Raw genomic sequence first — 64,918 nt, 5'->3', positions numbered from 1 at the left:
TCAATCAATCTAGTTGGGTTGACACGTTTCCATTGATATATGTAGGGGTGTACAAGACCCGACCCTACCCGCTAACCCGTCCCGGCCCAAGCCTTTAGGGCCGGGTTGAACCCGGCCCGATCATCAAAAGAGATCGGGTTCGGGTTGATCTTCGAGTTACCCAACTTCGGGTAGGGTCGGGTTCGGGTTGACACTCGGGTCCAGTGTTATTAAACTCGGCTCGAACCGGACGGTTTGACCGGTTGAACCGGAAACCGGACCCTTGACCGGTTCGAGTCGAGCAACGGATCGGGCATGCAATCGGCTCGTTTTGAACCGCATTAAACCGATCGGGTCGGTACAAAAATCGGTGACCCGGAGCTTCGGTTGGACCGGTTTTTTTAAAAAAAAATCAAGAAATAGAGGAAGTGAAAGTGCACGATCTGGACTTGGAAGAGGAGTGGCGGTGTGCCGGTGTTGGTGGCTTCAGATCGGGAAGATGAGGTGATGAACGAGTGATGGTGATGGGGCGAGTTGGGGGAGAGAGAATGAGGTAATGGAAGCTGGTTTAGGTTGAAGGTGGTGGCGGTGGTGTTTTGAACGAGTGGAACCTATGATGGTATGATTCAGAGGAAGAAAGGGCGTTTGGTGGTGGAAACAGTCATGGGAGAGGGAGAGGGAGAGGGCGGCGGCTGAGTGCTTTGGAGGAGAGGTGTGTGCTAGGGTTTTGGTGATGGAGGAGAAAGCTGCTGAGCTTCTTCTGAAATAAAAAAAGTTTTTTTTTTGTCAAAGTCATCTGATTCAATAGACAAGCCCAAGCCCAAACTTTTCCCAAATTGCCATTAAGCGACCACTGCCAGTATTAAAAGTTAAAACAATGCGTTTTTTTTTTTGTCAATAAACTGTGCGTGTTTTAACTTTTAAATCACTAAAAATGCATACACTTTATACATTTTAATTCATATTCCATAAAAATATCATGTATAAAGCCATAAAGATTTACATTATGTATTTAAAAACAGTGCGTGTTTGAGATTTACATTATGTATTTATAAAAAATTCAAGATTTATATTATTAATAGGAATTTTTTTTTTGTTAAGAAGCATAGCTAGGACTTGAACACAGGACCTAGAGGGAAGAAAGCTAATCCAAATTTCCACTACACCACTTTGCTTCTTATTAGGAAGAATGCATATTATTTTATATATATGATATACTAAATATTTTAAATTATTATAATTTTTTAATATAAACCGAGTCAAACAATCGAACCAATGACCCAGTGGTTGAACCATTGACTCATTGACCCAATGTCTCGACCGAGTCGATCACCGGTCCGAGTCTGATAACACTGCTCGGGTCACCCGACCCGTCCCACATATATATTTTATAAAATTTTAATTTGTTATAATGATGAAAATGTGATACATGGTGCTCAAATTTATCTTACCATGTAGATGAGATTAAAATGTTTAACATCTACCTTATGAATTAAATAATCGTTGGTCAAACTATGGACACTTTCATGCTCTAACAAGAGAAAATCGTGTATGTGTATTATGCATATGTGAGACAAGTGAAGAAATGATCAAACAAAATGTAAACATCTCAAGTACAATAGATTATAAAAGAATTAGATTCTTTCAAGTTATTTCTTCTAAAAAATAGTTTCAACTTATAACTCTTTTAGTATGTTATTATCTTTAAATTTTACAATTAATATCAAATAGTCTTAAACTTATTGTCCCTCGGGCCAACCCGGTCCCGTCCTACATAGACCCGTCCTAAATTGGACCCGCATAATATCGGGTTGCTTCGGGTCTAGGGACGGGTTAGGGTATATGAATTGGCCCGATCAACATTTAGGGTCGGGTTAGGGTTAAATAAAACCCGTCCCAACCCGTCCCTTGTACACCCCTAGATATATGCACACCCTCATCAACAGGCAAAGATATTAAATGATATTAAATTCAATTACATAATTTTAATTCAATCACGTTGTAAATGGACGTCGACTTGAGAATTGGTCTCTAAGTCCATTGTTTTCCTTCCAACTTTAATTACATGTTCACATTCCAAGTTCTTTCACTGTTCAGAGATATTTCGCTTGATGTTTGGAGGATGAGGATATAGTAACACTCTAATAATAAATATTTGTTCTTACTTAATACACTTACTGACTCCCACCCCGTGGTTCTGTTGAACTTGTGGTTCTGATGTAATCAGCCATTCAGCCACTCTAGCAATTTTCCTCCAACCCCTTATTAGCTTGAAATTTAAGTTTTTTTTTTGCATAGAGAGGAAGATTGGTGAGAAAACACATGTGATTATGAAGTCCCACATTAACTAAGAATTGGAAAAGTCAAACCTTTATAAGAGATGTGACTCATTACTTTGATAACTTAAGACTTTGGGTAAAATTAGGGCCTCTACCCTAAGTCTTAAGTTATTGTTGGCCCATTGGTGTTGCTTTATCTATCTTTGGGCTTCTCTATCTGATCTACATGAATTGGATTTAAACAGGCCCAAGATGATTAAAAAAAATAGGTTAACGCTTGAGGAATTGGCAGAAATAAAGTTCACGTTACAACAAAAAGAAAATGATAACTAGTCCTCACTTCCCACTGTGTACCCTTGTGGGCTTTTGGCCCATTTAAGTTTCAATCCTGTAAATTTTGACAAAAGAATCTTGACCTCATTTTTACACTTTTATTTTTGGGTTAAATATGTTTTCCGTCCCTGGACTTTCATCGGGTGCTGGTTTTCGTCCCTCGCCGGAGTAAAAGCTGACTTCAACCCTTGAACATAAGGAAAATAGCTGGCTTTCGTCCCTGTCAGAGTGGTGGCACTGACCACCGTAGCCACATGTCACGGCAAGCTGACATGGTCAATTAAAAAATACATGTGGCTTTTTTTCTTGTTTTTTCAAATTTTAAATCACTAACAATTTTTTTTTCAATTTTTTTTTAAATCACTAACAATATCATAACTCTAATTAAATTTAATTCTTAAAACTAATTTAATTTTTAAATTAACTAAACATGACTATAACCTAACTAAACCTAATTCCTAAATCTAATCTAATCACCCTCTAAAAAAAATCTAATTTTACACCGTATTTCATCTTCTTTTTACTGCTTCATCTTCTTCTCCTCTTCTTCTTCTTCTCCCATTACCCATCATCAGGAGATTCACTACCACCATCGTTTTCCTTCATCTCCTCCTCTTCTTCTTGCTCACTGCTTCGTCTTCTTCTCGTCTTCTTTCGTATTACCCATTTTTTCTTTCAAGACCCACATGAGGCTCTCTAGATCGGATCTGGTTAGGGTTTTTAAATTTTGTGGAGTTTGTTGGTGGTTGGAGTGAAAAATCAATTTAGTGTAAAAACGTTGTGTTTAAGCTGAACTCAAAAGCTGGCTCAAGAGTTGAGGATTGCTCTGACCTTATAAAGACTTGATTGACCAAATCTCTAGCCAATGTGGAACTTCTGACACACATTAATTTTTTTCCTCTTCCCTTTTCTTCCTCTTCTTCCATAACTTAAATCAAGAAATTCATCCACCCATTCTCACTTCATCATCTTCTTCTGCATCCCGAATCCAACGTCTTCAAACTCTCATCACCCTCATTGAAAATAAACCCAAAGAACCTGTGCATCATAAAACATCTCTTCTCCCACCTTTCCCTTTCAATTTCTTAACTCCGCAAACTAAGAATCTAGTAACCCCGAAATGTCTTTACATTTCCGCATAGCTCTAACTGGAAGAACTCCTAAAACTACGCGAAATTATCACAAAGGTTTATGTACAAAGAACGGGCAAACATCATTGAGCCAACACAATGTTTTTTGGCACTTACCCGAGCCTCGGTCCATTTGTAAGTAGATAAATTACTGACGCTTTAATGGTTGTTAGTAAAAAATTGTCGCTAAATACCAAACATTTCTCCTTCGAGTTTGCGTCATAGCTTTCTAACCATGAAATCTCAAGGTTCAAAAGAATGAGGCTTGAGAAAGTTTAACCAAGCCTACAATATGCGCTGGTTGTCACAGAAAGATCTGTGAGGGTTATGTCAGTCGTAAATAAGACCTCTCTATAGCATACTTTTTTGCATTTTCAGTGTGTATTACATTTAGGAATTACATGTTTATATAGAATGATATCAGTGTTTCCACACTCCTTAACCACTCTCAAGAGTCGTTGACCGCAATACATCCTTAGGCAAGGCCATGGGGTTTGATTGGTTGTTTCCTTATTCGAGATTATTATGTTATTACAAACATATCAATGAGATTTGTGGAGGTCTCTTCAAGTCTTATCGATCGAATGGGCTGAAACCTAGGATGGTACAACATTAAATCTCAACCGAAACATATCTATAAGTATAAGCCAAGCAGAAATTTTATTTTCGTCAACAACATATCATACAAGCATTTTCTTGTCCCCTTCCAAGACCTCAACTTTATAAATGTCCCTTGAAGAAATGCTTAGAAGGTCCAAAAGGATCAAGAAAGACTATATACAAGGTCGACATCATAAACATCATTATTATTCAGACAAAGTTATTCTAATTATACAAAACTCATAACAAGAAACCAGGCACCAAAGGTGATTGGCACACTTGTGTAGCAAGTTGGCTCCAAGAGAGATTCCAAGTTTGATTGTAGAGTTCTGAAGTGGTGGATGATACAAGATCAAAGCTTGATGGAAAAACACCCTCCTCTATAGCCTTTTGTTTTTTTCCTGATCCATGTTCTTCCTCTGTTTCCAAGGATTCAGATTCCTCAGAAAGAGAAGGTAGAGGTGCAGCTTTAACAACAAAAGGCTTGCAAGATTTTCCCATTATTGTTCGACTGTGATAGCTTTTGCTAATTCTCTCAAAGTATCTTCCTTGTGCTTCAATTTTTAGCTTCAAGCTTCTCTGAACCTTCCAACCAAATAATACAAAAAAAAAATCGTTATAGAATTTCACCATCTTTGTTTTTTTACCCAAATATTTTTTTTCCATTTCTCATTAGCTAGGTTCCCTTATAGAAGAAAAAGTGCAGCATATATTTTTATGAGAAATTCTAATCTCAAATAACTCTCTTAAACCTTTCACCAGCAGCATGTAAAATCAGTAGAATTTAAATAATGAAGTTTAAACTCCATTTATTAAATCAATCCACTCAAAACTGTACATTTTTTATGGACTTCTTTTTGTACTTTGGGGTGTGGTGTACCATATTACTCTAGCTTGTGTTTCTACATCTGGGTGTAGAAATTAAATTGAACCTATAAACTATGTGGTATAGACGATGCTCTCCTTTCTTGTACTGCCTTTAAAACTGTCTATAATAATTGGCGATAAAAATTTATAAACTATATTTTAGTACACCAATTTGGATTAATTAAAAGAAACGCAAAGTCTAATCATATGCTTTACCATTTCCTTCACAAATGGGGTATCATATTTTAAGGGGATATGAATATGAGACGAAAAAATTGAAATCAGGATAATTTATCAAAATATCCGATAAATTATTATTTGAAAGTTTAACAAAAAATTTAGATCAATTTCTCTTCGATGCCTATATGAACATATGGTTAATTAAATTTCTGGAAAAAACACTTACCTCGACTTTATCATTCAAGCGTTTATGCGCCTCTGTCTGCAATTGAAGAACTTCCTTTAGCTGAAGGGCACTGCTTATTTAGAAATAGTAATAGTAAAAATGTAATAATGTTAATGGATGCTAAAAAAGAAAATTGAAAAGGTTATTAAAATTGTTGTTTTATTGATCTATTAACTCACGATATAGAACTAAAATTTGGCAGTATATCTGATATGCTTTTCTTCTCAATCTTTCCTCCTTTATGGACAAGCAAGAAACCAGTCATAATTAATTAACATCCAGTATCATTATTTTTTTACCAGTATCATGACTTTCCAAAATCAAATACTTACTTGTGGTGGATTCTGGAATCAATTTTGAGATCCTGTATTTCTGAGACATCCAAAAAGGAATTTATTAGTTACCGTTTAATTAGAACATAACTTGTGATTCAATCATCCAAGTAAATGGTTTGATCTTACTTTTTAGAAGTCAATATTAATATTAACAAGTTGATGAATTTTTAATTTTTTATAGTATTTTATTTTCTTTCACCGGAAATCTCCTTAGGTGTTAGCCATAAATTTAACGTAATTTTCATAAAAGCGGTCGCTCCAACTCAAATGTCTTTGAATTATCATGTGATCTAATTGAAGATTTATGTTAGATAACAAATTTAATGTAGTGGTGACTTGCATAGAGAGGAAGATTATTGAGAAAACACATGTTATTATGAAGTCCCACATTAATTAGGAAATAGAAAAGTGAAAACTTTATAAGAGATGTGAGTCATTACTTTGATAACTTAAGACTTTGGGTAAAAATAGGGGCTACCCAAAGTCTTAAGTTTTTTGGCCCAATTGCTGTTACTTTATCTATCCTTGGGCTTCTCTATATGATCTACATGAATTTGATTTAAACAGGCCAAGATGATTAAAAGATAATGCAACTTGATAAAAAAAAAGGTTATCGCTTGAGAAATTGCCAAAACAAAGTTCAGGTTACAACAAAAAGAAAATGATAACTAGTCCTCACTTCCCGCTGTGTACCCTTGTGGGCTTTTGGCCCATTTAAGTTTCAATCGTCGAAATTTTGCCAAATGAATCTTGACCTCATTTATTCACTAAAAAAATGTTTATACTTAACTTAAACCAATAGTATAATACAGGAAAATTTAACCAGATCTCAAATTGAAATTATCATGTCTAAATGGTAAAAAGTGGTTGTCTTAACCCTTAGGTTGAGAGTTTGATTTCTCGAAGCCGCACTTCTTGGGAGACCTTTAACATTCACGGTATTCAGGTCGGAATTGCGAGAGCAATTTAACTCACAAACAATTTAAAACTTATATATGCATATACACTTTTCTTATATATTTTTATGGGGAAAGATTCTCATCTTACTCTTAAAAGTAAAAGGGATTAGACTCTGTGAATACTTGAAAAAAAATTAAAGAGAGAGAGAGGAGGAACCTGCAAGTGGCTTTTGACATGGTAAATGTTTAATTTTGAAGAACCCATAGCCTTCAATATACCTTTCGGTGTTGCCCCTACAAATAAACCAAACCATGTTACTATGTTATTGCCAATAATTCGTAAAATTATTGAAGGAATTGGCTATTATTCAAACAACTCATATAAGTATCAATTTTATTTACTAGTGTTGTTTAAATTCAATGAAAAATCAAAAGATAAATCAACATATACGAACACAACCGCTAATAAATCATTTATAAATATATAAGGAAATTTGAGATAGTGTAATTTCAAACAAGGTTCATAAAATTATTTCACTTTAAAGCTTTCAAACACCGTGCTAACCAACAAAAGTACAAAAAATATTCATGAACCACACTACAATGTAAACCACTAGTAACACCTATGTTTATGTTTATGATGGTTGAAGATTGCCACAAAACGTGTTATATTAAGCTTTTAACTTCGCGACGTTCTGAAACAGCCACAAAACTTATGTCATGGCACCTTTTAGCAGTTCACGTCTAGTACTGTAAAAAATATCGCTTGAAAAATTGATCTTATGATTATAAAAAATAGATGAAAAAAAAACTCTCAAACCTTATCCTAAATTTTTGTTTACATTTGTTAAATATGGGATTGATTAATTGACATCTTTAATTTCCTCATAAATATTTTACAACTGAACCATATATATTATGATGGCCCGGATTTGTGGACACCATTTTTTTCAGACACCAATCGCACATGTAATTCACAATGGCTTCTAACCTTCATAAATCACAGAATTTAATTCTTTTAGCATGCTCTGCAATTTATGTCCATCAGAAACCGACGCAGATAATTTTTGTATTACCATGCATAGTATGAATGAATAGCACACTTGTTAATGTTGATACATGTGCAAATTAGAACTTACTATCAGGCCCTCCAAGCCTATTTACAGCCTCCACAAAACGATCATGGAGTTGTTGTGTCCAGCGCAGGCGTTCTTTTCCAGTGGTGGAGCCTTCTGAGCGAGAGGAACCCATAGCTGTGAGTGCTTTTGGGGTCTAAGAGGCCCAAGCAAATGGAGGTAGTAAAGTACTAAAGAAGAGTGAAGAGCAAAATAGGACAAAACAAGTTGTTGAGACTTGAGAGACATAGAAACTTACCAAGCTCATTGGCGATGTTCACCATGGTAAATTGGCTTCATTAGATTCTACTAACTGTCTGTTACTGTCGAGAAAAACCAGGCATTTTCTTGTTTTTTTATTAAGGCAAATTTACCTGGCGAGATTGCCTATGGTTCAGTCAGAGTCAATGCCCTCAATGTGGAAAAAAAAACACACACACTCACACCTAATTTCGTCATCAGTTTAAATTCATTAATTAGAGGATGATTTTTGGCTTTCTCTCATATGTTGCCACTTGCCAGGAAAATGAATCACTTGAAATGGAGATAAAAAGAACAGAAATGAGTTAGCAATATTTACCTCACTAGGCGTGACAATAACCCTCACTTTCCAACACACTCCATCTTCAAATTGTTGGAAAACTAATTGTATTTCAAAAGGCTCACATTATCTATGTTATAAGTCTTTTAAAGGTTTATATATCAATTTGGGCTTTTAAACCCCGATCAATATATAAAAAAAGGTTATATATCAAAGTATCAAACTTCACATAGAGTTTGTAAAAATCCTTGTAAGGAGTTGGCCTTTGCATGCATGATGACTGATGAGAATGCAGTCCAAAATGGAAAGCTTTTTTTTTTTCTTACTATTCTACCAGTTTTGTTACTTGTTGGTGGAGTTACATGTTTTATTCTGGGGGGCCAAATATAAAGATTAAAATAAAATGTACTTCGAAATTAATATATTCAACTAAACCAATCAGGCAATAACTAAAATATTCACAATGATTAAGACTTAATTGTATATAAATAAATTAACGTATATAAAAAAATAAAAATAAAAACTTGCAATAGGCATTTAGGAAACTTTAAGTGGACAAGCTTTGTAGAGCAAGTTCTTCAGTAACTGATTCTGTAAGACTTCTTAACGTAAACCAACAGGGCTATTTTTAAAAAGCCTACCCATTTCTTTTAAAGACTTATCGTGACAATTTTTATTTTTCATCCTTGAAAAAGCTCTCTATGTAGCTGTCATAGAGAATAGAGAACGGAAATGTCAAAATATGACGAATCAATCTATAAATCAAGAGATAATTTTTTAACCCTCAAGCATGTAATGTCTTAATTATATTAGAACTCATTCTTGCCCAGGGAAATCATGAAAATAAAACTCTTCGATGGCCTGAAAAATAATGTCTTAACTATATAATCTTAGTCTGATATGAAAATTTGTGTCACATGAGAATAAAAGTCTAAGAACATGAAGATATCTTTCCATTAGCCTCTGTTTTTCCGCTAGCAATGCTTAAAAGCACTTTCAATGAAAATTTATGTTTCACAATAAATTGAAATGAAAGTGCTTTTAAGTGAATGAAACAGAGATCAAACACACAAGCAACATTACAAAGCGTGACTAGACAAAACTGGAGGGAAAAGGAGCAATACCCTTTATTTTTTGAAACAAGGTTAAGTGAACAAGAGAACAATGTGTACATTCAAGCAAATATCAACTAGTTGACAAATGAAAATGTCATGTTCTATTCTGTAAGTAAATATCACACACTAAGAATTTATCATGGTAAAATAAACTTAATCCCAGCGAAATACGCCACTAGAGATGCGCATTGGATACACCGTTATACCCATTAACATGAACTTCTCTGAGTGATGTAACAATATCAAAGTATCTTGTTGTCAGCCATATACCTTTCAGCCCTAGGGCCTGCCCCTCCTCATGCTGCATGATGGGCACTTATATTGCTTTATGCTCTCAGCCTTTGCAGGTGTAATCTTCACACACTTCCCATGGTACCACCTCTCGCATATGTCGCACCCAATCCAAAACTCGTCGGCATTGTAGTTTCCACCGCAGCTCCCGCAAAGGGTTTCACTGTGCTCATCATCCTCCTCCTCATAACCCTCCTCTGCAAACTTAGGGTTGCTCTTAACTTGCCCATCACTAGATCTCTGCAAATAATCGTGCAAGCTCACATCAAAGAGGGAATATACAACTCCTTGACTAGTTGTCTGATAACATAGAAAAGCAGAGATCATGGTACTGACAGCTTTCTAAAATGTAGTCCATGGATAATATTTTTAACTTTTTGGATTTTCTCCATAGGCTTAACAGAGATGCAAATGTGATAGCGAAAGATTCTGAACTTAGGTCAGCAATGGCATCAAATTTATGAGACAGGAATAAGCAATTCCAAGGCCTAGTCTAGTATTTGTCTGTGCTTCTCAAAAGTTGCTTTGAGAAGTTTTCCTCATGCTAAAAATAAAACAGATGTAAAATGTCTTCAGATATCCTAGGTTTGTGTTTCCTGACTTATAATTCGGGCTGAGTCTAATGTGTCAATGTGGGACCTTAACATCCTGTAATATTTGTATTTGGGTCATCATTCACTCTTCTCACCCTTAGCTATCACAATAAACATGTTAGGAGATACTTTTAGATTTTAGATTTTAGAAGCAGCGTAGGTAGGTTTTTCAGTATCAAATTTTATCTGATGAGTTAGGAATATAATGACATTGATATACTGACTTTCATTATCAAATTGTATCTTATATGAAGCTTTCACAATGCACAAGCAATTCCCAAACCAAGACATTGAAGTAACCTATACTGAACCAGTCAAAAGAAACAGAGAAACAGTTACCACTAGAAAAGGAAAACACTAACCTTGGTGCTTCCTCTGGATTTGCTTCCACTATCCGTGGCTGGCTTGTCTTTAGCTGGTTTCCTGTCAGTCACAACTTCAAACACGGTGGGAAAGTCATTGATCAGACTGAACAAACGTTTCCTGCCATAAAGAATCATGGAAACCATCAACAGAAGGAACTATATGCGATGTTACAGTACGTATTGAGCAAAAGTGCTACCACAGAAAAATTCAATCGAAGTTTTCTATATCATATCTCTTCCAAATGGAAATCCTTGTAGTTTCTAGTTGAAGGGAAAGCCATAAAGGAAAATTCATAGAAATCAACACAGGGTAGTAGAGAAGAGCAGAGCAGCCAACCGAAAAAGTGCAATACATTGTTGTCAGGATCGAGAGGGGGTAGAAAGATCATAGATTGTAGGATCGTAGATCGGATCATAAGATCCTTCTAGAAATGTAAAATTATACTTAATAAAATACACATGCAAGGAAAATCACATAGATAAGGAAAAATAACCTTAGGATTCACATCATTAGAATAAACTCAAACTGAAAATTCATAACCATACACAAGACTAATACTAGTTGAATCCAAAAGAACATAATTCAAGTGACTACTGACTAACCATGCAACTAATAATACAGTTTTAGACACACTTTTCCTAGCACTTTTTTTTCTCACTCTAAAATTAAATAAGTGAAATTCATATAAATTTAATCAAAAATATATTGGAAAAAAGTATATTAAAGGAATTTTACTTGCTTTCGTACTTCCATATACATTAGTCAGAGATACACAAGATATATATTAATAAAAAAGGGAAGCATGCAAGACAACATGGGACAATAGGGTGGTGGACGCGTGGAGAAAAGCTGCAATGGAAGCTTGTACACATGTATGAAGCATATTGTTGTTGTCTTTGGTGGATGATGACAGAACTCGCACTTAATAGAGATGAGAAAAGTCAGAGAACTGAGAACAAGAAATCCGGAACTCGTGGGACAAGAAAAACAGGGCTAAGACCAGCGCGCCGTGGTCGACAGTGGAGTTCGTTCGCCGGTGCACGCATGTTGACGACGGAGATCATAGAAGGCAGCCTCAGAGTCCAAATGGACTTAAGGTTTGGAAGCTGCAGAGATCAGAAACGTGATATTTATATCGCAGGTGGGTCATCTTTCGGGCCGAAACTTGGAACGCAGGTGGCAAACTCAATTCTGAGGATTGGATCGGAATCCTACGGTCCTAGCCCCAAGGATCGCAATCCACCTCCCTATGTGATCCCAGCCACAATCAAGATTGCAAACCCTAAGAAAGACCACAGGACCACACTATCCTGACAACACTGGTACTATAGCAGTATAGCAGTACATGGAGCAGTTACTACTTATCCAAGATAACACAGATTACAGACCACCCACTATACCAATAGATACTATATGAATATTTTTACTAAACACTCAAATACTTAAAAATAAAAAGAACTCAAAATTGAAGTCATTCTCATCATTAATAATCAAAAGTCATAATTTAAACACACAACACTAATATATGTCTGCTCGTGTGTGTGATCAGGGAGACCTGTGAAGTGCTGCAAACAGAGAAGAAGATGGAGGTGCTGGGAACAAGGCAGAGGATAGAAGAAGTGATACAAAGTGCAAACAGGTGTCTAGTACAACAGGCGTGAAAACATTTGGTCGGCCTGAAGAGTATTGAATAAGAACTGAAGATGGGCTGAATGTTGGTGGGTTTTGTTAAGATTTCTAACCCTAAAATAAGTTCTTGAAGTGAAAGGAGGAGAGGGAAGAATCAGGCAGAAATTAAACGTAATTTCCATGATCCATACTATACACAAACATGTTGTGAATTTCCATCACAATAAAGCCACTATTACATGCTACGGACTGCTCAATGAAATAGTAGAAGAAACCAGAGCCAATGCGTAAGCATATTGAACTATACAAATGAATTATGATAAATGAAACTCAATTGCATATGTCCCTTAGCGCTACAATTAATCCTGAGAAAGGGAATAAAAATAAAAGCATGGAATGAGATGAGGGATTTCAGAAGAGATTAGAAATATTCTCCTTCATAAACATCCTAAATCAAATTCCCATATAATTATTGTCAACTAATACTTTATGTCAAGAACTACCTATCCCAAAAATTCAAGCAAGGTAGGTGAATGATTTTAATTAGTTTTAACATAGCTTCTCATGCAAGAGCCCATTCAGAGCTAAGTACATTGTTCTGATATCATGTCATGAACCAACTATCCCAATGTTACACTGGTATAAGAAGTGCAGTAGATAGAAATGTTATCATAGAAACTCTAATTCTGCCTTGACCCACTATGGAAAAAGGTTAATCAATCTTGTACAATTGAGAGAGCAATTTGAGAGGCTTACAGTTTTGACTCACTAGTCACTGAACAACTCCCAGTATACACAGAATCTGCCCCACTGCTAATAACTGGCTCCACTACTATTCTCCTAATAACTGACTCCAGTAACATAGTAACTGCGTCCTAACCTCTCAGATGGACTCCTTTCTATCCAACCCATTTCTCCTATATTTTCTAACATAGACTCTTTTAATTATTCATTTGCAAAAACCCAGAAGCTTAAGTTATTGAGTGAAGACACATGAATGCCTTTAAACTATACTTCAACACTTTTAAACATTTGTTTACTTATTGTTTGAAAAATAGCCACAGTTAATATACTTAAACAAACCTAACATCAAAGTCACAACTTTCATGTTACATGCTGCTGCATAGCTAAATTAAAATTTCCTAAGTCATCACATTTCATGGAAACAATAAGAGCCAATATCAAATTTACACTTTCTAAAAAATTGTTAATTTGCTGGATGTGGACCTTCGCTGATGTTTCTGGTAACATAAGAGTGTACAAGTAGTGAGACACCTTTTACTGCAACATAAGGGATGCATGACATGTATAAACCCTAAAGAGTATCTCATATCAAAAGGTTGACAGACCACAGAAATTTGAACCACCAAGATAAAAATCTGTAATTTCTTTTGAAACTTTCATCAGTCATAATGATTTAGATGAATGTTGAGAACCAACTCCAATTGTAAACCATAGTTTTTAACATTAAACAATGTGCATATATGCATTTACACCAAAGCTAGATTGTACCTTTCATTGCGGTTAAGACGAGCTCCAAGATAAAAGGCCACAGAAAGCAACCACGAATCACTGTGCACAGCAACCAGAGAAAGCCAATCCCTGCGATTCATGCCATCTCTAGCAAAATTGATTCCAAGAGCTGGCTCAGGGAGCTCTGGCGGAACTTCCTCCGCTGGCAGCGTTACTTCCCAGCTTTCATTTGGATGTCCATAAAGACACAAGTTATCCTTTTCTAAACAAATACACCTAAAACTTAGAATTTCATAGAAGGATGGATAAATCAATAATTACATGACCGCCTAAACTAATCATCTGAATTTTATTGAATTTGAAATCCAGCATGTGACCCTGAGTAATGAAATGCCATAGAGCAGGTCCAATTCTTGTCAAATTTAACCGCGCTAAAAGAACTATACAGCACAAGAACAATGCAAAAACTGACTATTCCTCAATAATGCACACTCATTTTGTTCCCCTCAAATGATTAGAAGACCACCTAAACTAATAATCTCAATTAAATTGAATTTGAAATCCAGAATGTGATCCTGTTTAATTGAATGCCAGGGAGCAAACCCAATTGTCGTCAAATTAAACGTTGCTTAAAGAACTAAACAGCATAAAAACCATGCAAAAAGTCAACTTTGTTAACTGCAACAAGCATGCACACACATAACCCAGAATTCAAATTTCAAAACAAAACACACAACAAAAAATTCCAACCTATTCACGTAAACAAAACAAAAAACACGAAAACAAAAAAACAAAAAACAAAAATCCGATATCACCCTTTACCTGGATCACAGAGCCCGTAAAAATCATCAACATCTGAAAGAGAGAAAGATAAAAAAGTTGAGAACTTTGAGATGTAAAACAAGAAAAAAAGGAGACCCAGATGGGAATTTGGAAAGATGAGTGTACCTTGAGTGAGAGCGCGAACAATAGCGGTTTTTCTAGCACTGAAATCCTTGAAGATCTCTTCGACGGTGCGGGGACTGGAAGCCATTTCCATAACCCAATTGAGATCTAAGCGAGAGGGATTGGGATTTGGAGAAACTAGATGCAATTGAAGACTGTGGAAGGGTTGGAAATGCTTAGGGGATAGGGGGTGACACCATGAGAATGGATCAAAGGTGAAAAGGAAGAAAATAACGTCGATGGATGAGTGTGTGTTTTGTTTTGTGCGTGTATTTTGTGTGAAAAAAGTGAATAACGCTATTTGTCTAAACCTCTTTTTGTGCGTTTGTTTGAGATTATGAAAAAAAGTGATTTTTAGTTTTTGAGATTTTTATGAAAATTATAAGCTGATTTATGTTTTTAAAAAATCTTTTTAATGTTCGCTTTCATCTATTGAAAAATAGATTAATTTTAATAAGCTAATCAAAGTCAATAATCTACACTGACGTGCACCACTATTGACATGGAGATGAAATTATTTACATTTGAGAGTTGTTATCAAAGACTTGGCAGGTAACTGTCGTTCATATTTCCCGAGCGGACGCACTAGCTAAGCTTACAATGCAAGAGGGTTGGGTTGGAAGGTTTCCTCCTTCCATATTGATTCTTCTTCTCTATTTGGATGTAATTTTGTTTTTTTTTTTCTCTGTAATAAAAAAGAAAAAGGTCAATAATCTCTTTTTTACTTTTTTATAAATAATGATTATTTTTGAAAAGGTGAGACAAACGCTAAGAAGTTAAAAAGATGATTTTAATTAAAAAAAAGTTTTAAAATGCTGAAACAAATGCACTCTTAGTTGGTAAAAGAGACTATTTTAGTAGCTTATAGTTTTTTACAAGTTACTAAATGTAGCTTATTATTTATAGCGCGTTTGTTTTAGATTAAAAAATATGTTTTCTCAGACACTCTTGACTAGGGACTAAAATCAAAATAAACAAAACTGAGGACTAAAAGTACAATAAAACACTAAAAAGGACTAAATGTAAATAACCATGTTAAAAATGCAAAAAGACTCAAACTAAGCCTAAAAAGTAAAAACCCTATTTGAGACTAAATGTGATAAAAAATGAAAATAAAAAGAATAAAACAAAGTAAAAAGACCATATGTTCCGTAATCATCAAGTGCTAACGAATACTCGAACATGACCCAAATCGTGGAAGCAAATTTGACACAACAACAAAATTATCCTAATGTGTAATTACTCCCTCCATTTCAAAATAATTGTTTATTTTGAGAGAAAAAATTTGTTTCACAATAACTATACGCTTAGAATTTCAATGGAACATTAATTGACGTTTTTTCATATAATGTCCCATATAAAAAAAAAAAATGAGAAGAGATAAAAATACCCTTCAAAGGGTAAAATAAGAAGAAAAAAAAGTGCTCCAATGAAAAAAACTGAGGGCTGGGTTAAAAAGTTAACAATATTAAATTATAAATACATTTTTTAACAGGTGAATTTTGTGGTACCTAAAAATTGTTTTAGGTATGATACCCACAATAGTGGTCTACTAGTTTATTGTCATACGTGATAGGGTTTTAACCATTGAGACTTATTGATGATAGAGAGGGCAACATCTGGAGATCGTGACCGATGAATGATGAAAATGATGGTGCCCGACGCCTCTGCTTTGGAACAAAGTCTTGGTGATGCAGAGGAGAAGAATGGTTGGGAACTGTTTGAAGGTTTACTTTGCAAATAATAATAATAATAACATTTAAAGTTTAGAGCATGTATGACTCAATCCAAGCATGTATGTTTATTGATACACATCATTTTAGGTATAACAACTTGATTTGACTTAAGGTACCACAACAATCACATTTTTAATATATTTCCAACAATTTGTTCATAAAGAACTGACTAAGGTAGCGTTTAGTGACGAAACAGAGTACGGAATGTGGCAGAACAAGATGAAACATAACAATAATTCTTTTTGTTGTGTTACGTAACTCCAAGTCATTAGAATAAAATCTTAGTTTTAATTGCATATTACCAGACATGTTTAATATTCGATTGGATATAAAAAATTGAAATCAATTGAATATTATATAGAGTTCGTTTATTGTTGCTTATTTTGTGATATAACCACTTATTTTCTATAAAAAAAAACATCCTTATATTTTTTAAGTTGTTTATGTATGCACTTGAAAAAAAACACAAATCTGATCATTTCTTTATTATGTGTTTCTTTCATATGAAAAACTAATAAGGCTCTCTAAAAAAGACTAATTTTAAAGATTTTGAGATATCCATAATCTGATTTGCATTTGACTACACTAGTTAATTTTCTTTTTATCTTCTTTCTCATTATCATAATAGATTTTTCCTCATAAGCTAATATTAAGTAGTTTTTTCACATAATATATTTTTCCAAAATAAATATTTTTTGAAAAACTGAAACAAAAATCTTAAATTTTTTTTAATAAAAAATTGATTTGTTTCAAAAATTAAGTTAAAATAAACGCACTATAAAGTAATTTTTCCAAATAATCTATTTTTTAGAATTTTTTTAAAAGCTAGAACAAACAGTTTAAAATATTTTAATTGATAACAGAGATATTTTTCTAAAAGTAAAATAAAACAAACGCATTTTTCTAGTAGCTTTTGAAATACTAGTTTATCATTGGCTTAAAAAAAGTGGTTTTACTTTAAGTTATTTTTTGAATAGTAAAATTTCATTTATATTTGTATACAAATATAGTAAATATTTTACATTTTAAGAAATTTTAAGAAGTGATTTTAAATTGTTTTGATAAAAAAATTAAATTAAATGTCAATGAGAAACGTTTTTTATATGAAGAAAAAAAAAGAGGAACATTTTTTATGTTTAAAAGTCTTAAGAGAGAGTTATATTATGTTTACTCATGTTCGATCAATTTCCACGAAATTAAAATATGCCGTCCAAGGCCCAATGTCATGTTGTGTTCTTCTTAATATGGCACAGAATCCATATGTGCTGCTTTGTTACCAAATCCTACTTAAGTGTATATCTGATTAGGACATGAACGTCCATTTTGGTAATGCATTGGAAATTCGGAATGGTAAATAAGGAAAAATTTATAAAGTGGTGTAAGGTTGCACATGGGGCTTTTGACCCATTGTTGTAGGTTTTCAGATTTTTTTAAAAAAATTCAAAAAACATATTTTCTTCATCAAACATTTATCCTTAATCTTATCATCTTCATCACTCATCTTAGGCAACTTTAAGCACTAAGATACAGATACAACACCATATATTTTTCTCCAAAGATTCAAGCTTTACAAACAAAACCAAATGTAAATCTCAGCAAGCAACAACATTTCAATTTCAAAGAACCCACACACTGAGAACAACCTTGAAAACCCCATATCCAACATTTCCAGAAGCTTGACGCCATGGTCGCACTCAGAACAACCTTGAAAACCCCAGATTGAAGAAAAAAACCCAGATGCGTTCAAGCTTTCACCTTTTTTCCTGCCATTTCGTGTTCTTTTTCTATGAATCACTGTGGGGTTTGGGGGGTTTTTGAACTGTGAGAAAAAACAAGATCTGGTTCGATCTGAACCTCTGAAACTCATACCCAGACACTGACGGCCTCTGGACCAATCCTCCGGTGCTACTCCGCCTCGGCGAAACATAAACTGAATTCGCCAAACCGCCTATCGAACCCGATCTCCTCGTACCTGAACTCGATCCCTCTCCTTTCTTCTACTTCGGTACCCATCTGCATCTTCATTCTTCCCTGGAAAAACATGAACTTCACCACCACCACACAGATCTAAAGGTAAAACATGAACCATCAAAAGAAAAAGAAGAAAAAATTGGAAATAACAGAGGGAGGTGCCAGAGCTCGCAGCTTTTCCACAGACTTGGGGGTGGGGGTCGGGGTCGATTTGCAGTTGTGGGTTGCGGTGGGAATGGGGTGGTGAGCAGCAAATCTGGGTTAATCATCTGCAACGTCTCACCATCTTGAAGTGAAAATCCGAAACCCATAACAACGAACCCATAATCCAAACAAGAACAACATCCCAGAGCTTCATTGGTGGTTGTGGCTTGGGTGGTGGGGTGGGATGGGTTGCTGGGTTTTGGGTTGAAGTTCTGGGTCGGTAAATGTGGGTTATTCACTAAGTATTTAACTAATCATACTTTAATATATTAAATATTTGAATTTAAAAAAAATCAAAATTACTGTAAACCTGCACTAGCAGGTAAAAAGGTACATGGTGTAACTATGCACAAGTTTTTACTTGTGCATAATAAACTCCTCCGGTAAATAACACTATCTAATGTGAAAAACATGGAAGCAACCTTCTGTTACTTTTCGTTGCCTTGAATGCAACTTTTATCCAAAGGAAGCAAAATAGCAAATAATGGTTAAAATATTTAACTACAAATGCCCAAAGAAGAGACATGAAACAGTTAATAAATATTAAAAATAAACTGTTCTTGAAATCCAATTCACAAAGGCAAGAATTTCCACTTAAAAAAACAATCAAAACTAAGGATAAAACAACTTAAATCTCAAGAAGAGCTACCATCAGTGCTTATGGAGATGACAATAATCGCTTAACACCACTTTTTTGTTCTGATGTAAGCCTGGAGGGAAACTTGATATTGAACTTAATTCTCAAGTTCCCTTTCTTGGAAGGCTCTTTGGGAATGGGCATACCCTCTCCTTTCACAACTTCCTCGTATGTCGGACTGATGATGGAATTAACCGGGATGGTAAGACTTCGCCCATCAAGGGTTGTAACCTGCGCCGTGTATCCTGTCAGCGCTTCTACCAGAGATATCTTCTGGGTGAAGATAAGATCATTGCCATCCCTCTTGAAGACGCTATGAGCCTTCTCATCAATGATAAAGACAAGGTCTGCAGGGATAACTCCTCTCTGTTCATTTCCCTTTTCAGGAAAAGTTATTTTTGTCCCCTTCTTCCAACCTGGCTTGATCTCAATTGTAAGTATTTCCTCTACACTGGTTGGCCTCCTACCCAAGAAGAAAACACATAGAAGATTAATCTCATGTTTGAATCAGCTTATTTTTTCCCATAATCAAGTATGGCACCCAGAAGGTAGTACTCACAAAAACTTCCCTACAAAACTGATTTTGCCGTTAGAATCAATTGTAGAAGAATTTCAAAACATGCGCTAAGTAGTCAAAATCATGTAATATTGGACACCTTTCACATCATAATAGTATTCTCATATATTGCACACCCTTTCACATCACAATCCTCCTAAACCTAAACCAAAGCCTATATTTGGAAACAATAAAGGAATTCTCACAATCTGTCTTATGTAGCTAACTCCAACCAACATGATTCTTAAATGTCAAAACTAAATGACAAATCTTCAGTAACCTGCCTTCGAAAGCAAGGTAACAATGCAAAGATTTACATGCAACAAAATCAGCACTACTCCTTTACTGATTATGAAAAGCCATCTCCTAGGAAAGGTTCTCCAATATACACTATCCCACCAAAGACAGATCTAATGGAATGATTAATGAAGAAAACAAAGCAATTGGCTAATATAACATTCAGGGTCCTCAAATACATATAGAAGTGAAAGAATAATTAGAGGAAATGTGACATAGAGTTACATTGCCTGATTTAAAAGCAAACTCATCAGCTCATAGCTATGCATCACAACTAATCTAAATTTGAGAAAAACTTTGAAAATAAATAGTCTTGTGAAAGAATAATAAGATAAAATATGACCTAGAGAGAGTTAATCATATTACAGTGTTGTCAATGCTGAATAGCAACATGTATTTGGCCAACCCCGAAAATCCTTAAGTGGTATAGCACATTGCAGGACGACAGATATGCTTAATTTTTTATGTTGTTTATATGATTAATACTATACAGTATACACATTTAAATGCTAAAAAATGATACAAAATTCACAAAATCATGGCATTCATAACTAATAAAAAAGTTCATAGGTTCTAAAACAAAACATAGAAGGAAATACCAACAAAGTCAAGGTAACCAAGAAGGCAAGAAGTTTAAGCCTTTTTAAATTGCCTAAAAACATAAAAATTCGAATAGAAATTTCATCAATAGGAATCATCAATTATCCTCTTCTAGGTCCAAATCTTCCTCTTAATTACTTTTACTACTATCCAAGCTGCAGATCCCTTCCTACTCATCCACTTCAAACCAGACCTTTTTCATTATGTTTCCTAACCCAAAAATGCCCTAACATTAACTTTTTGATGTAATTTTTTAGCTTTTCAACAATCTCATTGGATAGCGGTGACATAGCGCCGCAAGAACCGCTATTTCCACCTCTTTAGCGGTGCAACAGTACGCACCGCTATGCAAAAACCAGGAGCAGCCAGGGGCCGCTAAAGACAACCCTGCATATTAGCTGATTTAAAAGCATCCGCATCACAACTAATTTGAACTAGTGGGAAAAACTTTAAAAAATAAAGTCTTTTCCATTGATCTCTTGAATGAAATCATAAACATAATGCAGAACCCATGTCCATGATACTAAGTGCTAAATATAGCATGAGCAAATTTCAAAAGTTGTTCATGAATATTCAAAAAGGTGAAAATTGCATAATACAACTACACATATTTGAAGTGTGTGATGTGTTCAACACAAATACGACTACTATTTTGAAGTCTCTGAATCTTGGAGCATAAAGTATGATAATGAGCAAAGCCCCATAAGGACTGAAGAGTAACTTATCAAAACAACACATGATATAAATCTCATTAATATCAGAATCAGCCACTTTAAGAGTAGAAAGTCACTAGAGCAGACAAGACAACAAATCTTTAATATTTGAATCAATCAAATTGATCAAGCCAACTGAAATAAATCAAAACAAATCATCCAATAAAACAATCTCCTGTAAGAAATTAGAAGTAAAACAAGGATGCCAGAAAGAGTAGACATCTTACCCACTGGAGTCAGTAACATCCCTTGAAATCTTCATTTTCTTGGTAGTCCCTTTATACAAATCCTCCAAACTACAATGCAATGTTCTTTCAATGGGCGCACCTTTCCTCGGCGCATGGCTAGGGCCCTCACCAGTTGTTGCATTCCTAAATTGAGTAAAGATATCATCACCAAACATGCCACTCCTGGAAAATCCAGAGGCACCAGCACGGCCACCCATGTCCCCCATTCCACCAAAGGGGCTTGAAAACCCAAAAAATTCTGAAAATATATCATCTGCGCTTCTCGGATTGAACCGGAAAGACGCTGACCCACCATTGCTGCCACCGGGAAAACCACCGGCACCAGGCGGCGGCACCTGCCCCTTCAACCCCTCCTCACCATATTGATCATACACTGCCCGCTTTTGTGGATCACTCAAAACCTGTTCAAAATTCAAAAATTTGGCAAAAAGAAAAACCCTCAGATAAAATTTCATAAACTCCTGAAATATCAAATCTAGAACAGTGCTAAACTAAACCCTACCTCAGCTTTTTAGATTCAAAAAATTAGGAACACCCACAAACTAAAAATCGAAAACCCTTGAGAAAAATTTCAACTTTGGGTATTCTGTTAAGAAAAAATACAAAACAAAAACACCCCACAAGTTCAAAACAACTCTACACCCGAAACCCTAGATAAAAACTGCAACTTTGAAGGGAAATTGAAAAACCAAAATCAAATTGAAATTGCTTTCAAAATCAAATTTTGCATGCATTGAAGGAAAAATTGAGATAAAGGGTGTGTGCACATACATCATAGGCCTCAGAGATTTGCTTGAATTTAGCTTCAGCCTCTTTCTTATTGTTAGGGTTCTTATCAGGGTGCCACTTCATAGCAAGCTTTCGATACGCTTTCTTGAGATCATCATCGCTGGCTCCTCTATCAACCTGAAGAATCTTGTAGTAGTCCACACCCATGGCTTCTTCTTCTCCTTCTCCTGTTTTCTCTTCTCTTCTCCTCTTCGTTCGTGTGCGGTCACTGCTCATAGAAAATTGATTTTTTTTGGATTATCTCATAGATTGATACCTATGATATGATATGTTTATATATATCTTTTACTGTTTTAAAAACATCATGATGACAGGTTTCTAGTACAATGCTGGAGAAAAGATTATGTTCTGATTTTATATAATTTTGAACTCTCAGGTAGATAGATCATAGGAAAAAAGGTAGATAGGTTATGCACCTTCTAAAGTGGAACAGTAATTTTTTACTTAAAAAAAGTCAAACAGTAATTTTTTATGAGCATTCATTCAAAAATTAATGGTTTAGATTTTAAAATCATATGGTCATAACTCAACCGTTTATTTTTTACTGATCATATATGTTATCAGTTAATTTTGAGTCAAACACTTGGATGCATAATTTAGCAATTTCAGTCATCCAAGAAAAAAAATGACGGCATGAATTTTAAAGAGGAAAATATTCAGGGTAGTTTGGATTTGAATGTGATATGTGATATTAATGACGGCTTGAATTTTAATTTTCAAAAATTTACAACTATATTTATTTAGATTAAAAAGTATAGTCTTTCTCTTGTAAAATTTTTGTGTTAATTATAATGATTTAAAATAAAAAATATTAGATGTCACATTCTTTTCTAATGCAATGAAAAACTATACAGAAGAGGAAAACTAAGAAACAGAAAATGAAAAAGAGTCCCTCAAAAACTCAACGTTCGGAACATTAAACACTCAGACACCCATCACGTTTCTCGAGCACCAAGCTTCCTTAGACAATTCGCAACTATGTTGCAACCACGCTAAATCTTGTTCGTAATAACATTTCAATCCAAATTCAAGAGCTTGTGAATAGAACGAACTTAAGAGTGTGGACTTAAATGCCCCATAAAAGGGTTCACAAGTGTTAATTAAATGCCCCAATATAAGTAAAAGAGAAGCTATAATGATTTTAAGTGAGTTGACTTAAATTGAATAGAACAAACTTTCAAGAGTGTTTAGGGAACATACCATTGGTGATTTGAGTCCATTTGTATGGACAAAAATGCCATGGAAGAGGATTTTAAACCATTTGTGTAACCATAAAGGAGGCTCAACTTGAAAATGAAAGAGGTAGTGAAGAATGATCTACTTCTCCATGTGTTTGGCTTAAAGATCTAGGACAAAAAGAGAAAGGAAAATTGAGTAGTAGATTAGATAACCTATCAAACATCGTGCATACTGTTGAAGATGAGAGTGTGACTTCGTTTTCAAGGAGTTCCCATGTGAGAAAAATTCTATCTTAATAGTTCATTCATCCTTTGTTTGATAATTATGCTAATTATAAAGCTACTGAAATTAAATATCAAGATTTTAATTAGCTATAAAAGAAAAATATGGCATATATGATAATTTTTGTTGAGGGACGAATCCTACCCGTTAAGAAGATGCTCTAATAGAGTAATTAAAAGATACACCCTTGAGAATAAGGTAGAGTAGATCAAATTCTTAGGCATTGTCATGGTTTGTATAATGAATGCCACTTTTAGCAATAAAATGATTGCATTTAAAGTCCTATAATGTGGGTTATTGGCCCATGTTAATCAAAGATGAAAAAAGGCAAATGTTTCTTTGTAAAAAAAATATTTATTTTTGTTAAGTTTTGAGGTCCCTAGGGAAATTATGTGTTCGAAGCACTCTTAGGTTGTGTTTGGATGAGAGATTGTAGAAATTCAAGAGATTTTAAATGCTAGGGAATTCAATTGATTCAATTGAATTCCCTTGAATTTCAAATTTTATTGTTTGGATAAAATGGTGAAATACCCTTAATTGTAAAATTCTTTGTTTGGGTAATATAATTGAATTTCCTTCATTTAAATTTTTTCAACTTAATATAATCGGCCGAAAACCCTAAAAATCACCCCGACTCTCAAAAATCGATCGAAAACTTAAAAGTCGACACAAAACCCTATAAAGTGGGCAAAAACCCGAAAGTCGGTCGAAAACCAAAAAATCAGCCGAAAACCCTAAAAATCGGCACGACTCTAAAAAATCGGCCAAAAACTCAAAAGTAAACACAAAACCCTAAAAAGCGGCCCAAAACCCTAAAATGGCTAGAAAACCCTAAAAATAGGCCGAAAACGTGAAAGTCGGCTCGAAACTCAAAAATCGGCCATAACCCTAAAAATTGGCCGAAAACTCAAAAGTCGACACAGAACCCTAAAAAGCGGCCCAAAACCCTAAAAATAGGCTGAAAACGTGAAAGTCGGCTCGAAACTCAAAAATCGGCCCATAACCCTAAAAATCGACCCGACTCAAAAAAATGGGCCGAAAACTCAAAAGTCGACACAAAACCCGAAAAAGCGGCCCAAAACCCTAAAAATAGGCCGAAAGCGTGAAAGTCGGCTCGAAACTCAAAAATCGGCCCATAACCCTAAAAATCGGCCGAAAACTCAAAAGTCGACACAAAACCCTAATAATCGGCCCGACACTCAAAAATTGACCGAAAAACCTAAAACACGACCTTTTCGGGTTTGGGCTGATTTTTAGGGTTTTGGGCCGATTTTGAGTTTTCAGCCGAATTTCGAGTTTTCGGCTGATTTTTGAGTTTTCGGCTAATTAGGGTTTTGAGTCGATTTTTTAGTATGTGGCCGACTTTCACGTTTTCGGCCGATTTTTAGGGTTATGTGCCGACTTTCGAGTGTTCGGCCAATTTTTGAGAGTCGAGCCCATTTTTAGGGTTTTGGACCGACTTTCAGGTTTTAAGCCGATTTTAGGTTTTTGGGTCGATTTTTGAGTTTCGGGCTGACTTTCACGTTTTCGCCCGATTTTTAGGATTATCCACCGATTTTTGAGTTTTCGGCCGATTTTTGAGAGTCTGGCCGATTTTTACGGTTTTGGGTCGATTTTTGAGTTTTCTGCCGATTTTAGGGTTTTGGGTCGATTTTTGAGTTTTGGGCCGACTTTCACGTTTTCGGCTGATTCTTAGGGCTATCGGCCAATTTTTAGGGTTTTGTGCTGACTTTCGAGTTTTCGACCGATTTTTGAGAGTTAGGCCGATTTTAATGTTTGGGACCAACTTTTTGTTTTTCGACAGATTTTGACTGTCGGTCCAATTTTTAGTGTTTTGGGCCGATTTTTGAGTTTTTGGCCGACTTTCGAGTTTATGGCCGATTTTAGGGTTTTAAGCCGAGATTATTTTTTTTGACTGAATTTAGATAGGGTTAAGGGAGAGATGAAAAATTTGAAATTCCTTCATATTTTGAGGTGATTTCAATTACCCTAAATCCTATTGAGTAAATTACCTCATTTAATTACTAGTAATTTGAGAATTCCCCACATTAGATATCCAAACAGGGTATTTTAATTGAAGGGATTTAAAATACCCTCTAAAATTACATTCCCCTCAAATATTACCTCATCCAAACACAACCTTAGGAAAGATATGCCCTGTTTTCTTTTATATACCAATTAAGATATTTTTATATCTCTTTTATTCACTTTTCTCTTACTGACTTCATCTTTTTAATTGCTAACGACCATCACGTTGAACATATCTTTATAAAAGTTAGACCTATAAGTTACATAAGCCACATTTAAAAAAAAAATAGCAAGAAGTTCATGAAAAAAACTAGTAATACAATTCCTGTGCTATCCATCCACCACACCTTCTCAGGTTTTAATACAATGGCCGATACAACCCTCACTAGCAGTCTAGCAGGTACCATTAGCTTGATCGTTGTCAATGATTGGCACGAACAGAATGAATACTGAAAAAAGTAATCTGTGTTCCAGTGGCTATTCATTTAGTCTCCGACTTTGATGCTAGACAGGACACTAATCAGACAGTAAAAATCTTCCTCACCTTCTTCATGTTCCTACGACAAACAGGGCAAGTACCTGATGCCTCTGCTATCCTGCATAGATAAGATTGGACTTACAAGAATAAGCATAAGTAGTGCCTAATGTATTGAGATGTATGCCACTATTAATATAACCTACAGAATAATGATTGTTGATAACTTATAAAGTTGATCAGCACATTTTTTTTGGTGCTTCGGAAGATTGATCACCACATTTTTATTAGCATGTCAAAACCATTTTGAATAAATGGGAACCAAATTCCTAGGACATTTTACATGTTCAATCTTTCTTCTGAAATGAGAATTCTCAGACATGTGCTAGTTTTTTATAGTGAAAAACTATAAGAAAATATCAGGGGAGAATGAAATACCTATGTTCTTGTTAAAACAAATTGCTCTAGGAATTCGAAGGGTTAGTTTTGATGACATGAATTTACCTAGTTCCACATGGAAAACAAGCAGCACAGTGCCCGCATGGAAGGAAGAAGCAGTCCCTGGGTGCATCAAAGCAAATTGCACAAAGACGCCGGGTGTTATTACTGGTTTCACCATCAACTAATAGCTTCCCGTCAACGGAACCTCCTATGTGAAAGTCAAGATCTTCCTCATCCTGTGACAAGGAATCATACGATGAACCCCAACTCGAAAGATCATCATCTTTGCGAGAAAGCAGAGGTTCTCTCTGAGGTCCATTTCCCTCAGATCCAACTCCTGCTCTATCTTCATGGGCACAATGGAGCTTGTTCAAGTAGTTGAAGGTCCAGAACAGAAGCAAAGTTAATCCACCTGTAAGGAGATGTAGCATAAATAGTTACATATAAAACCATTCAAGATTGATAAGGTAAGGTAAGGAGTCTAACTACATAAAGGGTCTACCTATGCCAAAAATATATGTCATCCATCTGGGTCCATAGGACAGTTTGACATACCACTCATTATTGGAGGTGTTCTGAACCAAAGTAAAGAAAAGAAAACACAAATAAACAGGATGAATTGAAATATGTTCCATCTCCACATTGAAGTAATAGAATATATATTTCACTAGTGCCTAAGGATCCTTTTTTCCTTCAGAAAGGAAGAAATGCAGAATTTTCAAGATTCCAGCATTTAATATAAACCAGAATGCTAGGTTGCCTCATTAAAACTGTGTCCCATTAAAGATTTGTAAGAATGACTATTTCTTTGAAGTGAGTAACGATGATAATCATGCCTGTTGTGGAGCAGGAGAAACTAAGACAGCTGCATTTCCATTGGGAAAGAAAATATTCAAACTGCATGGACTGCTAGTCAGAGCACATTTGTAGTAAGCATTTGTTGTATTATGCACGAAGGCCCTTACGCTGAGGTTTAACTCGACCTATTCAACAAGAACAAACTTAGAAAGTAATTACAAATGATAAGTTATGACAAAAAAAAGTAATACAATTGTTCAACAATATGAAAGCCTTTTAAAAATCATAATAAAGGAACAGAAAAAAAAACACTGATTTTTTAGATATATGAAAAAGAATCTTACAATAAGACATGCATCAAATACCAAATTTCCAACCCTATGAACAGTCTGGTCCAGAATTATCATTACTCTAAAACCATTTTAACTTAATGCAAGGCCTTTTCTGAAACTGATCATGTCCAAATACAGTGCAAATTAAAGGTCTTCAATTGAAATAAAATTAATGTGTTCAAATTATAGGGAAAAGATGAAATGAAAAGAAAGAAAAAGAGAAAATGGGATTCTGAGTTGTTGTTGTTATTATTATTATTATTATTATTATTATTATTAATATTATTATTATAATTATTATTATGAGAAAAACACTAACTAATCTGTTTAGCAGTTTTAACTAATTTAAGGGGTATTTTAACCTAAAATTTCATTTGTAGATCCTGAAAGGAAACATAACATGGCTTTCAATCATTCTGAAGATTCTAATTATTTATGCCAACAACAGGAACAAGTATGGTATAAAAATAGAAATATACCTCCACCTCCTCACCCAAATTACCCAAGGCCACATAATAACTTGTTGATGAGAATATCTCCTGTGTAATCATACCAGTTCCTGTGAAAAAAAGAATCAACAACATGATACCATTAATACGAATACAAGTTTGTTCCTTTACCACTGTCATACCCTGGATTATGTTCCAAGACAGAGTTGTATTAGGATGTGTTGGGTTCTCCAGCCACACAGAGAGGCCTTCTGTCCCTGCAAATGAGGGAAAGTGGTTAAGATGTTTAGTAAATATATTATAAGCATACAAAAATATAGTTTGACCTCAAATCATAACCATTTGTAAAGTTACTTTCAGAAAATTTTGAAATCTGAATCTGATGTTTATGATTGAACCACAGAATTAAGATCTTAATGATAAACATTTAGAGCTATCCTCTCCTATAACTGTTCAGTCTATTTTTGGGGCTTCATGATACATTGTCCACACAAGTTGTGTCTATGGATTCTGGAATATTTTCATTAATTTCCATCTTAATGTTTTTGGGTCACTCCATAATTGAAGTCCACAAGGGTGAATAAAGCTGCACTTTAAGGGCTAGCCGTGGCTGTTCCCAAGGTCAATGCATTGAATGAGTTGGGTGTTGTCTAGCATAGTTTACTACTCCCAAGTGCAGCTGGGAGTTTCCTGAAGGTGGCTAGATGCATAAACTTCATGACCACTTATTGTATCCTCTTCCTGATATAAGGAAGGTCGAGACTTCTCTAAGGCTATGTTTGTGAGTTGAGTTTTGGAGGGGAAGAAAGGGAAGGGGGTGGAAAGCCCTCCCCTTTTTAGGGAGTTTTTTAAAAGGGAGGAACGGGCAGTGGGCCGGAAGGGTTTGATGTATTTATGAAAACCCTCTAAAACCCCTCATCCAGGTGTTTTTATAAGTTCCCCAAATTGGGGAGTTCTGTAGGATTTTGAACATCCAAATAAGGGGAAGGCTTACCCTCCCTTCCCCTTCTCTTATATGTTATTGTTATATTATCAGCCCTAGCTTTATAATTCACCCTTTTCTTTTTCTGTTTTATGTTGGATTCACAGGTCACCTAGATGTTTTCATGAAAGTTTTATTGAAGCTGATTCAGAAATTCACAAACTGTGCAGCACTCATCCCACACTTCTTTATACGTAACAAATGAGTTGTAGTTCCAGCAGAAAGAAATTCATAAAAAGAAAACAACAAAAATCTCACGTAGAAAAAATACCATCAGCAATTATAAGGAAAATAGAGGAGCTCTCAGGGATCAACCGATACGAAATATTTACTTGAGACCCTCGATTCAGATAGTATCTCCATTCCTTGGGAAGGAAAAAAAAAAGGGTGTTAGTTCATCCACAGGAATGTGAGGTTTCAGAACAAAATCCAATATTGAGAGATAAATTACTTGCCTTATGTGACCCAGAAGGAAGAGATACATTACGAGTTTCTCCCCAAGTGGTAACAACATCAAGAGGTGGATATTGATATGTACCATAAAGAATGGGTCCTGGCTTTGCATCTAAGTTTTCTACCTAATGCAAACAAACCCAGATTACATGTCACTCACTAATAAAAACATTGTAAAAAAGAAGGAACAACAATAGACAGTAACTGAAACCAACCTTCACATATTGCACGAACACAGGGCTAGGTTGGAAAGCAATTGAAGATTCTGGACCAAGAACGACGATCATCGACCCATACACCCCCAATATCAAAGTCACCGAAACTGTACAATTGCAACATAATCTCATAAATACATTTCTAACATGGCTCTAACATGATACGACTACAATTTTAAAGTCTCAATGCTTCTTAAGGTTTATGTGGTATCATCAGCGTCTATCGGTAAATTCTTGCAATATTAAGGATTCCATGAATATAGCCCCAATTTAAAAGTTAAAACTTTTGAAAGCTTCAAATGGCGTAACGGTAAGTGAACAACTATATCAAGAGGTTTGCCAATGCGCCTGAATCAGCTATATTGATCTGCAATTTCAAATATCACGACTAAGGGTGTGTTTGCGAGTATAGTTTTAGAGGGAAGCCGCCCTTCCCTTGTTTGTGAGTTTTTAAGAAGCGGGAAGGCTTCAGGCCCAGGGTATGTAAAGAAACCTCCCAACACCCCTCTAAAACCTTCTCTTGAGGGTTTTAGACTCCCAATTTGCAAACAAGGGAAGGGCTTACCCTCCTTGCCCTCCCCTCCCCTTCACCTCAAATCCTTCCACCTAAAAACTCAGAAACACACCCTAACATAATCTCAATTTGGAAACCATGCTCATAAAATAACAATCTCTGTAAGGTTGCCACATTAACTTCAAATTAATTTAAAAAATATCAGAGCTAAATTAGTAATTTGGTTCACCAAAATATAACATTAAATTAAGTAAATTAGGGTTTTAACAATCTAAATTCATTCATTAGCACCTAAAATGGTGAGCTAACGAGAAATAGAAGCACTGCAGGCAGGAAGATTAACATGAAACAAATTGAAAGAAACTAAATTACAATTAAGCTAAATTAAGAACTGTGTTACGAACAGAGTGCATTTACGCACCGAAGAACCAAAAGCTGAAGATGACAGCGAAGCAGGACCACCTATCATCCCTATTAACGGCAGAGTCAGCGCCGAGACTCCACCTGGACCTTCCGAACGTGATGTTCACGCGCCGAGACTCCGGTGACCGTAATCCATCCCGAGAGCCGTTCTCCGCCGCATTTTCACCCGACGTCGAAGCGTCACGGTTATCCGCGGAAGAAGTAGGAGGAGGAGGAGCGGCGGCGGAATGAGGCTCGGCCATTGTGGGGAGAGTAACAGAGGAAGTGAGGGGGAGAAAGAAAACGATGAAGCAGTGGTGTGATAGAGTAGAGGGCCATTGAAGTGAAGTGAGGATAGGTTAGGTCTGTAACTGCGGGTCTTGTTTCCTGTTTTCTTCTTCGTGGGAATGTTGGTTGGAAAATGATGAGGTAGCTGGGAAAGTGTGTTAGACCGTTGCTTATTTCCCTCGACGTTTCGGATTCTGTAATACTTACAAAACTTTATATAGGTAAGTGTTTGTTACAAATAGATGTGCGGTGTTGAGGTAAAGAAGTAATACACTGTAATTCAATTATTGTATATTATGTGGGATAAAACTTATACTATTTATTTACTTTAATTAAATTACAATTATAATTTTTAATGTGTGGAAAAACAATTGGACGTTTGTGTAGAAAAAGTTTACACTGAAAGAAAGTGTATCTTCCCTTTTCTCATGATATAAAATGGAGGAAACAATACAATTATTATTTTTTTGGTCGAAGGAACTTAGTGTATTGAAAACAGGCCGGTTTAGGGCCCAAAAAGAAGAAAGTAGTTTGGGCCAAGCTCTACCAATAACAAAAAAAAAAGCAAAGTTGAAGAGTTGCATTTGCTTTTTGTTGAAGCCTCGGCAATATAGCCACTGACTTTATGTCTCCGGACTTTTTCTGATCTGATTGTGTTTGGGCTGAAGATGTATCAAAGGGACTTGATTCTCTTTTGTTGATAATATAGTTTATTACTTTTGACCAAAAAAAAAAAGTTTATTACTGTAAAAATAAAAGAAAAAGAGAAGGACAAGAGATGGAGAAGCATTAATCACTATTTGTATAGGGTATATATAAGTTTTTTTTTTGAAATAGGATATATATATATATATATATATATATATATATATATATATATATATATGTTCTGGACCTAGATCTCACATGTAGAAGAGACTTTATCCAAAACCCTAGCAGACAAAGCTAGGAGAAGATGAAAGTGTAATACAATAATGATAAGATTATTTTTACAATGAATGACCTCCCCTTTTATAGTGAGATGGTCCAATATCCTAATGCTATACTAGTTGGGCCCTTGGGCCTCAAAAATCCTCGGCCCAGAGAGTTGGTCGCCCTATGGAGGTCTCGCCCAACCGTCCTATAGTCGCGCCAAGGTCTAACTCTGGGCGGATCCTATCATGAGCAGGTCCCACCCAGTCCACAAGACACGTGCCCGAAGTATGAGGGCAAAGTGTCTTAATTGTCTCAAGTCTTAATGAACATATGCCGCCCTTGGATGACTTATTATAGAGATAACCCTTCGATTGGCGGTCACGACCAATACCCCATGATGTCCCCCCACAACTAGCCTTCCAGGCTACATTGCTCTAATCTCGACTTGGGCAATAAAGCTCGCCCTCTATAAAGCATATAGGTCGCCAACATGGCGCCATAAACATACAACCCGCCGTAAGGGGCAACTAATAAAATTAAGTGCCAATAATGGTATAATAAATATACAACCCGACAAAAGGGGTGACTAACAAGCGTCACCGAACCGTCCATGCTTGAGGAGGTGGTCCGCCGGATGATGAAATCGAGTTTGGGAAGTATCTGACCAGCCCAATATAAGTGAAAGGAGAGGGAAATAATAATTGTAAATGGACGACATTATAATTTGTATTTTGGCTCGTGCAATGCATGAGGATGTTCATTTTTTGTTTATTGTGTGTATTTAAAATAAAAATTGCGCTCTCTTTTCAAAGATAATTTGGTTTTGATTCTTGACAAATGTCATCATCACCCATTCGAGATACGGTTGAATATCCCCTTTCCAATAAATGTTTTTCTCAAGAATCTAATATATTCTTTCATTTTTACTAGAATCTAGTTTGATTACCACTAGACCAACACCTTGTTGGTTAGACACAATGTACGTATTCATTAAAAGAACAAAACTTATCTTAGATATAAGAAATCATAGATTTATAAGTTTTTTTTTATGAATGTGGTTTTTTTACCCACAATTATTTTATTTATTTGTGTTTTTATCTCAGCGTTGTGTTGTTATTTTTTTTATAACATATTCATAACTAATTACAAAGAGTTGAAGTAACATATTGAGCTAATAATAGACACTGAGAAAATATTTTTTTTGCAACTAGAATAATCACATTGAGAATTATACTTAGAATATTGTTTTTTGTGACGAATTTCCTAAAACAAAAGAAAATAAATAGGTTTATATAGTAGTTAGCTTAATTGACTTTTATGTTAGAATTAATTATTTTAATTAATATAAGCTGTTCTGGAAAGGGGATGAGATGGGTATTTACTCGGTAAAGGGTCTGTGCAGTGCATTGGAGGAAAAGTGGTTGACTGAAGCTGGTTGGGTGGTCTCAAGACAATTGAGAAAAATGGTGCCAGCGAAGGTGTCTACGTTCATGTGGCAACTGCAGTTGGATCGTATAGCAACTAAGGCTGGCCTTTTGTCAAGAGGTTTCAGCCTTCCAGATGAGGGTGTTTGCAGCCTGTGTGTGGCAGATTTAGAGACCTCTTCCCATTTGTTTCTTCACTGTAAGGGTGATATGGTTAGAATGGTGTGAAGTCATAAAGAGAGAAGGCACTTGTTGGGTTATGCCTCATTCTGTAAAGGACCTTCTGCTGATGTGGCCAGAGCTAAAGGTTAAATCTGATGGCATCTTGTGGGACATGACTCCCTTCGCGCTATGCTGGTCGGTGTGGGTGGAGCGTAATGACATGGGGTTTAATGATAGGATATTCAATGCTGAAGCTGTTTGGGACATGCATCTTGCTCGTATCACAGGATGGGTGAGAGCGTGGTGGAATCATTGTCCTTATAGTGCAAATCAAATTGTCTTGGGAATCCAGCATATTTCGCTGCCTAAAAAGAAAAAGGTTCGGACGGTGCAGCAATGGGTTCCTCCCGCTACGCCAATCCTAAAGTTTAATGTGGACGGGTCGACACTAGGAGGCCCAGGCAGGAGTGGTGTGGTGGGGTGTTGAGAGACTATCGGGGGGGTAGCCCTGGGTTATTTTGCTTTGGAGGTAGGTCAAACGTGGGCTTTTGAGGCCGAAGTACATGCGATCTATCACGCTCTTCTGTTCTGTAAGCAGTTCAAATTTACAACGGTAGTTATTGAAAGTGATTAGTGGCAGTTCGTTGGGTGGGGAGCAACGAGAGGAGACCATGGAGGCTTTTCCAGCTACTGTATAAAATTGATCAACTTATACCTTTAGTGAATTGTTTAGGGGTTAGACACATTCTCAGGGAGGCTAATGAGGTAGCTGATTTTTTGGCCAAGAGTGGGAGGGATGGCAGAGTGGTGCTGTGGCAATTGTGTAACTGAAGCACTCTTCTCCTCCCATTGTACTGTCTGGCTTACTGCATTGAAGCACTGGTACCTAGTTAAGATGTGCAGGGAGTAAATTCTCTCTGTCATCGAAGGATTTAACTCTTGCATATCATGGTTTCTGTAGTATGAGGTGGTACAGTATTAAGAGAAGGTTATTTAGCTGAGGCATTATGACAATATCATGACTATTCTGGTTGCTGGTACTGTGTTTGCATATTTTTGATTGAGCAGAAGGGGCCTAATTTGGTTCGTTGGATATGCTGCAGGATTTATAATATGGAGGTTACATATTAATATGGGATGACATGGTGTTTCATTCAAGTCATTGGGCCAGAAGTATTTGCATGTAGTCTGGTTTATGGTACTTGCTATCTAAATATATGATTAGGTGTGTTCTGATGAGGTTATGTTCAGTCTTAGGAGGGATATTTTAATTTGATTTCATTTGTAAGGGATGAACTCTTTCAGATTTGGGTACTCTTTTTCCTTACCTAAGATTTTTCCCAATGGGTTTTTCCTATGAAGATTTTAATGAGGGCCTATCTCAAAGTTTCTTTGTGGTCATTGGGTGGGGTTTGTTCACTCTAGCTGCGCCGGTTTGCCAGTTGTTGGTCATGTTTCTTTGCCTGTTTTAAAAGGCTTTCAATAATATGAATTTATGTTGTAAAAAAAAATTTATTTTAATTAACAATTCTAATACAAATAAACTAGATATAACACCCGTGTGTTGCACGGGTTTATTTACAATATTTTTTAATATTATATAAAAATTATTATACTTTAAATGAATATTAAAATAATTTTTAATTATAATTATTATAAATTTAAAAATATTTATCTTGAGACACTTTAAAGTTTTATTTGTGTAAAAACTACATACTCAAATTTATTAATTTAATTTAATAATTAGAATTAAATTATTTTTAATAATTAATTTATTTGTTTTTATGAAAAAATTATGCCAGTTTGAAATATTTTATAATATATAATAAATTTTTAATATAATCAAATAAGTTATAATAATAATATAATTTGTGTGCTTTTTTTTGGGTACATTGGAAAGATAATATGTGTGCTTTATCAACAAAAAAGTAATTCTAAAATTTAAAATTATAATAAACTATAAATTTAATAGTTCTTTCAAAAAAAACTTAAATAGCGGAAAACATTATTTACTAAATTTAAATTTATTTAGTTTTTTTTTGTAATTAATTTCCTCTGTTATGCTTTCACAAGTAATTTTTACTAATATATAATAGATCAATAAATATATTTAATTGTTTTCAAATAATACACAAATACTTTATTGTGAAAAATTTAATTTTAAAACTATTTTTTTCTAAATTATTTATTAATAATTCATATTTTAATATTACTTAATTTTGATTCTATATGTTAATTTGTTTATGTAGGCAAATTAGGTTTTTTTATCGTGAAGGATAGTGAGTAAGTACTATGAAAAATGAAAAAGTTATGAGTTTAATTTTTTTTTCAAGGAGGTGGTCTTCATTTCTACTATTGTATTTAATGTTATAGTTCAAGTCTTATTTACATATATGTACACGATTTAAACCTGAGATATTGCTTAAGGGGAATAAAACATCCACAAATATATTTTAAATCATTTTTTCATTAAGATATTTATTTACATAAATTATTTTTAATATTTTTATCATTATATAACTAAATTAATTGTTCACATGCAAGTTATGGGTACTTTTATTAGTGTAATGCCTTGGTCGATAAACATCAGTGTATTTTTTTTATTAGAATGTCTTGTTTCACTCTTTTATAGATAACTAAGTGTTATGTCCTGGAGTCTTAACTGCTGGAAAGACTGATTTATCTCTTAAATTCTATCAAATTAAATTAGTATCATCTAAATTAAACTCTTTTATTTGATGCTTTGTATGATAGACGTTGTAATATAAAAATATATGCAATATTTTACGGTATAAAATATAAGTGGAATTTTTATTTATTATTATTTTTAACGTAAAAAATATATTAAAGTACACTAAGTATTTTCTCTTTTAATAAATCGTAGTATCATTTTAATATATTTATATTATGCCGACTTACATATTTCAAAAGGCCTTTTATAAATTTTAGTTTCAAAAGCAAGAATTACTTCAAACGTGATATATCACACCAAATAAACATGTTTTGCACCCATCAATATCATCATGCCTATAAATAGAGAAACTGTAAGCTAAATTACGCAAAAGGAAACTATAATAGGCTAAATACAGTACATACGATTACAACAAATTAACCGATCATAAAGACTTCCATAATTAACTTTCCATCGCTCCACGGTTAAAACAAACTCTTAAACCAATGAACAAGCATAGAGGTTTGTTACCTTGGATATAGTTCAAAACAAACCCAAAATGCAATATAAAAGACAACCAAAGCTGCAACTGCAAGGGTAATTCAAGATCAGTGAGCAATTTATAAGAAGGCATTGTCCCCATATTTCATGCAATATAAAAATTATCCGATTCTAAGACCTTAGCCCCTCTTGTCACTAGAATTTCATCTAAGTCACCAAACTATTTCAATTTATTTTCTGGATTCAATGTTGGAAACTCTTTTAATTGATTCAAGGCCAAAAGATCAGAGAGATCAACATAAAATGAGAAGGTATGAATCTACAAGATTTCTTGTGAAGTCTGGATGGATGTTCATTGGAGCTTGCAAGAAAGGGTGGTACAGGTTTCGAACAAGCCTCAGTTTGTAATTTCAAATTAGCAATTAATGACGACTGCCTGGTGCTAGTTAGGCTTAATTTTTGTGAAGCAAAACTTTCACGGTTTGGCAAAGTCAATAATTGAGTGTCACAAACCCTCCAAAGTAACCCTATAAGTTGTCCATGTTAGGAAGTGTACATCTGGTGCAAGCTTTAACATTGACGTTAAAGGTAGCTGCATAAATAGCACTCAAGGCTATATAGATGTTAATCATATATACTACATGATTGTTTAAAAAAAATTAATTATTGTTTATATTGTCAGTGTATTAAAACCTATATGTATATGATTAATGTAATGAGATGAGAACAACTCAGTTCAAACTCAAATTGTAAATTTTCAATAGTTTCAAATACTCTACACCATATATCTTGATGTAAAATGAATAGTTTAATTATAAATTAAATGATACAAAATAAGTTATTTTTTTATTAATTTCAATGCACTAATAGAATAAAAAGTTTTACACAGTCATTCAATTACATCATTTCATTTGTTATTTTAAATATTATTAAATCAAAATTAATTATGAGCTAATAAAATGAAGGATTTTAATGATGCCCGCCCCTGGCTTGTTCATTTGCTGCTACCTTTTTCCTGTCTTGCTTCTTAATTACTTCTGCTTTTTCTTTTTGCTGTCTTTTATTTTTATTCTTGTTGGTATTGTCCTTGTTAGTTCACTTGGGGAACTTTGTCCCCAAGACTTTTCTCATTTGTATATGATTTCTCTTTTAAAAAAAACTTGTTTGCACCTTCAGCGTATAGAAATTAATTTTTTTTTATAGGCAAATGTTAGTTTTTAATTATGCTATATTAAATTAATCTCTTTTCAGGGTTCAAACCCTTGACCCTTCACTCTTCATCTTACTCAACTCTTATGTCTTTTAACTCTTCCTCATATTAGAAATGAGGTGTATTAAAAATGAGGTGTGAATATATCATTAATTGTTGCAATATACACAAAAAAAATTCTTCACACATCATTTTGAGGTGGAAGGAAGTGGAGGAATGAGAGAGATAGGAAAAAAAGAAAAAGTAAGAGAAAGAGAGAAAATATGAGATGTGATAGATGATAAGAGGAGAGAGATAAAACTAAAAATAAGTGGAAATGAGGTGTATTATGAGGTGTGAATTTATCATTGTTGCAATATACAAGTTACAAATAGAATCATCTATTAAACTTCAATAAGTGAAAAATTGTAACTTTCTAATAATAGACTAAGGTAGTGTTTGACCCAACTTCTTTTTAATTTTTAAGTTGCTTTTAAGATAAGTTGGGTCAAACACAATTTAAAAAAAGCTCTAAAATTTTAAGTAATTTATTTTTTACTAGTGTTTTTTACCCGCGCGTTGCACGGGGAATACATCTATTATATTTGATAGGTCAATTAATATCTTGATCATTAAAAATATAAAAACAACTGATGAAATAAAAAAGTATGAAATGATGAGCAAAGTGGACAAAAAGTCTTAAATTAAAACCCTTGTTGCATAGATTGAACTTCGTACAATTGAATAACTAATAAAAAAATTGGTTAACCAAATCTTAAATTATGCAAAACATATTAGAGGATGTGGTTTAATGATGGCTAATAAACAATAGCTGATTTAATCTACAATGAAAAAAAGAGAAAAGATTCTTTATGTACGTGATTATGCGAGTTCATTTTTTACACAATAAAATAAACTAAGTTTGACCCATATCAACATGAAGTCGTTTCACATTCTTCATGAGCCTAAGGACAATAACACAAATTATAGATATGAAAAATCACCAATAAAGCATTCAGAACACATTTTAATCTTAGAAAAAAAAAGAATGTACCGCGAAATTTGTTATTGTATTTGATACATTAATTAATACTTAATGAAGGTACTTTCTTGTTAAAATATATTTCTTCCCGTGGGAGAATTTAACTCCTATAATAATTTGTACAAAAAAATTAAAGTGGACTATATTATTATGTAGTAAAAAATTAACATCAAACTATATTATATTATGTTTTTCTTGTAACAAAAAAAAATTCCGATGAAATCTTATTAACATTTATTTTTATGTAGAAGTATTTTCATGTAAAATATTATTCCTATATATAAAGGCTTTTAGGCTCTTTCTAATACATTTAGATCCAGCTTCTCCTTACTCTCAGGATGCCTGAAAGTCTTTTCTCAAGTCTATCTGGTGGGTAATATCGATGAAGATGATGACACTCACTATACCTTGCTTGCTTCAAGGTCGATCTCTTGTATCCTCCTCCTGCCGAAGACTTTAAGAGTAAACCTTGTCATTTCAACTTTCATCGATCGAGTTTCAGTTGCTTTTTCTGTTGATCCAAGTGAGAAAGCTTACTAAGGCAACCTCTACTTTTGTCTATCTCCCAATATAAGAAGCATGTTGCTTTGCTCTTATAGTAGTACTAATGGGCGTACTTTAGAACAAATTTCTAGCGAAGGTCTTGACAGTTTGGAACTGAAAGGTTTGGTTCATTAATAATATCTAGTAGTTTCATCATGTTATTCTGCTTTTGAGCTTGTTGTGCTTACTGGAGCATTTCTGCGATAAAAAAATTAAGAATAGTAAAGCAGTCGTAGTATGCTCCCTTTACTTGCTCTAGTGCTCAAGTGATAACTGAGTGCATATTGTTTGCATCTGAATTATATATAAAAGACTCTTAAAAACAACTACTTAATTCTCCATTACAAAGAATATACATTACATCAGAACCTAATTATTATTTGTCACTGACATAAGTGTCGAAAATAATAGTAATGAAAATTTCGAATGGTGTGGATAAGGGTTAAAAGTCCAATCTCATAAGAAAGAAAAATCTCCATTTACATCAATATATCTCTCAGATTTCTCTACCTCACTATCACCACCGTTTTTCTTATAAATTATTCACAAACACACTCACAAATTCCACACAGTACCTAACATCATATGCAAATTTTGTTTTCACTGCAACCAGAGTCTGTTCTCTGGCATAAAAAAACACTTCATAAAGTAAGAAGGTATCACATTTTGAATTTAAATCATTAAAATATTTATTTCTAATTAAAAAATCAATTGAAACTTGCTTCCAAATCAGCAGCAATCCTAGGTGCTATTCCTGATTGTTGTCCAACTTTAACATGAATTAATATGAACTCATGCTAATTCAAATGAAACTTGCTTCCAAATCAGCATCTTCCAGCCGTATCTGCATTCTAAGTAACAGAAAATCAAGAACTCATGAAGTGAGATTGATAGACATGTTAGAGTAGGATAGACTAAAGACCACCAAACATAATAGCAATATGTGCAACATCAATCTAGCTATGATAGTGCAAAGATAGCAATCAAATTTGCAGACAGATATGAAAGCCAAAGAATGAATTGAAGCCAAAATGGCCTTCTAGTGGTTTCCATAACCAATCAGATCTATTTGTAAGGGGAAACTAATCACATGCTACTAAAGAAGATGAATGGAAGAAAACCCCTCTAGAAATTTTAGACCCATTATATTTGTTGAACGGCTAAAACAACTCTTTGCTTTATGTAGCACTGTTGTTGAAAGTACAATAACCAAATCAAAAACATATGCTGATACTAAATCGTAATGTGATAATTACACACTCATGCAAGCAATACTTCCAATCACACTAAAGTTTGATTAATTGAACCATAGTAGAACAATGATTAATTATAAAATCTAATATTGCCTTCGAAAAGTGACTTTTAATATATGTAATGATGATAGATAGATGTAGAATTGATGAACTAAGTTAGTAAAACTATATATGCATCACAGTAGTGCAACACCAAACACACATCTCTATCTCTTATCTGGTGAATATATACATATGCATCACAGTAGTGCAACACCAAACACACATCTCTATCTCTTATCTAGTGAATTATACATATAATGGACTGAGAAAAACCTCCATGAGTACTGGTCTCACATGTTTCGTGGCTTACTTGAAATGAGAGCAAGATAAGATCTTGAGTCATCAATCATGTTTCATCTTCAGCTAGCTGAGAATCAGAGAGTGTAGTCAGAAAGAGGTATGCACCTCATTGTCGTTCTGTACCTACGAATAAATTCATGTCAAATGTTTCCAAGGAAGCCAAGGAAATCAATTTATTGTTAGAACATTGGTTTAGGCGTTTAGCATATTAGAAAGGATAGCACCAGTTTTAAAAGTCTAACCTCAATAGTATAGCTTGAGTGAACAAAGATAAGCAGTAAAATCTCATCCATGATATGTAGTTATGTAGTTGTAACAGCAAGCACCAACAATAATAATTAATTTCCTCGGTGCAAGAAGCAGGCAAAAAGAAAAAATTACCAAATAAAAAAGTTGCAAGGAAAAAAATCTACAACTTCTCCTTTCTCTCCCCTCAATTCTTTCACTCCCTCAATCCACTTCACTGACAATGATTAGGTTAATCAAAACATACACAGATCAATGTTTCACCTCCTATAACATAGGACACAAATTTTAGATGCAAATTAAGAAAAACGAATAAAATAGAATCACATACAAAGGAGAATCATAAAACATAAAAAACAAATCAAAATATTTCAAAATTCCATATAGAATATAAAAGGGACTCACCATCCATGGCTTCCAAAGAATCTCTTTTGGTGGAATATCTATAAAAAAAACCTGAAGAAAAGAATTTGAAATTAGCATGACAAGTGATGAACAATACTCTAAAAATAAATAACAATATAAATTAAGATAAAATACAGAAATAAACAACATAAATCCTAATCAAATCTAAAATTTAAAAATGTACTAAATAAAAATAGATAAAAACTATCAAAATCTAGCAAATCACAATAAAAACTCATAAAATCCAAAATCAAGAAATAAAAAACCTAAATCCTAATCAAATATAAAATTTAAAAATGTATTTTTTTATTAAGGAGAAATAAGGTAAGGAAAAATCAGGGCACATGTGGCAAGTGGGGCCAAGGAGAAAGAGCTTACATGTAAAATATTAGGTGAAAATTAATCTGGGAGCGACACGTCACTAACTTGGCCTGTGAGAGCGACACGTCATGCTAGAAGTTGTTCTTTTCTAATATATATTGATATTGATTGATATTGATATTGATATTGATTGATAACAGAAAATAGAAATAAGTAACTTTTAAGTAAAAAGTTATGGAGAGGAGCTTTTTACTTTTAAGCAGTTTATGACTTATTTTTTTATTAACGTTATTTGTTGATTTTGTTATCTGTGTTCGCCATCTTCTTCTTCGTTCAAGGAAAACAGAAGGTCTCCTTCTCAGACTAAATTGTGATGAGGTTGAGGGCTGTTTTCCACCAAACTGAGAGGAGATTGAATGCGCATGGCCTCTGCAATCCTAGAGAGGAGATCGAAAATCCCTCCAAATATGGCTTTCATATCATAATCTTCTGGATTTTGTTTTCTTTTGAAAGTCTCAATTTTGAAGAAGGAGGGGGAAGGCTTTGCTTGCAACAGAGCCGTCAAGAGGAATAGGGTCTCGGTTCTACGCTTGTCATTGATGGAGCGAAGCTTTTGTTCTATATCACAGAACAAGACACAAACTGTTTTTAGGTTTTGATAATTGTTTGCAATTATTATTTGCATTGACTAGTGCTGCTACATGGATCCTGACAATTGTTTCTTGTTGATTCAATTCATTTTTCTACTAAAAGAATCATTTGTTGTTTCTTTGAAATCATTCAATAAGCACTTACCACCCAACAACTTTTAACTAAAAAATAACTTTTGAACTATTATACTAAAATAATTACCAAACAACTTTTACTTTTTTTTTAAAGCTCTTATTTTAAACTTTTATTTATAAGTAACTTTTAAGTCATAAAATTACCATTGTTTTCAAAATCGAACAGTCATTAATGGTTTTTGTTTTTGGGTTTAGTTTTAATTACTCTCTCTGTTCCTTTTTAAGTGTCGTTTTAGAAGAAATTTTTTGTTCCTATTTAACTGTCGTTTTGATGTTTTAAGCTCTATTTGGTCAATTATGCCCTTACTAGTAGATGGAAATTAAATTCCTATTACATAAATTCAAAGGGCTCGTTTGACACGCCGTATTAGACATGATAGTATAAGCTTATACAATACATTATGAGTTTATCTATTGTTTGGTGATGACATTGTATTGTATAAGCTTATCCATCAAAGTCCCCTTATACGTTAAAATGACATATTATTTAATCCATCATGTGAGTGATGGATAAGGCATGATAAGGTTGTGACGTATAAGTCACCATCACCACCACCCTCCATTGCTGCCAACTTACACCACCATTGGCACCACCACCACCACCGGTGTTGTTGCCACCACCCGATCACCACCGTCGCCACCACCACCGCCCTACCGTCACCACTGGTGTTGCCGCCACCACCACCACCACCACCACCGACACCACAAACCTATTGCCACCACCACCATAGTCGTCGTCACCACTCTATTTCCCCCACCGACACTACAACCACCACCCTACTAAGCCACCACCGCCTTACCACCACCACCCTATCGTCGCCAACACCACAACCACAAGCGCTGCCACCACTCGATCACCACCACCGGTGTTGCCGTCACCGCCACCACTACCACCGCCCTACCGCCACCGACACCACAATCACCACCCTATCGCCACCACACCATAATCGTCGTCACCACTCTAGTGCCACCACCACCGACACCACAACCACCACCCTATCGTCACCACCACCACCATTGCCTCCACCCTCCACCGTAGCTGCCACCCTAGCGCAGCCGCCACCGCCACCACCACAACCACCATCGCTGCCACCACCACCACCAATCTATCTCCACTGTCACCACCACCGCCACCAACACCAACCTACCACCATTGCCACCACCACCACCAACCTACCACCACTTCCATCACCACCATCACCACCGTTATAATCACCTTCATATTTGATTTTTATTATATATCATTATTTAATACTTCATTAAACATAAAATTGCATTAATTTAAACGATATGGTAAATTGTATAGAGTATGGCCAAACGCTGGATAGTATAAGAAAGTTATCAGGACTTATACTATCAGGCCTAATACTATCAGGTCTTGTACTATCAGGCCTTATACTATATGTCGCACCAAACGGGTCCAAAGTCTTTTCTAGTAAGTGAAAATTAAATTACAATGAAAGTACCCAAAAGAGTTTTTAAAGTTACATAGAAAAAGGTGTTAACACTAAATTCTTTTTGGGAAGCTTAAGTTTTGATTAAAAGCATGAGAGGGAAGTTAAGTGTTTATTTTGTTGGAATTTGAGGGAGGTTATAAAATTATTGCTACTAGGGAGGGAAGAAAGATAAATGGTTTAATGATATGAGAGAGTGTGGAAAAAAAATTAATTATCCACTATTTTGGTCGAAAACTTTATAACTTCATGATTAGGATGTTAGAGGGTAGAATGAGAAGAAAAAAACTCTAATAACACACTATCTTGGTTGGAGAGTTTTTTGCTAGAATGACACTTAAAAAGGAACAAAGGAGTAATAAACTTTTAGAATATGAAATGGAAAAAAAAAACTAAACATCACTCATTATTGGGGTTGTAACACCCCATTTTTCCCATTGTTTTATTTAAAAACGTTTATCAGAGTTTAGAAACATATCTAAGGGAGTATTACACTTCTTCACGAAAACTCATTAAAATTAACACTGATTGTGTTTGAAAATTTATAAGTTCATATGGTTTTCAAAGAATAAATTATTCCTGCCAATAAAATTTCTAAACCAGCCAGATAGTCCTAAGATACATAAAATCACTTATTTAAATAAGTTTATCTTCCATGATATTCCAATAAAATTCATCATACTCAAAACTGAATTTCATAGCCACTTCGACCCATCAACAGTACGACATCGCCATAATTTAGAAAATTATTCAACAACTTCCATAAGGAGAAGTTATAAAATCCTTTCAACAGAAGTGTAAAAGTAACGTAAAATATCTACCCAGTGTTACATTACAGAGCAAGACACTTATTTTATAATAATAATAATAATAATAATAATAATAATAATAAACTAAGACTCTCCGAAGTTACTCCTCATGAGCCACATCTCTATCTCCAGTACCTGAGCGATGTCGCATAGAACATCATTTCAACAGAAGGGTAAGAACTTACATTGGATAAAATATAGCATAACAAAGAACAAGTAAACAATTCAGATCCTACTTTATAAACTCTCTTCACATTTTCTTTAAAATCTGAGTGATTATAATATTTGCTCTCAAGACAGTTTCATCATTCTCATTGTTGTTTCGGAAAATTATAAGTTTTAAGAAGAATAATAATTCGACTTTACCACAACAGCAAAATAATTCACCAAACACATAAAACCACTGAAAACGTGAAACTTAGTGTGTGAGACTCTAATGTATGCATGTGGTACCAATTGTTAACCTTAGCGGTATCACCGCGTCCACTCCAGACAGTTAACCACCAATGAAGTCCACTCCAGACTTCCAGAACCACGCCAGTTCTGGGACAAACCTCAGTTTTCCGATGAAAACCGACACGTTGCCTCTTGACTAAATGAAGTGTATTTCGTGCAAAAACTCATAAATTAAAACATGCAATTTGAGACCACTCCAGCCCCAAATATATAACATATTTTCTCACCAAATTCCATAACGGAAATCACACCAAAATTGCACAAAATAACACTTCAATATAATTATCAAATCATTCACTATTCCACCGATAAACTAGCAACACAAAATCATCAAATGTCTCAAATCAATTACTAGAACCAGTTCCAGAATCAATCACAGAAATAAGCAGAAACATAGTAAACTTGCAGATAATTCCGGTACTAAATGTGCACTCCAAAAATTATGAAAATTTTACGAAACATAGCCTTATACTTTAGCTTTCATAAAAAATTGGTTTCACCCAATTTGGAATTCTGTAGAGAGAGTTATGCTCTCTACAGCACAGGCTGTTAGCGTGTCTGCGAGCAGAAATAGAGTTAACTTGCAGATAATTCTGGTATTGAACCAGCAATCCAAAAATTATGAAAATATTACCCAATATAACCCTATGAGTTTGCTTTCATACAAAATTAGTTTCACTCAATTCGGAATTATTTAGAGAGAGTTATGCTCTCTACAACACAGGCTGCTAGGGTGCCTGCGGGCAGAAACAGAATGAACTTGCAAATGATTCTGGTATTAAACCAGCAATCAAAAAATTATGAAAATATTACCCAACATAGCCCTATGAGTTAGCTTTCATACAAAATTGGTTTCACTCAATTTGGAATTCTGTAGAGAGAGTTTTGCTCTCTATAACACAGACTGTTAGGGTATCTGCGGGCAGAACATAACAGAACTCAATTTTTCCCAGAACCTCAATTTCGCTCACCACATGTTAACACTCAACACAGTCTCTCAGTTCTGAATTTTCAAAGAAGATGGGGGTTCCTTCATGTTAAACTCAACCTTTGTTATTCTACAATTATACAAAGTAAATTCAAACCCTTACCTTCTATGACACCGATACAAAGCCTCCTTGACCATTTTCTTCTTGAAGATCAAATTCTAGGTTTTCTCCACCTTTTCTCCTCTCCTTCACCTTTCACGTGTTTCTCTGTTCTGCTGCTTCTCTAATCCTAATTTTCTGATTTATCTCTTTTTAATCTCTCATAACCCTTAAATAATCTTACAATAGGCCCCACTCCCAACTACTCACTTAAAATCTAAAACCCTTATTTCTCTATATCACATAATAACTTAATTATCTAATAAAATCACATGATGACCTTATCATCTAATTAAATCACATAATCATCTAATTAAATCGCATAAATTATCAAAATACCATATAGCATAATAATAATTAAGATAAAATAATAAATAACATAATAACGAAAAGTGGGGTGTTACAGGGGTGGCACTGCCATGTAGGTCCAGATACGACACATAAGTACGACGGTCAGTATCGTCCATCCGGCAGGGACAAAAACTAAACGTCGGTCATAATCAGGGGTCTAATCCAGAAATTACGCCGGCAAGGGACGAAAACTAAATCTCAACCAAAGTTCAAGAAACAAAATCTAATTTAACCCTTAATATTTCTATTACAAGTGCATAATCAATAAATTAAAATTAAATTACTAATAAAAAACAAATTAAAGAACCATTATCATCTTTTTATCATTTCTAATCAATTCATCATCCTTTCTAAATAAATTAGTAATTCAGAAACAAAAAAATTTAAACGCCTTCATCTTCTTCTTTCTAATCAATTCACCCCATCCCACATTTCATCCAAATCAAACGTCTATGTCAAAATCTCATTATCAGCAAGTGAGACGGCTATGAACGACACGCCATCAAGCCTGAGACAACAACTAGAGAGCTATCTTCGAATTTATCCACACACAAAAAACACTTAATTCCTAAAAAAAGCACTCAAACAAACACTTAATTAATTTTCTTTCTTTTTCTTCTTTTTGTATTGGTTTGGACTTTAGAGTACACCTATTACTCCATAATCAATACAAATATTTTTGCTGATACAAACAAACAAAAAACATCATAAATACTCATTCAATTGGGTTTATGGTTTCGCCATGCCTTACCTAGCTAGGGTGGAACTGTGTCAGGGGTTTATGACCTAACTCGTTAGAGGCTTAGCTTGATTAGGATTGCTTATTAAAAAGGTTGGGTCAAGACTTTTTAACATGCTTGATTAACTAAAAATGTCAGGTCTAGACTATTAAAAAAAACATATTTTGCATGATAAGCCGGTTTGTTTATGTAATATTATTTTTATCACTAGTATAAATAATATCATTCGAGAGAAATGATATACGAGTTTTATTATTTGAAAAGAAAATGTAATGATATATAAAAAAATAAATTAGCATGTGGCCTATTAGCCTGTCGGCATACTAGTATTATTTATTTAAAATTGTCTTTTAAATATACTTTTAAGTAGGCTTGTAAGTCGGGTCGAACTCTTATAACAAGTCAGGTCAGATCTTAAAATTCGGCTTGTTGAAAAGCCACAGGCCAGACTTGAGCTACAAAAAAAGATTGTGGGCCACACTTAAGCCACCCAAAGCCTAGCTTGGCTTAGGCCCTGTTTGGAAGAGTTTATTTGAGCTTATCTTATAGCATAAACGCTTGGGAGAACTTATGCCAACAACTACCATAAGCTGTTTTGAGCTTATTAGCTTATGAAAGAAAAAGAGTTTATCCTTATATGCTTATTTTCAATTTATTTTACTAAATTTTAAAAAATAGCTTATGAATAAGCGCTTATATCGACATAAGCACTTATAATCGCTTATGATCATAAGCGTTTAATTAAGGTGTTTTTCCAAATGGGACCTTACCTTATTTCCACCCCTACTCGTTTCATTCTTGCACCTTTTCAGGCCAAGCTCTACATACTAATTCCTCAATATCGATTGACTTTACAGGGCCAATAATATAAAGTAAACCAACATAAAATTCGAGAGTTCTAAGCCTCTTGTTTTTTCTAAAGTCCTAAGCCTCTTGTTTAGTGGGCTTGTGTGGCCGAGCTCACACTAGTTTACTGTATGAATATACCATATGTGTTTAAAAAAAAAACATATTCTTTTTTTTGGTAAAAAAAAAATATTCAATATCATAAGATTTTGCTACTAAAATGAAAATTTTAAGGAAAAAGAAAGCGATATAGAAATTGATGATAACAATTTTTTTTTGAAAAAAGAAGTGAATACTTTATTAGTAGACGCATGAGTAATTGATGATAACAATTAAAAATGATACGTACTAAATATATTATATAAATTAAAGGCTATAGTTGGCATGCCTAGTTGATAAGCTAGTTGAAAATATATAAGCTAACTAAAAACTGAAAGCTACCTGATGAAAAAAGTGTTTGGTAAAACTAAATTTAATAAATTGTTAAACAAACTATATTTATTTACACATCAATATCTATATAATATTAAAATACTAAAATAATTACCACTTTAAATATTTTAACTTATTCCAAATTATTTATCATTACACAAGTATAATAGTAATTTTTATTTATTTATTCCATATTTCTAGTAATATAAACAAAATAAAAAAATAAATTTATATTTTAATTTAATAAAGTGAGCTTATATTTATCTAAATTAATAAAGTATTTTTTAAAATTGTAATAACAATTGAATAGTAATTATTTCAAATAAAAATAATTAAGATCTAGTGTTTTTATAAATATAAAAAATGATATGTCTCCAAATGATAACTCAAGTGGTAAGAGCGGGACTTGTGGTTTGGGTGGGGGAGGTCCATGGATCTCTGACGAATGCAATTTATTTTTCCGATATACAAAAAAAATAAAAAATGATAATGATAGAAGTTTATTAAAATGATAAGGATAGAAATGTGAATAAATTCAATAAACTTTAAACTTTAAGATATAAGCTATCTCAGGTGAGGTAACTTGTAGCTTAAAGCTTATTCAATTTATTCTCAATTTTATCCTTATTATTTTATTAAAATTTCATTATTACAGTTTTTATATTTATGAAAAAAGTAAGCGATAATTTTTTCTATTTTTATTACTATTCAATTTTTAATATAAAATTCTAAAAAATATTTTGTAAACTTAGACAAATATAAACTTATTTTATTAAATTAAAATATAAATTTATATTTTTATTCTGTGTAATTTAATAAAAATATTAAAGTGGTAAATATTTTAATATTAATATCACATGGATATTGATGTGCAAATAAAATCATGTTAAATATAAAAATCATTATACAAGTATGTCATTTTATGTTATAATTTACAATTTTAGCTTATTCAACAACTAATTTTTTTTTTGTTGTGAAAATAACAACTAAGTTTACTAAAATAGAAAATTGAATCAGATAATTTTTTAGCTCTCAACTAACTTATAAACTTTCAAATTTTAACTAGCTTAGAGCATCTCTAATGCTAGTTCTTAATTCTTAGTTCTTAGCACTATTCATGTGGGCTCGTACTGCCACATGTGCTTAAGCAACTCTCTAACAATTTTGTTCCAACCATGAGTTCTTAGTTCTTAGTTCTTAGCACTATTCATTTAGTCTCATCAACCACATTATTTATACTTTTTATTTTTATAAAGTAATAAAACAAACTCATAAAGCAATAAAGTAATTTGGATGAGAGAAAAAAAATAATTTTTAATGCTAAGAGCTCAAAAAACAAAATTCATTATATAAAAACCTAGTACTTATTTTTAAGAATTAAGAACTCCACGTCATTCCCTTCAATGTTTAAGAACTCAGTTCTTAGTTCTTAACTCAAAAATAAGAATTAAGAACTTGCATTAGATATGCTCTTATATGCTAAAACCAATCTATAAAACACCTTCTCCCCAATAATTTAACATGTGGGTCGATAAAGACATAAATAAAAAGAATCTTTGCCCCGATAATTTAGCATTATGTGGGTCCATCTGTGATGTGCATCAACCATCCATTTAACAAAACCCAACATTTCAAAGAAAAAAACATTATCCAAAATAATAAGTTGTGGTATGTGTAATTCAACTATACTTATCCTGATCTATCTTCCTCATGAGTGGACTGTACGTAATGTTCGTCAATGAATCATGAATCTATCATTAGTCTTTCTTAAAAGGACTCCTTCCAGTCCAGGTGGGGTGGAGAATATTATGTTGTCACTTGTCCGTGTGGATAAATTTATTGCGAGACTAAAATTTTTAAAAGGGTGATGCTCGTTAGGAGTGGGAATCTCCGGAATATTTATAATGATTGATTGGTAGTGATTTATCGTCAGTTAACTTATTTTTTTTGCGAGACTAAAATTAAATTTGATTCACGGCGGAGAAGAACAACTTGACGGTGGAGTCGCCGAAGAACATCAATAGCACATATGGGTTGTGTCAACTCAAACTTCTACTCATGTTTTCTAGATTTTACTTAGCATTTCAGACTCTTCTATTTTATATGTTGTTTAATATATTTTTAATAATCAAAGTATTGACTGACGTACCAAATACGACAAACATATTACCCGTGCAACGCGCTGGTAAAAAACACTAGTTAAATTTGATTAAAAAATTAGAGATTAATTTTTTTAGTCTTGATCAAGGTATTTCCACAACCGACAACCGTGAGACTAATCAAACGCCTCACAGTTAGCGTACTAAGCGGTAGAGGCTGACCAATGAGTTTTTTTCTATTCGCGAGAGTTTAAATTAGAGATTAATTTGACTATTAAATCTTTATTTTACTAAAAATACATTAATGACACTATCATATTTAATAAGTTAAAATATTATATTTTTGAAGATAAAAAAATACTATTATATTTTTGAAGATTATAAACAATTAATTTTAAATAAGTTAAAATATTTTAAAATTAATATCATATTGTTGTATAATTAAATATAAATAATCACACAAATTTGTTCATATATGTCATTTTATAATTTCAACTTGTTGATTGGTTAGATTTATTAATAAGTTTTTTCAATGATCAACTATCTTCTAAACCTTTTATGAATTTCTAGCTTAAAAGTTTTTAATTAACTTTTTAACTTTTATTTAACTTATCAACTAAGTAATGCTAAGTATAGCCTTGTTTTGATACATGAATTATACTTTTGAAATAGTTAATTACTTCAGTAAAACTTAAATATGCTGAAAGAAAAACATTAATTAACAACAAAAATATTTATATTTAGATACTTTGTGAAAAAATTTATTTCAATGAAAGAAAGTATAGATAATTGTAAAATGATTCTACAGTTTATTATATCCACCATAGAATTTATGAGTACAATATCATCAAATAATTGATTTTAAAGATAGAATCGAAATACTTTCAAAAAAAAAAAAGATAGAATCGAAATATTTAAACATTGATCCCAAAATGGATTCAAAGTTTGAAAATTAATTTTAATATTTGCAAGCATGAAACTTATACATAATCAGTACATAAGTTGTGTGTCATGATTTTATCTAAATCAGACATTAAGGAGCTGCACCGCCACCAAACATCCTGCTAATTGTGACCATATAAAATCAATATAAAAAAAAGAAATAATTGTGACATGTGCATGAGTTTTGGCATCTAGTGTGAGACACGTACGCGAGGGATCTCCATACACATGTACAGGAAAAGAAAAAGATAATTGTTCAGATTAATATGTTAATATGTTGCTTCTAAAAAAAATACTCAAATTATTGAAGTTCTAGATCTCTGCGTGATAAGCCTCTTGACATATCTTATACCTTAATATATATATATATATATATATATATATATATATATATATATATATATATATATATATATATATATATATTATCAAGGGACAATGGGACATGTGTGGGGTTGGCTAGCATGAGTGATGCGGATTTCTTTTTTTTTTTTTCGTTTATTTTTTATTGAAAGCAACATGTATTAAATTGTATGGAGTTGAAAATTAAGTCATCCCGACAATGGACAAAGTACAACACAAACAAAGTTAACAAAGAACAACCACCGGAGCCCGAAAGACCATGTGCACGAACTGGCTCGGACGAATCAACATTCAATTCAATGAGATCAGAGCAAGAGACCTAGTGTTGGGTGCACAAGATACCCATTGCAGAACATTCACGAAGATCACAACGGAAAGCAAAAGGCGGATTCTCCCCTCTCCATAGCCTACGACGAAGTGAGAACTGGCAAGAAAAGTCAAAACTTGATCCCGAGCCAGATCAAAGTTCACGCAACGCACCTTAATCCTTCTCATATCTTCCTATCCAATATCCTAAATTGGTTAATCAAGGAAAATTAGTGCATCAATTACAAAATAATAATAATCACCGAATGCAACTAATTCCTCGCCCCGCGGTCAACGCACTAAGCGGTAGGGGCTGACCAAGGAGTTTTTTTTCTATTCGCAAGAGCTGGAATTCGAAACCCAACTACTTGCTTAAATGATGAAGTGCTGAACCACTACACCAACCCACTTGGTTAAAATCCATTTGTTAACATGAAATAAATAAAATTTGAAATAATACAAAGTCAGCACTAAATACTTATTGATTATAAAATGACTTAAGGGGAAAAAATATTAAAAGAGACTTATAAAAAATAATGGAGAGAGTATTTTTTAAGGCAAATTTGATCATCATTCGAATTAAGATTAGAGTTTAATTTCTATGCACCGATGGTGTAAAGTTTTTTTACACCATCAACCAATCAGATTTTAAGGATGTGAGAAAATTTCTCTTTTTATTTAATTTCATTAATTGACATGACACATCCTTGAAATCTAATTGGTTGACGGTGTTAAAAAACTTTACACCGTCGGTGCATCATCCTTTTTCTCTTAAGATTATGGTTTAATTATACTATTGAAATAGCAACTTGCATGGCAACTACGCTTTTCTTTTTTGGGAGTAAATATAATTAATTGAACTAATAGAAAGTCAGTCTTAAATACTTATTTAAAGTTTGCCATTACTATTAGTATAGTTATAAATAATGTCCAATTTCAAAAAAAAGTGATAAATAATGTACACAAAGAAATGTCTTTGGCGTGTCACTGGGCGAAGAGGGATTCGATTAGAGGGGTTTTAAAAAAAAAAATTAGAGGAAAAGAAATAAACTTTATATTATGTACCTGTATTAAGACTACGTCTAGATTCAACCTATACGATTCTTCTCTCTTACTATTGTTTATTATATATACACATAGTATTTAATATATTATTCTCGTTTATTAAGATTCTTCGTTATTATTGTTTGGTTGTAGTTTTTCTAAGCAGAAGATTTAATTATACATATGACTTACTCGGTGTTACGGTGCTATTTATTAGTTCCATCAATCGGTCAATTAATGTTTCAGTTTTCATCAAAATCATTACCCTATGTTATTCCGTTTGTTCTAGGAAGATTGCCCTTTTAGACATTTTTTTAAATTTTTTAAATTTGAAGTTTTAAAAAAAAAACTTATAATTTTTTGCTAATTTTTTCCACATATACTTTTATTTAATAAGTTTTCTTTGCTTTCACCTTTATATTTAATCAACCACAACTTTTTTCTATCAACAATTATAGATTTGGATCCCCTCTTATGCTAATTCTCACATGACCATATCTTGCGAAGATCTTATTAACCTTTCACTAATTTTTTTAGTGAAATCTGATGGTCAGTATTATTTCCTGCAAAATTTTAATTTTTTCTCTCTATATATCAATTTAAGGCCCAAATTTCTTTAGAATAAAAGTAAAGGCTCATATCTTCACATAAGATCGTCATGTAAGAATTAACACATGAGGAGATCTAAATTTATCAACTAGATTTTTCTCTATCCAAGTAGAATTTAATAGCGACACATAATACTACTAAAATTAAATAAGGTTACTTTAATAACATTATACTCTCAATAATTGTCATTTCACTCTTTGTGCCACAACCTTAAATAACAATCTTTAGTGTTGTTTTTTCTTGTTGTTATGTTTGTTCTTGCTTTTCTTTATCTTAGCCTACTTGAGAGGGCTGATCTCAAGGCTTTCTCTATTTATTATAATATTTGTTATTTCGAAAAAATGCCTTGCGATAATAATAAATAAAGAAATATAATAAATTCATATCGAAGGTGTAAAATTCTTTTATACCGTCACTGCATAGTAATTAAAATCATAAATAATTATTTAATATGAATTACTCCAAAATTTTGAATTAATCAATATAAAATAATCTTCTTGTTGTAAAAAAAAACTAATATACCAATAAAGTGTTAGTCTATAGTGGTAAGCAAGCTAAATAGTCACAAGTTCGAATCATAGGAAAATCATTTAACTGTGTAAAAACTTATATGTAATCCATGTATAGTAATTAAACTCATAAAAATTACTCCCTCTGTTCCTTATTACAAGAACCAAGCAACCACACCCTTTAAGAAATTTAGCTAATCTAGATAATTGCATTAAATTTGTTTTCAATTTATATCAACTTTCCAAAGTCACCCTCCACCTATTATTCTTAATTTCTATGCATCATTAAAGCTATAGCAAGTGGAAAGAGAGAGAAATTCAATTAAATAAGATCATTTTTGTCCAAAAATAATTAATTCTCCACAAACTCCAAGTTGATTCTTATAAAAAGGATCAAGTGCACTTTTTATTTGGTTCTTATAAATATGAACCAAATGAGTATTAAATATGAGTTAGTCCAAAATTTTGAATTAGATCAATACAAAATAATCGTCCTCTTGTGAAAAAAACCAATATACGTAGTGAATTCAAATCCCAAGAAAGCCATTTGATGGAAGGGACCGCCATCGAATCCTGAACGGATTAACGCCTGTTATGGAGCAATAAAAAGGACCAATATAAAATAGTCGAAATTTATAGATAAAATATTTTCACACATGACAGTGACGCCAATTTTTTATTTAATTTTTATTCGGTTTCTCAATATAATTTCACAATCGGTAGTCATGAGAATGAGTAGTTCCGTGTGTCTGCGAAGTTAGAGCAATCCAAGTATTAGCAATTTTTGTAGGAAAAAAAGACTACTGCTTATGACAATTTAATCTACTTATTTAATTTATAATTTGGGCTCATTATACTGGATTTCTAATTGTCATTAATGTGTAAGATTATAATCAAATTGGATTAAACTTCAAATAGTAATGAAATTGTCATGCGGAAAGTAGACCGTTCTATAAACTCGATTCAGCAAGGAATTTGGGTTGTCGTATATTCACTACCATTTATTGACCATTAAAGTAGTGTTGAAAGCTTTAAAATTATGGAACCCCAGTTCCCCTTCCACCTTGTGTACACAGAGCCGATCTCAGCTCAACTAGTGAAGCCCACGCTTCTCAATCTCTCCTCCCCAATAGGACCTATTAACTAAACCTTCGATATGAGAACATAAGCCATCAGGTAGAAGAAAACATTACTCTTTCCACGAGAGGGATTAATTTTTCCACCGGCCCCTTCAATTTCTTCCATACACGATCCCTTACAAAGTTAAAAATATAGGTCTTAGACTTTTCGTTGACGGTTGGAAACCCTAGATGTTGTAAACCCTAGATATCGAGCTTGGAAGGAGAATAAAAGGTTAGGGTAACTCAGTTTTAGCGCGTCTTTGAGTCTTGCATGTTTTATCGAACTGCATGCGTTTGAGATGAAGATGTTTAAATTTGTGTGACATTTGATTATGACTGTTGTACTAAGCTGGGAAAACGTTTTCTGGAGGCTTCGGCCGGGTGAGCTGATTGAGACGTGCGTCTCCGTTTTCTGGGGCTTCGGCCATTGGTTATTGTTGATACTCTGACTTGATTATTGGATTGAGAACTGTCGTATGCAAATAGTAAATGTGAAATTATCGAAGCATAGCGCGGCAACTTAATACCATCAATAGAGGATGAAACAATAGTCTGTTCCGACATGGTAGAGAAAACTTCCCCACCCAAGATAAATAAGTAAGGAGAAAGAGGATCCCTTGCCGAAACCCTCTTTGACATACATGCCAAGCTATGCATGGAGTAGTATCTTTAAAACAGGTCGGTCTATTAAGGAAGGTGGTTCCTGGCATATTTAGGACGAGCGTTTCATTAGGGACTGGGAGGATAACTAGTTGTCGACAGAGACGTCTCTACTATATCGAGAGGATGTTACTCGGGATTTAAACATTAATTGGATAGCACATTTTATGGTTCCTAGCTAAATGGTATGTAATAGAGAGTATGTAGATTTCCCATAATTACTCATTTTTCTTCAAAAAATTGTGCCATAGAAGTAACACGTAAGAATGTAAACTCAATTTGAGGGTTCTAATTCCAACTATTGTGAATATAAAAGATTAACTTCTTATTGTTTAATGTACTGATTGTGAGACGAGAAATTAGTCCCACAACTACTGACTTTGAAGAGTCTTTTGTTAAGGAAAATAATTCCACCTAGTTAAACCTATAGAATATGAGTTATCACAATTCAAAACTCTCGCCCTTAGAGCATCTCCAATGGTAGTATCTAATGTTAAATACATACTCATATGAGTATTTATTACCATTGGAGTACATATTCAATTCCAACATGGCAAAGATGAGTATGTGAGAATAGATACTCCACACTAGACTTGAAAAGTGAGCTTGTATTTATTACAAGCACTTACCATTAAGAGCATCTACCTCCATCATATTTAAGTTGCAAATGTAATTAATTAAAATGGATATAAATAATAAAATATATAAATGTGAAGTTGATGGTGGGATCCACTATAGAAACTTTTAAGAGTTGTTGGGTTGAAATAAAAATTTAGTAAAATGTTGTAGATGATGTGGCTTATGGGGAATTGTAAAAAATGAAGTGTAGATATTTTAGTGAGTATGATGGATGTAGATGTTGGATATATGCTCTTACACATATATCTGGTGAATTGACTCAATAAAAAAAATCGGCACTTAAATTGACTCAATCAATTAAAACAACCTTAGAAAAGTCTAATTATAGAAGTCTAATAATTGCATAAATTACAATTATTGCACCTAGACAACACTATACATCTTGAGTACAATCATGAAACATTTAAACAAGTCTTTAATAGTTAAAACAAAATAAGGGAGATAAGACGATCAAATTTGCCGAAGTAAAGATGATCAAACTGTTATGAATTGGATGCCCATCAAGGCTATGGGCATGACCCATATGTATTTGTTTGGGAGGCTGCATCAAACAGAGCTCACCCTCATTTTACAATATTTATCTCTCTTGCTCTCTTTTCTCTTTACTTAATTACTTTCTCATTATTCAAACACGTTATTAGCACGATAGTTCTCTCCTTTCAAGCAAGTAATCATCATGTTTTTTTTTCACACCTTGCATTTTATTAGATCCTATAATCACATCAAGAACTTCATTTCCCTTGGTTTATTCATCTACTGTTCTATTTTTCTCTTGTTGTAACATGATGGTATGGTAATATCTAATGATGCATAACCTACAAATCAAGAATAATCGTAGTGAACCAATTACGAGTTTAGAAAAATAGTATGATGTAATCTAACAATAAATTGAAAAGATTTATAGCATAATATGAACTATGAGTCTAGAAGAATCATAGTATGATGCACCCTAGCTATGCTAAGTATTCTCTCCTAGAAGAAAAGAGGAAATTTTGCTGAAGTAATAGATTTAGTTATTTTCATATAATATATTAAAAGGACATGGAAGTAATTTAATAGAGTTTTTTTTTGAAAGCAGAAGCAATAATATTAATAAAAGGGAAAATATAAAGAACAACCACCTCAAGAAGAGGGGAAGCACAAACACCCTATACAACATCTACCAAAAGCACCCCCTCCATATACAAAAAAACCTATTAGAATAATCAACCCCCTAAAGGCAAGCAGAACCCCCTAAACCCCGCAAAAAAACCCTAGGAATAGAACAACCAAAACCCAAGGGGCCAATCAAACCCACCAAGAGACAACACCCCAAAACAAACTATCCTTACAAACCTCTACGCGCTAAAATCTGAGTCCCAATCTGGTTCAAGGCCCCGAATCTGAACAGGAATACTCTAAGCCCAATCGTTTCCCCATCAATAGGGCACTCCTTGCCCTAATCATAACACCCCAAGGCTCTGAGAATTCCGTCGGCAGCAGCATCAATTGTCGACCTTCGAAAGAGACCTCTGCAAGCGGGCTAGAAGAGGTTGAGCCCGGGAGAGTGTTAACCTCTTTGACCCTACTCTCATCCTTCCTAGGACGACCACAACACCGAGTGACCTTTGCCTCGAGTCCACCAACAGATAATCGGGCTTTGCCGACCACTTTGCCTAGAGGTTTACATTTAACAAAAACAAGGGTTGGGTGAGATGAAGGGTGAATGGTACAGGGTTCGAATCCTGAGGAGGACTAATTTACTAACATTACTTTTTTTGAACATATTTACTAACATTACTAACAACTAACATTTGACTATAAAAAAACAAAAATAAAGTAATTTAATATTTTTTTTTCTTCTCACTCTCAATATTTCTCATTAATTAAGTAAAAAGGAAAAAAGCTTTCATATTTCTTTTATATATTTCTCCTTTTACGTAAACCATCTATCTAAAAGAAAATCATCCTTTTATACAAGAACATGGGAGTGAATCATAATTGTAAGATTTACTCATGAATTGTTAAAATTAAAATAATTTAATATTCATGTCATAATATGTGACATTTAAAAAAGTCACATAATTTAATGTTTCAATCTTAAACATTCATGAGTTAAATAAGAGTAGTGCTATATGGTACGAGCGATATAGGCACGAGTAGGCACGAGCACATGTGAATCACTGAAACTCACTTTTTACACGTTCTCTCTCCTCTTTCTTCTTTTTTCCCATTAGTCCATGCTTTCCCCTCAACCTCATCTAACCCATAAACCAGCAAAAAAGCACAGCCTAGAAACTAAAATACCCATCTCGTTTTTCAGCTTCTTCCTCAATTCCCCTCTCACCCAATTCCAAATCTGAGAAATTAGCAAATTTACGGATGAACTCCAAGTGAACAAGGGTAAACCCCAGATCTGAGAGAGTTAGCAACATTTTCCTCTCATTTTTCTTCAAAGATCCAGCAAGAAGAGGAACCCATGAACATCAAAGGATGAGGAATAAGAAAAAGGATGATGAAAGGAAACCATTATCTTCCAAATAATCCAGCAACGGTGAACTCCAAATCACCATTCCAGCAACGGTGAACCCCAAATCACCATATTGAGCCATGGTTTGTGGTTCTTCTTGAAAGAGGACGATGAAGAGATGTAGTGTTGATGGTGGCGAGGCCGACTTGATTTGTGGTGCTGGTTTGGTGGTCCAAACACAGATCTGGAAACAATCACAACGAGTGGTTTGAGATATGCTGTGAAGAGGGGATTGAGAAACATCACAGTTTGCCCTGTTCTGTTTTATTTTAATTTTTTTTAAAAAAAGAGATTTTTATGTCGTACCTGTTCGTGCCTCAAAGGTCTCGTGCCTTTTAGCATTTTCCTAAAACTAATTCACACATTCTAAGAAAATCTATTAAAGTAGTAAGTGCATTAAATTTCTTCTCAATTAATATTGAACTTTTAAAATTGTCCTTAATTCATTTTTCTTACTCCCTCTATTCCTATATATAAGCACAAATAACTAATTCTCTTAGATTAAGAAAATTAGTTACCGGTAATAAATTTGTAAAATAAATGATTAATTTTCATAGATTACCCTTATTTACTTTACTATGATTTTCTCTCTCCAGTTAATATTTCTAAAGTTTATCATGTCTTTCATATTAAATATGAGGGTGAATTTGGAAAAAATTATTTAATAATTCCTAAATATTAGAAAGTGACTTATATTGTAAAACAATTTTTTTTCAAAAATTGTTACTTATAATATGGAACGGAAGGAGTAATATTTATGTATCATTAATGCTTAGAAGAGTGAAAGCTGAGAAAAAGTTCAATTTAAGCGAGAGAAAGTTCAATTAAATAAGAGTATATTCTTATCAAAAGTAATTAATGCGCCACAAATTTCAAGTTGCATTTTATAAAAATTACTAAAATAATCTCTTATTTGATTCTTATAAATTTAAAACACAACTTATTTGCACTCTGGCAAAATTAAGCAGATAATTTATTTTACTAAGCCTTTACTTTATAATTTATTTATTAAGCCTTTATTTAAATAGTCGTTTTTATTAAATAAGATAAAGGTACGTAATTAAATTATTTATACAAATAATATCATTTATTTTCAATTAAATTCTTTAAATAATAATATTATATACCCTACTAACTACAGAGTCATGGGTCAGGAGTCACGACGGAAAGGCAATTGGCAATATGATATGATAAATGAATGACAGCTATGGAAAGCCAAACATACAACGTGGCGGGGACTGCAAATTATTGGCATAATAGAATTCCAAATTAAAGGGGAAAAATTAAAAAAAAAAAGTTTAAAAATATAACCAGGTCTATAAATTGTGGATCCCAACGCCACTAGTAGACTAGTAGTGTGGGGGAGCCAAAAAAGAGAGAGAGAGAGAGCAACACAATACTACCAACACAGAAATGGCAGGGCTTATGAGACCTCGGATTGTGCTGTTTGGTTCCTCGATAATTCAGATGAGTTTTGATAATGGAGGTTGGGGTGCTATTCTTGCCAATCTCTATGCTAGAAAGGTGCCTCCTTATTTCTCCAGCTACTGTTTTAGTGATGTACTGATACACTGCCACCAAATAGCTACGAATTAATTACGAGTGTAACAAAGTTTGCTGCTCTTTGGTAACTAATCGCGTTCACAATTTTACTGTCAGTCTGTTTTAGTTACAGACCTATAGACCTTATTTTACATGGTTATAAATCTCATCTTTAAAAATAAGAAGTGGTGTATAACATTTTTTCTTTGAGCAAGCACTTTTCACCACAAAAAAAAATGCCTAACGATGCAGTGAACTTGTTATATGAACATGTGCCCTTTATGAAATTAATGATGATGAATGGAGTTGAAAGTTGATGTATAATGTTGACGTGCCATGGATACACAGGCAGACATTGTCTTGCGAGGGTACTCAGGCTGGAACACAAGGCATGCTTTGGAGGTTTTGGATGACATTTTCCCCAAGGTACTTACTTACACATAGACAGAGGAAACAACATGCATGTTAAATGCCTCCAAAGATTTCAACTGTTTTCCGTTAGAATATTCCATTAGTTTCCCTTTGAATCTTTTTTCTTTAAAAAATTTAAAGATATCCACTTGAAACCGGCTATGCAAGTATAAAAAGAATTTATAGAATTCAATTTTTAATTGAGCTCAATGACGTAGTGTGATCAATATAACACATCTCTTCTAGTGGATAAAACCTTTACGGAATTAATAGAATTCAATTTTTAAATGAGTGGCATAGTGTAATCAATGATACAGGATAAAACCTTTGGTCTTGTTGAAACATATTAAAAATAGCTAAATTGCTTGAGCAATATTGGCATCATCTCTAAAGAGAGTCAACAAATTGACATGGTCTAGATGTCTACACAGTCATGCATATATACTGAGTTGTCTTAAGAGGGAAGAATTTATTTTCTTGCATAATATAAAACCTCTATGATTAAACGGTTTAAAGTTCGATCATTACCGTCTTCAAATCATTCATGTAAACTTTTGAGATAATCGGTTGTTTTACCGATAGGACATGAGATAAAAATTTATTTGTTTTACTTTTTAATATTAAAAGTTAGCTTTAATTTGCACATTGTGATTAACTAGTGATTACTTCTTTTCATTGGCTAAACACAAACGTAAGACTCCTTTGGTTCTTGCTTAGGCTGAGATATGAGAAATTAAATGACCATTTTGCTCTGTTATCCTCTTCTAACTTAGGATGCTCCTGAGCAACCAGCACTGGTAGTTGTCTATTTTGGTGGAAATGATTCTATTCGCCCTCACCCATCTGGCCTTGGTCCTCATGTTCCCCTTGAAGAGTACATTGAAAACATGAGGAAGATTGCTAACCATCTCAAGGTATTAATTGAACTAACGAATGATAATATTCCATACCAAACTTTTCTTGCTTAAATTGCTTGTTTTTCCATATTTGTTTTACTGCAAAGTTTGACATCAACTTTATGTTTTCAGAGCCTCTCGGATCACATTCGGCTCATATTTCTCACTTCTCCTCCCATCAATGAAGAACAAGTCCGCAGAAGACTAAGGTAAATCATAAGCTGTTTTTATAAGCTAAGTCAAACACTTGCGTAAACATTTATGCTATAAAATTAGCTTGAATAAGCTCTTTCATAAATGCTGATGAACTTATGGTTCTGAATCTAGTGCAACACAGACGGGAAGAACAAATGAATCATGCGGAACATATGCAAAGGCATTAGTGGAGCTGTGTGAGGAGTTGAATTTGAAGGTCATTAATCTCTGGTCTGCAATCCAACAAAGGGATGGCTGGTTAGATGTTAGCTTCACGTAAGTATATATACATACTCTCATATACAATTTAAAATTCAAATTAGGCTTAATTCTACTACAAAAACTAACTCACGTTAAGGACGTCTCTACCCTTTAAAGTTCTTATTGAGTCATATTTTTAGTCGGGATCTCTCAACAATTATTTCTTCATTTGATTTGGTGTGGTTAATTAATTGGTTATTTGTTTATTATCCTTAATAAATTAGGGATGGAGTTCATCTTTCAGCAGAGGGAAGCAAGGTAGTGGTGAAAGAAATATTAAAGGTCTTAAGAGAAGCAGATTGGAAGCCAAGTCTTCATTGGATGTCACTACCAACTGAATTTGCAGAAGATTCACCTTATTATCCTCCTTCAGCAGATGGAACAACCACTATCAATGTGTCTTACAGTATCCCAAGGAGGAATTTGCAATGGGACATATAGAAAATGCTATATAATTATATTGCATTTACTTTTGGGGTGGGATTTTAAAATCATCTAGCCTTCAACACCAAGCAATAAAAGGCTTTGGTTTGTGATGTCAGTCACTTGTGTGGAGAACTTGGTTGGGAAATAAAGCAGAGAGAACAGGGTAATGTTCAATAATGAACTCAAGGGAGAGAGTTCTTCCACGTGCAGGAAGTCCCTGCTCCCTGCCTTTGTGGAAATTTTACTTTTTGTTGATTGCTCTGTGTTTGTGCAGTCTTTTCTGTAATATATCTATGTGCACTCAATTTTCTGTTAAAGTTATGTTTTCTTCAATTTAATTTCCACCAAATATCTATTCCTATACTTTTTTTTTCTTTCCTTTCTTTCTTTCGTATGGCATTATTCTTCAGTCTCTCTCACTTTTTGTCTTCTCTGAGTGTGGATGAGATTGGAGTAAAGTATTATTTTCATTTTTCAGCTGTCTTTCTCTCTCGCTTTCAACTTTCCATTTACACACCCTATATTCTTTTTAAGTACATATTGTAGGGACAGTTTTTGCTGTAGTATTAAAAATAAAGATGTAATTTCTTAAGCACATTCTTTTGACGCACTTGATCTCGCGGGTCGATATGTAAGGAAGATAACCTTTCAATTAGTTTCTCATCATATTTTTCAAATAATATTTGAAGTATGGTTATAGAATAAGGTGACGCCATAGAATAATAGAAGTAGTTCATCGCTTCACTTACCATGTACTGAACTTATATTTTTTTTATTAAAATAATAGGTAATAAGGATTGAATTTTAGACAACTTAGTTATAGAGAATGATATCATGTCAAGAATCAATTATCACAAAATTTTCATGAATCAATTATCCCAAAATATTAAACTATTACGTAGATATAACATATGAATGATTATATT

General features: G+C 33.7%; 6 protein-coding genes across 7 annotated transcripts; 2 read left to right on the top strand and 4 right to left on the bottom strand.

Moving 5' to 3' along the window:
- Positions 1 to 4,358: 4,358 nt before the first annotated feature.
- On the bottom strand, positions 4,359 to 8,126 carry LOC130732243 (myb family transcription factor PHL7-like). 2 transcript variants are annotated; one of them, XM_057584336.1, is made up of 6 exons: positions 7,968 to 8,126; positions 7,046 to 7,122; positions 5,927 to 5,966; positions 5,774 to 5,831; positions 5,595 to 5,664; positions 4,359 to 4,906 (listed from the first exon to the last, which is right to left on the bottom strand). In XM_057584336.1, the coding sequence occupies exons 1-6, from the start codon at positions 8,077 to 8,079 to the stop codon at positions 4,562 to 4,564; spliced, it is 702 nt and encodes a 233-aa protein (XP_057440319.1). In that variant the 5' UTR covers positions 8,080 to 8,126; the 3' UTR covers positions 4,359 to 4,561. The 2 variants fall into 2 exon arrangements, with proteins under 2 accessions (XP_057440319.1, XP_057440320.1); XM_057584337.1 differs by having other exon boundaries at positions 4,359 to 4,900.
- Positions 8,127 to 9,587: 1,461 nt separating this feature from the next.
- Positions 9,588 to 15,187, bottom strand: LOC130727947 (PHD finger protein ALFIN-LIKE 2-like). Its single transcript, XM_057579258.1, has 5 exons — positions 14,900 to 15,187; positions 14,774 to 14,806; positions 13,991 to 14,213; positions 10,846 to 10,966; positions 9,588 to 10,130 (listed from the first exon to the last, which is right to left on the bottom strand). Exons 1-5 carry the CDS (start codon positions 14,988 to 14,990, stop codon positions 9,879 to 9,881), a joined length of 720 nt encoding a protein of 239 aa, XP_057435241.1. The 5' UTR covers positions 14,991 to 15,187; the 3' UTR covers positions 9,588 to 9,878.
- A 4,140-nt stretch (positions 15,188 to 19,327) lies between these two features.
- Positions 19,328 to 22,937, bottom strand: LOC130727946 (uncharacterized). The gene is made up of 3 exons (XM_057579257.1): positions 22,630 to 22,937; positions 21,838 to 22,259; positions 19,328 to 19,907 (listed from the first exon to the last, which is right to left on the bottom strand). The coding sequence occupies exons 1-3, from the start codon at positions 22,861 to 22,863 to the stop codon at positions 19,466 to 19,468; spliced, it is 1,098 nt and encodes a 365-aa protein (XP_057435240.1). The 5' UTR covers positions 22,864 to 22,937; the 3' UTR covers positions 19,328 to 19,465.
- Positions 22,938 to 26,295: 3,358 nt separating this feature from the next.
- On the bottom strand, positions 26,296 to 31,623 carry LOC130727944 (E3 ubiquitin-protein ligase APD2-like). The gene is made up of 10 exons (XM_057579256.1): positions 31,217 to 31,623; positions 30,282 to 30,388; positions 30,069 to 30,191; positions 29,885 to 29,978; positions 28,814 to 28,888; positions 28,662 to 28,741; positions 27,889 to 28,035; positions 27,555 to 27,627; positions 27,116 to 27,464; positions 26,296 to 26,732 (listed from the first exon to the last, which is right to left on the bottom strand). The coding sequence occupies exons 1-10, from the start codon at positions 31,458 to 31,460 to the stop codon at positions 26,657 to 26,659; spliced, it is 1,368 nt and encodes a 455-aa protein (XP_057435239.1). The 5' UTR covers positions 31,461 to 31,623; the 3' UTR covers positions 26,296 to 26,656.
- A 2,147-nt stretch (positions 31,624 to 33,770) lies between these two features.
- On the top strand, positions 33,771 to 34,473 carry LOC130712574 (uncharacterized). Its single transcript, XM_057562403.1, has 2 exons — positions 33,771 to 34,029; positions 34,124 to 34,473. The coding sequence occupies exons 1-2, from the start codon at positions 33,771 to 33,773 to the stop codon at positions 34,471 to 34,473; spliced, it is 609 nt and encodes a 202-aa protein (XP_057418386.1).
- Positions 34,474 to 61,599: 27,126 nt separating this feature from the next.
- LOC130727943 (GDSL esterase/lipase WDL1-like) lies at positions 61,600 to 64,325 on the top strand. Its single transcript, XM_057579255.1, has 6 exons — positions 61,600 to 61,785; positions 62,152 to 62,229; positions 62,988 to 63,128; positions 63,243 to 63,319; positions 63,438 to 63,581; positions 63,791 to 64,325. Exons 1-6 carry the CDS (start codon positions 61,675 to 61,677, stop codon positions 64,005 to 64,007), a joined length of 768 nt encoding a protein of 255 aa, XP_057435238.1. The 5' UTR covers positions 61,600 to 61,674; the 3' UTR covers positions 64,008 to 64,325.
- The last annotated feature ends 593 nt before the right edge of the window (positions 64,326 to 64,918 follow it).

Source organism: Lotus japonicus, chromosome 1 (genome assembly GCF_012489685.1).
Source record: "Lotus japonicus ecotype B-129 chromosome 1, LjGifu_v1.2".
Taxonomy (NCBI): domain Eukaryota; kingdom Viridiplantae; phylum Streptophyta; class Magnoliopsida; order Fabales; family Fabaceae; genus Lotus; species Lotus japonicus.
This window is presented reverse-complemented; position numbering and strand designations above follow the sequence as displayed.

What these genes read in the sequence shown, in the direction of transcription:
- LOC130727947 (XM_057579258.1), bottom strand. Translation starts at nt 14,990, where the DNA reads ATGGAAATGGCTTCCAGTCCCCGCACCGTCGAAGAGATCTTCAAGGAT. An exon ending in TGTTCGCGCTCTCACTCAAG is followed by an intron (nt 14,807 to 14,899) that starts GTACACTCATCT and finishes TCTCTCTTTCAG; the next exon opens with ATGTTGATGATTTTTACGGG. An exon ending in AATCCAGAGGAAGCACCAAG is followed by an intron (nt 10,131 to 10,845) that starts GTTAGTGTTTTC and finishes GATTATTTGCAG; the next exon opens with AGATCTAGTGATGGGCAAGT.
- LOC130732243 (XM_057584336.1), bottom strand. Translation starts at nt 8,079, where the DNA reads ATGGGTTCCTCTCGCTCAGAAGGCTCCACCACTGGAAAAGAACGCCTG. An exon ending in TAGGCTTGGAGGGCCTGATA is followed by an intron (nt 7,123 to 7,967) that starts GTAAGTTCTAAT and finishes GTTTATTTGTAG; the next exon opens with GGGCAACACCGAAAGGTATA. An exon ending in GATTCCAGAATCCACCACAA is followed by an intron (nt 5,832 to 5,926) that starts GTAAGTATTTGA and finishes TTGTCCATAAAG; the next exon opens with GAGGAAAGATTGAGAAGAAA.
- LOC130727943 (XM_057579255.1), top strand. Translation starts at nt 61,675, where the DNA reads ATGGCAGGGCTTATGAGACCTCGGATTGTGCTGTTTGGTTCCTCGATA. An exon ending in CAAGTCCGCAGAAGACTAAG is followed by an intron (nt 63,320 to 63,437) that starts GTAAATCATAAG and finishes TTCTGAATCTAG; the next exon opens with TGCAACACAGACGGGAAGAA. An exon ending in TGGTTAGATGTTAGCTTCAC is followed by an intron (nt 63,582 to 63,790) that starts GTAAGTATATAT and finishes TTAATAAATTAG; the next exon opens with GGATGGAGTTCATCTTTCAG.
- LOC130727946 (XM_057579257.1), bottom strand. Translation starts at nt 22,863, where the DNA reads ATGAGCAGTGACCGCACACGAACGAAGAGGAGAAGAGAAGAGAAAACA. An exon ending in AAATCTCTGAGGCCTATGAT is followed by an intron (nt 22,260 to 22,629) that starts GTATGTGCACAC and finishes AATTTTGAACAG; the next exon opens with GTTTTGAGTGATCCACAAAA. An exon ending in GATGTTACTGACTCCAGTGG is followed by an intron (nt 19,908 to 21,837) that starts GTAAGATGTCTA and finishes CTTCTTGGGTAG; the next exon opens with GAGGCCAACCAGTGTAGAGG.
- LOC130712574 (XM_057562403.1), top strand. Translation starts at nt 33,771, where the DNA reads ATGGGTATTTACTCGGTAAAGGGTCTGTGCAGTGCATTGGAGGAAAAG. An exon ending in TTTGTTTCTTCACTGTAAGG is followed by an intron (nt 34,030 to 34,123) that starts GTGATATGGTTA and finishes TGATGTGGCCAG; the next exon opens with AGCTAAAGGTTAAATCTGAT.
- LOC130727944 (XM_057579256.1), bottom strand. Translation starts at nt 31,460, where the DNA reads ATGGCCGAGCCTCATTCCGCCGCCGCTCCTCCTCCTCCTACTTCTTCC. An exon ending in TTTCCTTATAATTGCTGATG is followed by an intron (nt 28,889 to 29,884) that starts GTATTTTTTCTA and finishes CCTCATTTGCAG; the next exon opens with GGACAGAAGGCCTCTCTGTG. An exon ending in GTCTTGGAACATAATCCAGG is followed by an intron (nt 28,742 to 28,813) that starts GTATGACAGTGG and finishes TTTTTTTCACAG; the next exon opens with GAACTGGTATGATTACACAG.